Source organism: Leuciscus leuciscus (assembly GCF_965113295.1).
Source record: "Leuciscus leuciscus genome assembly, chromosome: 5".
Lineage (NCBI taxonomy): Eukaryota > Metazoa > Chordata > Actinopteri > Cypriniformes > Leuciscidae > Leuciscus > Leuciscus leuciscus.
The window spans coordinates 26,765,548-26,823,536 of record NC_138729.1 but is presented as its reverse complement, the minus strand read 5'-3'; the positions used below and the strand labels follow the sequence as shown (position 1 = coordinate 26,823,536).

General features: G+C 38.2%; 3 protein-coding genes across 4 annotated transcripts; 1 reads left to right on the top strand and 2 right to left on the bottom strand.

The window, feature by feature from the left end:
* Positions 1-487: 487 nt before the first annotated feature.
* On the top strand, positions 488-6,622 carry bmp3 (bone morphogenetic protein 3). Its single transcript, XM_082168773.1, has 3 exons — positions 488-1,167; positions 2,366-3,267; positions 4,750-6,622. Exons 1-3 carry the CDS (start codon positions 900-902, stop codon positions 4,939-4,941), a joined length of 1,362 nt encoding a protein of 453 aa, XP_082024899.1. The 5' UTR covers positions 488-899; the 3' UTR covers positions 4,942-6,622.
* A 131-nt stretch (positions 6,623-6,753) lies between these two features.
* Positions 6,754-29,036, bottom strand: prkg2 (protein kinase cGMP-dependent 2). 2 transcript variants are annotated; one of them, XM_082168753.1, is made up of 19 exons: positions 26,012-29,036; positions 23,693-25,390; positions 21,944-22,110; positions 21,498-21,611; positions 20,712-20,817; positions 19,898-19,961; positions 18,311-18,388; positions 17,278-17,372; positions 16,957-17,025; positions 16,776-16,874; positions 16,029-16,182; positions 15,773-15,909; positions 15,389-15,478; positions 12,832-12,973; positions 12,585-12,748; positions 12,369-12,491; positions 12,190-12,252; positions 11,451-11,517; positions 6,754-7,802 (listed from the first exon to the last, which is right to left on the bottom strand). In XM_082168753.1, the coding sequence occupies exons 2-19, from the start codon at positions 24,172-24,174 to the stop codon at positions 7,707-7,709; spliced, it is 2,310 nt and encodes a 769-aa protein (XP_082024879.1). In that variant the 5' UTR covers positions 24,175-25,390; positions 26,012-29,036; the 3' UTR covers positions 6,754-7,706. The 2 variants fall into 2 exon arrangements, with proteins under 2 accessions (XP_082024879.1, XP_082024878.1); XM_082168752.1 differs by having other exon boundaries at positions 23,693-24,189.
* A 126-nt stretch (positions 29,037-29,162) lies between these two features.
* rasgef1ba (RasGEF domain family, member 1Ba) lies at positions 29,163-49,799 on the bottom strand. Its single transcript, XM_082168771.1, has 14 exons — positions 49,524-49,799; positions 45,361-45,543; positions 44,467-44,589; positions 44,174-44,311; positions 40,554-40,766; positions 40,321-40,395; positions 38,962-39,057; positions 38,304-38,406; positions 36,572-36,651; positions 34,959-35,054; positions 33,253-33,348; positions 32,882-33,005; positions 32,365-32,437; positions 29,163-30,680 (listed from the first exon to the last, which is right to left on the bottom strand). Exons 1-14 carry the CDS (start codon positions 49,602-49,604, stop codon positions 30,656-30,658), a joined length of 1,506 nt encoding a protein of 501 aa, XP_082024897.1. The 5' UTR covers positions 49,605-49,799; the 3' UTR covers positions 29,163-30,655.
* Positions 49,800-57,989: the final 8,190 nt, after the last annotated feature.

The following is a 57,989-nucleotide window of genomic DNA, read 5'->3' as shown; positions in this document are numbered from 1 at the left end:
AACCTTGATTTGACCACTGGTGCAGAAAATAGTCTACTATTAGGCTACTTCATTAGCTGTAGGCTATGGCAAAAATGTAATTAAAGATTCTGGATACAATTACTAATAGCTTTGTAGCTTTAGATTTTTATTAATACGCATTTGAAATAGGAGTTGGTTTTAATAAATTAGCTTCTATTTAAAAATGCAAAAAGTGTTTCAACCAAGTGATGTGAATGAATTTTGGTTTCTATTGTTTAGTGTAAATGCAAATATATAGTTTCTAAAAAAAAATGTTTTTCTTAGCTGGATCAATGCTTCAACAAATGGAGCAGTGCTTACAATAAATTATCTTAAAATGTGTAGCCAACAATATAATGAATGCCTCGCCGAGATATTAGGGAACACGTGGTGACGTAAAGACCAGAAGAATCTGTTTATTGAATCGGTTCTTTTAAACGAACCGTTCAAAAGAACCGATTCTCTGAAATAATTTGGACTTCCCAACACTGTCCGACTGCTCTCATAAGCCCTATATATTACTAGCGCGACAAGCTTTACCTTCAATGAACGCAGGGAAGAGGCGCGATTGGCTGAGAACAGCATCGCTCAGACACAAAACTGAGAATCAAGCCTGACCATCAGGACAACAGCAGATCAAGCTCACACGGACATCCTCGTACATTTTGCACAAGGACTGTGATATCTCCTGCATCTTTGGAAACGTGCATTTGGACTATTCTTTTTGAGCACACCAAATTGACATCTTTTTTAAATTTCCACTTTATTTTTCTCGCTCTCTTTGCCTTATTTTTTGTGGTCCATGTGATGCTCTCCTTCTCAAGAGACAAGAGTTTGGAAACGCATTCAGCACTGATATACTACACCTAAATCAGCTTCAGCAGTCTCGTACATCCAGCATGGATCGCTGTCAGCGACTGTTTATCCTCCTGTTGGGATGGGGTTATCTGTGCTGTGGATACTGTGCTGTGCTTAAAACACCCTTTATGAGTTTCTCGAAAGACGTGCAGTTTGAACAAAAAGTGGAAGCGCAAGTTGAGCAACATGTGAAGAAAAGCGAGCAGGACACGCTGTCAGAACACATGCAGATGCTCTACGCCAAATACACCAGCGCGGGATTCCCTCTCAAAGATGGCAACACTGTCCGCGGCTTCAAAGGACATTTGGGTAGGTGATTTATGTATTTCGTTGTAGCTGACGAAATGTAGCAATGTACTCGTTAATATCGCCTCACTACTCTTAAGTGAGTTTAAGTGTTCATCAGTTTTGCGCTTCATATCCTAAAGGGATAGTTCACCCAAATATGAAGTATATGTGTGTGTGTGTGTGTGTGTGTGTGTGTGTGTGTGTGTGTGTGTGTGTGTGTGTGTGTGTGTGTGTGTGTGTGTGTGTAAACCTGCAGTCCTACCTGACTTTTTTCTTTCAAACACAAAAAAGATGTTTAATTAAATTAATTTTAAGTGGATCTTTTTCCATAGCCTATATGGTAACGGTGACTGAGGCTGTCAGTCCCCAACTTCTGTTAAGTTTTCATTTTAGAGTGAACTGTCTCTTTAAGACCGCTTGTTTTGCAGTTGGTTCTATTACACCTGTTGATTTAGATTTGAGAGACAGCAGATCGAGGTGAAGAAACACCTCGTCCTGTGGCGTTTCATAAATCATTTTAGATATTAGTGTTCAGACTTTTACGTGTTATTAAATTAGGAGCAACACGAGCGTTCGCCTCAGTAGGCTATTTGCAAGTGAATTAAACGATTTCGATACTGATGTATTTAACTGAATTAATTTTATGTCTGAAAAATTATCATTTAATACACTTTAATCGCTGGTATGACCATAACTCGCTGGTGTTGAGAAGTTGCGCTTCGCTCACGATGACGCTCGGATGATAGTCATATTGCGCCAGTGTTGCCAGAATTCTCATCAAAACAAGCTCAAATTAAGCGACTTGCCAGACCAAAATAGTAATGTCTTTTCAATTGTTATAACTTCGCAAAAATAAACTAGTTATCTAAATAACAGAATAAATCTCTTTTGTGCACATTTACGCATCACTAATGGTGAAGACGCTGAGAAACACGGAAAGAAAGGGAAACACTGCGGCGATTAATAATGACATTGTTTCGTGCAACTTGGCTTTTAGTGGTTGTTTGTACGCAGTTGGAACAAAATCCCCCTAAAAATGCAACCTACATTTATAAACGACTGAAGAAGAAAAAAAACAAGCCCACACCGAGTTACTTATAATGAGTGAACATACCGCCCTCTAGAGTCATTTGCTTGTCATTTGCCTTCTGATAAATGTTTTGGTTAAAGAGTGATGATAACACCATGCTTTTTTTGAATGTGTGTTTTTTCCTGTTAGGGACCATCAATGATAAGCAGTTACAAATCTTCAACCTCACTTCCCTCACCAAGTCTGAGGATGTTCTCTCAGCAACGCTGCACTACTACATTGGTGACCTTCAGAACATCAGCCACAGATGCCCAAGGCACAAGAGCTGTGCTCACCATAATAACCTCAGAAGACAAGGTCATATTCACCTTGATGTCTGGAGTTTCAGCTTTGTGGATAACACCACCAGAACAATCGGCCATTTTTCCACTAACATCTCCACAGTGTACCGGGACTTCATATCATGGCAGTGGAAAGACATTACTCGTGTAGTCAACCAAGCCAAGCATCACGACCAGCTTCTCATAGGCATTGACATTGACTCAAAAGGACGGCAACCTTGGAAGAAACTCTTGTCAGATAGGTCTCCTTACATTCTGGTCTACGCCAACGACTCGGCTATCTCCGAACCCGAGAGTGTCGTGTCCACCTTGCAGAGACACAGAAGCAGACTGGTGCCTAATCTTCATCTGCTCGAAATACATAATCGCAGTGCCTCCTCGCAACATCGGACCAGACGGTCCACCAACATCCTGCTGCCGCTACAAAACAATGAGCTTCCAGGCCCCGAGTACCCTTATGAGATACCTACATGGGATGAGACCAGCCCTTACGATCCAATGGAGGGCAAACCAGTCAAGCGCCCTCGCAAGAAGCCTCGCAAGAACCCACGGCACAAGAACCCTCTCCTGCAGTTTGATGAGCAGACCATTAAGAAAGCTCGTAAGAAGCAATGGAACGAGCCAAGGAACTGTGCTCGCAGATATTTAAAGGTTGATTTTGCAGATATCGGCTGGAGCGAGTGGATTATCTCCCCCAAGTCTTTTGATGCATACTACTGTTCGGGGTCATGTCAGTTCCCCATGCCAAAGGTATGTATGATTACAAAAATCTCAAATTTCACACTTTTTTGTTATTATTATTGAGCAAAAAGTCAAGATGAGTTTCGAAAGGTTGTGCACTCTGATCTGTTGTGATACAATCAACTCCAGGAGCAAATAACCAGAGCAGTGGGAAAAGGGACTGATACATGCATTTAGAGAAGTGAAATATAAGCACCACCTAGTGGAAGAAAAAGCTGTAAATCATCATAGTCAGCACAGCAGTATATTCATCTTCCATTATTATACCATTCATGTCATCCTTGATCATAAAACTTGCCTATTTCCATTTAGATATTGCCACCAATGGTTTTCCCTTTGTTTAAGAAACATAAGGTCTAATTTACTTCAGTTTTACTACAGTTTTATGTTTCCGTAGTAAAGTTGATCATAGAAAACCAAGACCCAATTGTTTCATATTCTAAAATGCATGTGGCTAAATTCCTTCTAGATTAAAAAATCTGTTATATCACATATCATTTATCTGTATATTTTTACATATAGATTACCAGTCATTTAAAGTTAATCTTTAAAAACATAAATCATTTAATAAGACTGTTAAATGTCATCTTTTGCAGATCTCAAAATTAATATCCATTTTCATACTAAATGTTATAGTGTTGTAATTCCTAAATTCACTTGTAGCACTTAAAATGATTACATTTTTACATAGTTTTTAGTGTTATTCAGATACTTTAGCATTTTTATATCTACAATTTATCAGTAATAGGCCAGAATTTTAATATTGGTACATCGCCAGTGTTTATATACTATTATAGTATTTATTAATATTTTTAATGAGTTTTTATTTATATTTGCAGTTTTCATTGTTTGGTTTTAGTTATTTTGTAATGTGCTTATGGCATTTTTATTAGTTTTTTTTTATTACAAAATTATTTAAGTTTTTCATCAAATATTCTATCTCAGCTTTATTTCCATTAGCGAATAGATTTTTAATAGTTCAGTTTTAGTTAACAACAGAAACACTGTGCATCACTACAGCAAATAGCCGTCCCATGTCAGGCTTTTCTTTGCTCTTCGAATGATTGTGAAAAGTGAGAACCTGAGTAATTTCCCTTTCACAGACGTTGGAATGCAGATGGATTAGCATGAAACCATCCATAATGGCCTGGTTTCACAGACAGGGCTTATATTAAGCCAGGATTAGGCCTTAGTTCAATTAGGACATTTAAGTAGCTTTTATAAACATACCTTAGAAAACAACATTACTTTGTGCATCTTGAGACAAAACAATGGCACTGACATATTTTAAGATACGTCAGTGCAAGTTGTTTTCAGTTAAAACAGCTCAAACATGCATTTTAGTCTGGGACTAGGCTTAAACCTTGTCTGTCAAACCTTTGACCTATTTGTACACCCTTTAGTGCTTTCACTGGTTTATCGCAAAACAAACTGTAGCTGTCCTAAACCCTGTAATAGGTTCTGACCTCTTGAGCTTTTTACCTCTTACAGTCTTTGAAACCTTCAAACCATGCGACCATCCAGAGCATCGTTCGGGCGGTCGGGGTGGTCCCTGGCATCCCAGAGCCCTGCTGTGTGCCGGAGAAGATGTCTTCCCTCAGCATCCTCTTCTTTGATGAAGACAAGAACGTGGTCCTTAAGGTCTACCCCAATATGACAGTGGACTCCTGTGCCTGTCGGTAAATGCCTTTGTCTTTTCCACCAGCCTCCCTCCCCTAAACTGATTCCCAATTTTTGCACTGGAAGAAAGACTGAAGATGTTCATTTCATAACCCTTGAATAACTATCTACAGCTTTAAGGATTGTGAAGAGCTAAGTGCTTTTCCAGAAGGAATTCCTTCCTGTTAGCAGGAGGCTTCATGCATCAGTTGAGATATGAACATATGAAGAGACTCTCTGTCTGTGTTTGACCAGGATGTTGTCATGTTTCTATAACCTCAGCAGTTAAGCTTACAGGGGACAAACATTTGCTGTCATTCATCATGTTTCTGTACAGTTTGTATAATCTGTCATTATTATAGCTATATTTTTGCTACAGAGGCATTGATTGACTCTCAATGTTCATATTCTATGGCTGCTATAAAGTGGACTTCTGGGGAAAAAAGAAAAGTAAAGATATCTTTTTTTGTTACATTTGTCAAATTTTTTTTATTATATTAAAATGATTACCTATATAAGTTACTTACAGTTCATATTCAGTTTTCCACATTAAGCTTAAAACAGTGTTTAATATCTGGGTGACTGTTTTGAATGTCTTCAATCTGCGTAAAATACATATATTTTTTTTCCCTTAATTGTTACAAACCTACATGTAATAGTGTTACATCGCATTTTGTAAACAATTTCTTTTATCTGTCTTTTTTTAGATACTTGCCTTTTGTAAATATGATGTTTCCGTCTGACCTACTAATACAAGGTTGCATCCTCACATTTAGCTGAATTCAATATGTATATGCACGCATTCTATTTTAGTGATGTTCATTTGGAAATTTTTCTGTCATTCCTCTGAAAACTGCTAGTGTCAAGAAACCAGATGTTATTTTATGAGCAATTTTTCAAACAATATATTCAGGAAGGTGATTATGAAAATTGTATGTAGATTATTTAGCCTTTGTCTCTTTAACACAACAATGCCTATATAAAGTGCCTTAACATTAAAAGGTTAATCAAACATTAAATAAAATTAATATTCTACTAGAATAATTATATTTCACAAAGATGAGTGTAACATGTAATGTCTTATTTTGGAAGAATATTTTAAGTCTATCAGTTTATTTGGATAAAATGTGATATTTTGTTCCAATAATGTTTTCTGTATACATCTTGTACTGTTTTTAGCATAGAACTAAAGCAAAGACATATCACAAGCTGCATGTTCATAAATGGGGTGTTTTTTTGACAACAGAGAAATGAACACATATATGTAAAAGTGGGCTATTATCTTAATATATAATACATACGTCAAAACACACTATGTAAAGCACTCCTTTAGCATTTTTGTAATATATTTTTTGGAAGGCTTCCGCCAAACTGTGTTTTGTAAATGTTATGCTGTAGGTGAATGGATGTGCTTTGTATGATAAGCTTCATAAGAAATTATATTTGTATATGGAAATGACCTTTAAAAGCATTTATTTATTGTCTGTATGATGCCTTCTGTATCTTAATTTTGTGAAGCACAGAGGGGTTCATTAAATATTCATTGAGCTTTGCTGCACAAAGGTTAGACGGGGTGCAAAAGGAAGCAATCACATGACTCATGCCAAATGAGCGAGAATGCTTATTTTTGTAACATCTCCCTAGTTGAAAGAATCCCTTTCGGGAGATTGTTCGAGGAAAACAATAAAGTTTTAAGAATTATGTAGCCATGTGTTTATTTATCATGTGTTAAAGGACTCAGCCCTCTGGCAACAAAGCAGAACTTTACTGAATATTGATTGCATTGTTATGCAATCAAAAATTATACTGAGATTGTTGCATCATGGAACATCCATGATGTAAATTGCTTAATGGGGTCAATAAGGTCTGGAAAGTTACCACACAAACATCAAAGTCCATTATTTAATAGATACTAGCAAATCGCTAATGTGCAATAAGCGCTGAACTTGAAATGTGCTGGGAACAAAAAATGAAGAAATGCTCATGTTTTACATTTTAGATAACATTTTAATATACAATTAATGTAAAATATCTTTGTATAATCTTTCAGGATGACAAAAAAAAAAAAATCTAAATTCTCACACAAAAAAGAAAGTGATTTTTCCTATTCACAAGGATAAAATAAGCAAGCGGCAAACATTACATCAGCACAAACCTATCTGGCTCAGATGCAGGGGTTCGAGTCACCTGAAGTATGCTAAAAATATTACTTTTCACATAACTCTGCTGGAGTTGCACAAACTGCAGTGCCAGTCACCCGCTGAGGTTAACCTTTGAAACCTCATCAGTGGCATTCACAGTCACAGGTGGTTATTACCTCCAGGAGCTCAAATACGTGACATCACCAACGCTTCTAAAACAGGGAACATCTCACCCTCCAGCCAAAACCACAAACCGTTCCGCATGTCTAAAGGTAAATATTACCAATGGTTTCACACCATCCTCCTATGATGCCCCAGCAACATCATTCTCACAGACTGATCCTGCTCTGACATCTCAGTGGTACAGTTTCAGTCAAATTCAACAATGTTTATAATCGCAATGAATGAGTACATCTGAACATCATGAAACAATTCCTTTCTTATGTCTCTCCTCCTCTGCTGTGCCTCCCACTGCACTAACAGCAGCCTGCGGTCAAGGAGTCCATTGTTGCAACACATACACGGGTTCTGTTGGCTTCATGGTCTAAGGTTCCTTGGGGTAAAGGCTGGCATGTTGGAGATGACAAATGGCAGAAGAGTTTTGTTTAACTCAAAATGTTTGAGCACATGGGTGCATCGAGGGGTCAGTTAGAAGTCGGTGTCCCAACCCGACATTTCATCTGGAGGGATTTCTTCTTCAGGAGGATAACTGTCAAAGTAACTGTGGTCAGTGGGTCCCTTCACCTGGAGAAAAATCAAAGAGAAATTAATAGTGAGAGAATCAGAAAGAAAAGGAAAAAACAAGATGATGTACTGATATAATACTGTGCAAAAGTTTGAGGTCAGTAAGATGTTTTCTACTTTTATTTAGCAGGGATGCATTCAATTGGTCAAAAGTGACAGTAAAAACCTTTATAATGTCACAAAAGATTTATATCTCAAATAACGTCTCGGTTACGTATGTAACCCTCATTCCCTGAGTAGGGAACGGAGACGTTACGTCATGACGACGAATGGGGTTTCACTTAGAAAGCTTCTCGTCTTCGAGAAATAAAACGAGCCAATGGCAAAGAAATGCCATGGGTCTGCGGAATTTGCATTGCGTAACTCCGCCTTACCTCGTGGGTATATAAGGAAGTACGCTGGCAACATGCAGATATGTTTCTTCGCTGAGGAGCCGAGATTGAACTCCGGCGTTCCAGCGGTACAGCGGAAGTGGCAGGGAGACGTAACGTTTCCGTTCCCTACTCAGGGAACGAGGGTTACATACGTAACCAAGATGTTCCCTTTCGTGGTCACTACTGGAGAATCACTGGGGTGTCCAGCCGCAGGTGGAATATTTCAACCCAGAGGTGGCAAGGTGGCTTGCCAAGGGAAAGACACATGCTCAGAGAGGCTTACAGTGGAAATACACATGTGGGGGTCGCCCAGAGGGGGAACCATGCACATGGCGGCACCTAGCCAATCGCGAAAGCTGCCGGTGGCATAACTCTGGCGTTGACGTCAACAGTGCTGGAGGAACTCAGGGCCTCTTGGGGAGGCTCACCTGAGGAGAATAATCGCACGTATCCAGTCCGTGGAGTGGAATGGCAAGCAAGCGAAGACACCTAAGCGGGTCCTAGTACCGGCTGGTTGAAGCAAGTGCGTGAGAGGACACTGGCTCCACTCGGAGGTTATAGAACCTGGTGAATGTGTTAGGTGTCGCCCAGCCTGCAGCTCTGTAGATGTCTGTTAGCGAGGCGCCCTGCGCTAGAGCCCAAGAGGAGGCCACACTCCGGGTGGAGTGGGCCTTCACCCCAAGGGGGCACGGTCGACCTTGCTGCTGGTATGCCAAAGCAATGGCGTCCACTATCCAGTGAGACAACCTTTGCTTGGAGAGAGCCTTTCCCCTCAGCTTCCCACCATAACAGACAAAAAGCTGGTCTGAGGTCCTGAAACACTGCATTCTGTCTACGTAAGCACGGAGGGCGCGTACTGGACAGAGCAGTGCCAAGGCTGAGTCTACCTCCGCCAAGGGCAGCGCTTGCAGGCCCGCCCCTCGAAAGCAAACCGTAGGAACGGTCTGTGTCAAGGAGAAAGGAGACATGAAAGTAGGCGTCCTTCAGGTCGATCGCTGCAAACCAATCCTGTGGCCGCACACATTCGAGAATGCATTTGGCCGTGAGCATCTTGAACGGAAGCTTGTGGAGGGATCGGTTCAAGACGCGCAGGTCCAGGATTGGCCGTAACCCACCGGATTTCTTCGGTACAATGAAGTAGGGGCTCTAGAACCCGGACTTCATTTTGGCTGGAGGGACAATCTCGACCGCACCTTTCGCCAGTAAGGTAGCGAGCCCCAGGGGGCCGGCCTCGGTGGGAAGCAGACTAAGGAGACCGCATGGACGGATGGCCGTCGGAGCAGAAGGGCCTCAGTCTACTTCTGGGCGGTTGAAAACTGTTGGGCGCCGTTCTCAACCACACCGCCGAAGAGCCCAGCCTGGGATATGGGGGAGCTGAGAAAACGAGTTCCCAGACACCCTCACATCAACCTGGCTGAAGCCCATTCCTGGACCACACTTGTTGGACATCACCTGGCCCAGAGGTCACGCAGGTACCGATGTCGCCTGTAGACCGAGGTCAGTAGTGTGCGTGGCGGATCGACCATCCCGGACATGGGAGGCATAGCGTCCCTGCGTGGGGGCGTGGTCGAGTTTCCGTGTTCTGTCAGTGTTGGCCAGGGAAGGACCAGCGTTCCACGGCGGCCAGGTTTGACAGTACTCCCGGATCAGCACTGCCTCAAAGGCGAAGACGACACACAGCACTGCATGCCTGTGCCACAATAGTGGTAGCGAACATACACACCATGATCGCCACGACAACGAGTGCAGTGAAGGTGGAGGACGCCCGCGGGCCCTTGATAAGTCACGGGAACTTTCACAACCCGGAGTCGCCCTTATGCACGTCCGGGAAGAAAGGCACTGTTTTTTCAAATGTGCTTTAATGTGCTTTGCTTCTGGGTCTTTTTTATTTTATTTTCACAGTACATTTCTATTGATACTTGTCTACTGAAAGTGTCGGTTGGAGTGGCGCCGCCCTCCCCTGAGCGCTGTAGGCTGGACGATTGGTTCCTGGGCACGGCATGTGCTGCACTACCAGCACCCGCCCCGAGTGCTGGTAGTGCAGCACGCGCCGTGCCCAGGAACCAATCGTCCAGCCTACAGCGCTCAGGGGAGGGCGGCGCCACTCCAACCGACACTTTCAGCTGCCCGGGAAAGCATGGCTGTCAGCTCTGGATCTAACTCGACTAACGCTGGCACTCCCGAGGGAGGCAACGCAGTCGAATCCTCATTTCCAAAGGAATCAAGCCCGCCTTGTGATGCTGTGAGTGACATGACATCATCTGCCAGAGTCCTGAATGAAAAACTGGGTCCCAGAGAGGAACCAGCCACGCACGGAAGCCCCACGGTTTGCGATGTGGAGGGGGGCGTGGCCCGAGGAATGACTCGTCGGTTATATGCCACACCATAACCCTCAGATCACCCTGGCCACCAACCAAAGTATCCCCTCTCGAGGAAGAGATAAATTGGGGTGTGGCAGAGTGGACTCTACCCACACGGAGATCATTGAGTCTCGATCTATAAACATCGCGATGGTCATGTTCCCGCAATGAAAACATGACTCATCCACGAGCGCTGCCAAGCGTGATTAAGCCCAACACGCGAAACAGCACACGTGACCATTAGGCAGATGGATCACGCACCCACATCCAGAAAATACAATGGCAAATGTGCTGAAGCGCCCAGGGAGAAACACACACACTGTCGGCAGATCACTGCACAGATCAGCAGCAGGCAATGTGATCTCGCTACATGCAAATTCCGCAGACCCATGGCATTTCTTTGCCATAGGCTCGTTTTATTTCTCGATGATGAGAGGCTTTCTAAGCGAAACCCCATTCGTCGTCACGACGTAACTCGTAGTGACCACGAAAGGGAAATGCTGTTCTTCTGAATGTTCGATTCATCAATCAATACTTGAAAAAAATCTCGTTTCCACAAAAATGTTAAGCAGCAAAATGTTTTCAACATTGATAATGAGAAGAATGTTTCTCGAGAATCAATTCTTCATATTAGACTGATTTCTGAAGGATCATGTGACACTGAAGACTGAATTAATTATGCTGAATATACAGCTTTGGCATCACAGGAATAAATTATGTTACAATATATTAACATAGAAAGAAGTTGTTTATAATTGTACATTTCACAATATTACTGTTTTTACTATATTTTTGTTCAAATAAATGCGACCTTGGTGAACATAAAAGACTGACCCCAAACTTTTGAATGGTAGTGTACGTGTAATTTTATGATACATGATCCCATAAAAATCTCTAGATGATATGTGTCTTACCTCTCTTTTAAGTGGTGATATCAGACTTCTGGATTTCATACCACTCCAGCTAAATCCTGTAAACCATCTAAACACCAACGAACAACATCATCAATTAAATAACTGTTGTAAAATGTTTGTAGGTGACAATTATACCAATTTCAAAGTTAGTGTTTATGGATGCCCACTGAATGCAAATGTAATGTTTGCTAACATGATAGAAACCTGTTTATGGGCAAAGGAAAAAGAGCAAAGCATCAATTTAGTCCAAAGGCTGTATAAGTTCAATCAAGAGGAGGCCCAGAAAAAGCCAGAAGATCCATAAAGGTCAAGATTAGAATCTCCTCAGATTTACTGATTGATTTGATTAAGAGAGACACGTGTTACTGATGGAACAGATTCCAGAGATCTTGGGTTATTTAGGGTGCCATCTAATTTAGTCAGCACCATTATGAAAAACCAAGCATAAGTGTTTTTTCAAACATGAGAAATCTGAAAATGAAAGAAAAAAGCAACCACACTATATCCGCAGTTCAGTATATTGTGGGGGTAACTAACTAAGCAACTACTTAATAGTGAATGTCTTTGAGTGTACGAAGTCCGAGGGTTCTGACCAATATTTTGTTAAAACATTTGAGACAATACAGTTAAATATTTTGTTAATTTTGTGTTAATAAATATGGCATAAGACAGTCAAATTTATGAAATTGGGGATATTTTTTTGTCAAACAGCACCAGATTTTGACTGTTGTACACTTACCTGTGTTTTTTAATATCAGTTATTCCATTCTTTAGATTGCCCAGTCGCTCTGAAGGGTTTTGTCTTTATAAAAAAGAGAACAGCAAAATCATTTTATGATATATTGCAGAGGGACCTGAATAGTTTCAGAAAACAGGTAAAAGACATAAGAATAATTTAAGAAGGATGCATGATCATACCTGCACAGCTTTCGGATAAGGTCACCTGGCCTCTTGGTGATCTTTTTAGGGAAGTCCATCTTCTCAATTCCTTTCAGAATGAATGTGTATATAATCATCTGATCTGAGCCAGTAAAGGGGGGGCTTAAGGAACAATCAGATAAAATACGTTAGAGTAGGTCTTTCATACATTTGTATTATTAAATGTTTTCCACTAAAATTTGAGCTGATGCAAACCTTCCAGTAAGAAGTTCAAAGATCAGGATTCCAAGAGACCAGAAGTCCACACTGAGACCGTGACCTTTATTGAGAATGATCTCAGGTGCAACATACTCTGGAGTCCCACAGAACGTCCAGGTCTTCTGGCCACACTTGAGCTTCTTAGCAAAGCCAAAATCCACCTGAGAAAACATGCTTGGAATCAGTATCGCTGCACTGAGTTTAATAAGTGAATTCTAAGTAAAGTTTAATGACTTTTGCTCACCAATTTGACGTATCCATCTGTATCCAGCATCAGGTTCTCAGGCTTCAGGTCTCTGTATATGATGCCATTGTTGTGTAGGTAGTCAAAGGCTTCTGTTACACAGCCCACACAGAACTTGGCAGTGTACTCATCAAAACTCCCCCTGGATCAAAATAGAAACTTTTAGCATATGCATCAAACCAGTAAAACTGTAGCTGTTCCGGTTGCATGAAATAGGTAGATGTGATTGTGCTGGACAATGCGGGACACGTGTGGGAGAGATAGATTTACTATACTATGTAAATATTGATTTACATTAGTTGGAAAGCCATCATATGTGCCATCACGTTGGATGATAATGTTAAATTGCCAATAAGCTTTGTTAAAGGGGTGGTTGAATATGATTTCACTTTTCTAACTTTAGTTAGTGTGTAATGTTGCTGTTTGAGCATAAACAACATCTGCAAAGTTACAATGCTCAAAGTTCAAAACAAAGGGAGATATTTGCTTTTAAAGAAATCGTTTTTTAAGGACTACAACAAACACCTGGTAGGGACTACACGACATTCCTCCAGGGTTAGTGACATCACCAACCCTAGAATTTACATAAACCCCGCCCCTGAACACGATTTATAGATTATCAAGACAGAATATGCTAATCAATGACTAGAAAATAACTACACATAAGCTACATAAGTTCACCAACTAACCATTCAGAAATGTTGTCTACATGTTGTCACTTCTTCTTGAGTCTCTCCAACTTTCTGACTTCGGTTTGAACATAAAAGGCTAAAAGTATTTGAAATTTCCAGTGCATGTCTGTGTGAGGTAAAAGGACACAAGATCTTGAAGCACCACCCTCTGTGCTGGGAGTAGCAGCTCATTTGCATTGAAAGGAACAGACACAAAAATTGTGTGTTTTTGCTCACTCTCAAAAAGTGACAACTTTAACATGCTATATAAAAATATCTGTGGGGTATTTTGAGCTAAAACTTCACATACACACTCTGGGGACATCAAAGACTTATTGTACATCTTGTGAAAAGGGCATTATACCACCCCTTTAATAAATTGTGACCGGGTCTGTGACTGGCACTCAATTTGCCCTGGTTCGAGTGATGCAAAGTAATTTACATTACAGAACTTATTCAGTCTGCTAAATATAATGAACTGATTAACAGGTTAACAGGTAAAAATCACATTTTATATAAAAATAAATTTCCTTAAGTAGTGCCTAGTTTATTTTCCTTTATTACTCACTACTAGCTGACAATTTTTGAGCAACGTTAAAATAACGTTAGGGAAACATTAGTATAGCGTTAAAGTAATGTTAGAACAACATTCTAACGTTATGTTACTTTAACGTCCCCTAAATATTCTACCATTACTTAAGCGTTAATCTAACGTTAGAGCAACGTTAAAATAACGATTTGGAAACATTAGTATAACGTTAAAGTAATGTTAGAATAACATTCCAACGTTACTTTAACGTTCACCTAACTTTATTCTAATGTTACTTTAACATTATTTTAACGTTGCTCCAACTTTTATTCTAACGTTATTGAAACGTTTCAAGAATACGTCCCCTAATAACCCTGCTGTACGTCAGTAAGCATGCAGCACAGATCAGATCAGATCAGAGATCAGAGGCGTGTAGTCAATGAAGATAGAAACAAACGTACTACTGTAATTTATGATTTCTGTGCTTTTCACACTATTCTTAACCCTGACTTAATATTTTAACTATAAAGTTGGATTTATCTGATCATTATAAACTGATCATTATAAACGTGTTTTGATTGATCTCATTTCAACATAAATGCTCTATTAAAATAATTTCAGAGCTCTGTATAGGTCATTATACAAAAACATCAGCCACATTTTAATTGGAAGGTTATTTTACATGGTTATTAAATAATAACCTAAAAATAACCATTAGGGAACACTTTGTGTAAGTTATTTTTAGGTTATTTAAAAATAACCTCACTGCAACGTTCTGAAAATGTTATTTTATGGTTGCAAAAAATAAAACCTAAAAAGAATGTTCCTAAAACATTGTTATTTGGTTCTCAAAAAAATAAACAAACAGGAACCAAATACTAAAGATGGGGGAACATTCTGTTTTCTGGGTAGACTATGCAAACATTAAATGCATTTTACCGGATTTAATGCATCCTGAACTTTGTTCAAACTAGGTTTGATCAGAATGTTCTTATCCAGTATGTGTCTAGAGGAAGTGCTGGCTGGTGTAGCTGTTTTTAACGAGTTTTGATGAGGTCCACACTGATTCCTTGGCTCCGTCCAGTTTCATCAGGAAAAATCCCACTTTACGAGTGCATTGGTTGGTAATTTTCCCGCTCAAGCTAGAACATGACGGTTGTGCAAATATATTTTTTTAAACGGCAATCGCATATTTAGTTTTATATTTCTATTTGTGGTATTGTAAATTTCAAGGAAGAAAAAAAAACGTTGAAATGCGGGACACAGCTCATGTCTTGCGGGACGCAGGAAGAGTAACAAAGCTACAAATTCCGGGACTGTCCAGCTTTTGGTCACCCTAGCATGAAATGGAGCTCACCTGTCTCTCAGAAGACTCCAGATTTCTCCACCCAGACATGCCTCCAACAGCATGTATACATACTTGTTGTCTTTGAAAGTGCAGTACATTCTAAGAGCAAAAATGTAAAGCTCAGATCAAAACATAAATAAGTTTTGAAATTCACAGCTTGCAGTAACATTCACTGCCACTGACTTTTGGTTAAATTAAGCATTTTAGGTACGGACCTTCTCTCTTAATTTAATCATTTGAACACTAAGGGGATTCATCATGAATATCTCTTCAAAAGCAATGAAGAGGGAAATTCAATGATCAGATTATCTTTAAGATCTTCCGATATTTCCTAAAACTCACAAGACTAAACAGGCTTTACTAAAACAGCCTGATCATACTAGATGAACATACTTTACAATAAAAGGAGAGTTTGTTTCAAGCAAGATCCTCCTCTCTGAGTAGATGTGCTCTTCCTGTCTGTTATCCACGATGTGCCGTTTCTTGATGCATTTCAGAGCAAATGTCACATTCTCATGCTTCACTTTCACCTAGAGCAAAACAGGCATCATTATTGCTCATCTCACTCCCTCACTTTGTGGGAATGATTTCTCTTTGAATGTTTTATATCATAAAGAAGAAGTGTGATTATTGTGAACAAGCTTCTAACCAATTCAACTCTGCCAAAGCCCCCAACTCCCAGCGTGGCAATAACCTCGAGGCAGCTGAAGGGTATAGTGGATGCAAAGCTGCTCTCTGTCTCTTTCAGCTCTATCATATCATGTGACACTGGTGTGGTTGGTGGGGTGCAGCTTCCTGACCTTCTAAAAGAAAAAGTAGGGATTGTCAGAGATAAGTGATTGTATTATTGTCTAAAACAGAATGACCAAAATAATGACAGAGTGGCAAATTTGTCTAATTGGGGGGGGATACAGTTGGTCTGAAAGTTTAAGAAATTATGGGGGTTTCGTTTCTATTTAAACTTTTTAAAACATCTGCATTATTTCTTGGCCACTAAACAAATTAGAAAATGTGACCATTGTTCTTCTAATAAAGTAACTTTAAGTAATACAATTACAAAAGAGAAGCATTTATATGAGTGCTCTCAGACTTTTGGACCCCACTGTATATATTGATAAATCGGTGGATTGGAGATTCAAATGCTTAAATCCAGAAAGTAAAATCTGGCATTTTCCAAATAGCTTCATGTGAACTTCATGTGAACATGTCACCTTTATGTGAAAACACTTTTTTTTGCTTTTGTTTTTGAAGAACGGTGCCTGTAGTACAAAATGAAGTGCTATTTTACAGCACAATGGAGTGGTAAGAAGTCAAGGAGTCATAAAGACTATCAATATTTTAATTATATATATATATATATATATATATATATATATATATATACATATAAACTTACTTAGCATGTCTTTTCTTATCGTCTCGTGCTAAATTCTCGACGTAGCTCTGGAGGTACTTCTTAAGCTCATCAAAAGTTCCAACAGTTTGACTGAAGGTTCTAAGAGAAAACCTTTGTTATTGTCACAGACAACAAGAAACATAATCAATTGAATGACGATGATCTTCAAGTGTGAACTCACTCTCGATCAATGACAAGGCATTCCACCCCATCCTCATCTGCTATTATATTTGCAGATCTGACATCATCACTGTAGTTTGATAAAGTAGGAACACATAAAGTGCATTAGACATAAACTGAGAATAAATGGCCCCTAAAATGACAGTTCAATGAATTTGTTTGTAATATTCTATTAACTAATATACATGTTGACGAGACAAAGATGATGCTCTCTGCTACTGCAGTGATGCTAAAAGTCCCCATACTGTATACCAAAAGGTTATTGAAATAGGATTAAAGTGGGGACATGAGAATTGAGCTGGGGATTGAAGAAAGACAGCACCTGATGAGGGCCTTCTCTCCGAAATAATCCCCTTTCCCCAAGGTGTTGATGATCTGTGGCTCTTCATGATCCTGTGTGCTCTGTGTGACTTTAATCTGAGCAACAGAGAAAGACAGAGGTTGCATTTCAAAATGAACCAACCATATTAGTTTTTGAGAGAACCACATTCACAGATTAAAATCCTTCAACTGTATGCAACAAGTATTCAATAATAATGATATTGAAGAAATGGAGTTAGTTTGTTCGTTCATTCCCAATTCTCTATAGAATGATCCACTAAAACACGATGACCCTCTTGACCTTTCTGATAGGCAGTTTTTGGTGGCCAGCACTAATGGTCTTATTCCCAACACACTCTCGGACATGGTGGCGACAGGCTGACGAGAACCATCATTTCCGGTAATTAAATTCTCTCCCCCTCAGTAAAACATCTTCCTTCCCCCCGTCTTGAGCGACAGTAGAGCAGAAATTAACAGGGGATCTGAGCCTGACTAGCTCATGCTAAACAGTTCCTGTTGCTTCCCAGTGGAGAGTCCTGTCTCTTAACCCCTTCGGTGTCGAATTACTGATTTATCTGAATGCGCTCAACCTCCCAAAAACCCAGATCGGTGTCTGCAGTGAAGTCCATGAGGATTAGTGGAGTGGAAAAATTGTGCCTCAAATGGGATAAATCACTTTTATTTTTTTGATGGTTTAGCTTTAGCATTGAATGGTGTGAGTACATAGCATAACCTGGGTAGTGTATGTTCCTAATGTACCTAAAATTATGTATACACTCTCGTCTTCAGTAGGCATGATGAAGGGCTATATATTATAATTAATAAAAGTTCCTGAAAAGATGTAAATCAATAATAATCATACAGCAAAAGCATATCAGTTTTTACATTTTAAATTATAGTAGCAATTAATTTTAAGTATATGTAACCTCGTGGAATGAGACATGATTGAATGTTAAGCATAGTACGCTAAATACAGTAAATACACAAAACCAAGCTTTGACAAAACAAATTGATGATAATAGATTGCAAATTACCTTTCCATTGGCGATTATGTAAAAAGTGTTTCCTTCTTCTCCCTCCCGGATGATGTAGTCTCCTTTATTATAATACTCCTGGTCAGCAAACGCAAGACAAAACTCATTTAGCTATTGATTTTACCATCAACCCACTGCTGTCATTTTCCCGGAGAGGTTCCCTGAGGGAGACAACAGGAAGGCCGCCATGTCTGCTTTCACAATGATATAAGAAGATATGTCTCCTACACTTATTGCTTATTTACATACTTGTCAAATTTCATAAAATGTGTTTCCTCAATAGAAGAAGTTAAAGGGCTAGATCACCCAAAAAATTTTATTCTGTCATTTACTCACTTTCAAGTAGTTTCAAACCAGTATGAATTTCTTTCTTCTGCTAAACACAAGATATTTTTGTTCAGCAGAAGAAAGAAATTCATACAGGTTTGGAACAACTTGAAGGTACATGATGACAGAATTTTCCTTTTAGGGTGAACTAGCCCTTTAAATTGTACAGTTGACCTTAAGGTAGCACTTCACTTACCATTAAAACAGTTCAGCTTTTTATAATAAATAACAACAACAAAACAGCATTTTGGGACAAAAATTTGTGGGGGGTTTTGTTACTTGCCTGGAGCTTGAGAACACTGTGCTTGAACTGATATCCCTCCAATTCAATGGAAGAACAAGAATATTTTTTTGCAACAGTGATTTGCTAAAATAACGTTCTATTTACAGTGGAATGGAATTATTCACCTGAAATTTAAGATTAAATCTTGTTTAGAATTTTTCAAATCTGAGTTTTGCCAAACTGAATCATTAAACCATTCTACATTGTAGCGGTCCATCAGAAGCATTCCAAGACATTCTTTGAGTTTTAATTTCTCTGGTGCATGAACTCCACTGATCTCCATCCCCAACTGTCTTTCTGACAGAGCTCTGATTTGTCATTAGAGAAGCTCTCTAGGTATGCCACACTCCTCTGAGGGTCTCAAAACATTTGTCTTCTTCTAGCATCCCATCTGCATTCCATTCCCCACTGTTTAATGATAGAGTTCCACATTATCTGCATGTTTCAGTCCAAAACATCTGGGCCCCTATTGGGTTACATTGCTTCTTTACCTCTAGAGAGGGGAATATAATCAACTCCATTGGAGTGATTGAATAACGACATTCTCCTATTCGACCCCAGGGGCCGACAATCGAGAAGAATGTCCTTGATGTTTTTTCAGCATGGAAGAACATGAGGATGCTTATTTGACGTTGAGTTGACAAAGCCCACACTCTTTTAGAAAAACTCACTTGGCCCCTCATGAAGAAATGGAATAAATCAGTCAGCAGCCTACACTGGCTGATACAAACATCTTTAACAAATCACTCGTCCCCTCGATTGGAGCGAACACTTCACGCAGCCTTAGTCAAATAACTATGGTAACAATATACAGGGCCAAGTGATGAAAGATGCAATATCAACACTGCTTGTCCAAAATTGTCGGTTTGGATTTAGACATCTGAAAACTTTACTACAGATAGATATTTTGGATCAGATGGGGCTGGTTAGCTTTTTTGAATCACCAAATTTTTATAATGTTAAAAGGTTTTACTTACCACCTCTAAGCAGTCCACAATCTTAGTTAGTTTGTCCCCAGGTAGACTAGCAAGAAGTGAAACACTAAAATAAAATAAAATAAAATAAAATAAAATAAAATAAAATAAAATAAAATAAAATAAAATAAAATAAAATAAAATAAAATAAAATAAAATAAAATAAAATAAAATAAAATAAAATAAAATAAAATAAAATAAAATAAAATAAAATAAAATAAAATAAAATAAAATAAAATAAAATAGGTTAGGACATTTGCAATCAAGCATCATTTTCTAAAATATATATTTTGGGCATTTTTGCCTTTTATGCATTTAATCAACATTCAATGTTTATTTGTCTTATTCAAAACATACTGGTTTAAATTTTGATCTTTGACTCTTATATGACTAAACTGATACAAACAATTTAAGATTGCCCCTTTGACTCGGATTGAACTGATGGTTATGGAGAACAGTTCTGTTTCAGTTCAGTTCTATTTCATCTAATATAAGATAATATCTCTCAATCCTTTCTTATTAGACTGTCTTTAAGAGCCCTCAAATTGAATTATAGCATTTTCCTCCTTTCATGTTTGCCATTTAAACTGATAGTTATATAAGCAAGGTCACAGAGGTCACTTCAACCAGACCGTGAACTGACATTAACATCATCAATAGCATGGCTAATGCCTAATTCCTAGCTATGCTTTATTTGTTTGTTTGATCTCTACAACGTTTCATGCAAAAGCCGCACTTTGATGTTTTCAGGTCCAGCTATCACCAGTATGACTACACAACACAGTAAACAGCGGGAGGGATGAACAGTTTGGATTACCTCCTCAGGAAGTGGCGGTATTGCTCGTGTCGAGCCTCGGCAGTCATCCGCATGATGTTGTGAAAGACTTCTCGATCGAGGGCCCATGTTTTCACATTGCTGGCCGCTGTGATCATAACAAAACTACAGGTAAGGGAAATACCTGGAGCTCCCTCATTCCTCCCTGAGTGGTGTCCATTTAAACTTCAGTGACTCAGTAACCAGGAAACAACAGCTGCTTCCAATAGGACCATTAGGAAGTGATTAAATTTTATCATGGTGACTCGGTAGAGAACATATTTAAGTATCCAACAGTGCACCAACAGAGCAAGTGTAAAGAAATAAAACATTTTTAATATTAAGACTCTTAGTGATCACATAAAAAATTAACCACTGAAAGAATGCACCACACTGATTTATAATTTAACATTATGGGTAACCATGTTTTACTGCACACCAGTTCTTTTTTAAGAGTGGGAATAAAAGATAATATGAGAGAAGGCATTTGAGACGGTATATCTGGCCACACAAACAAGCAAACAAAATTACTGACAAGCCAATGAGATTAACGCTACAAGACAAAACAATAGTGTTTTAGTTCTCACTGGTGTTTATTTGATAGCCTGTGGCTACATGAGGCCAATCCATGGTCACAGCATGAACTAAACACACAAAGTGCTGTCGTGCAGGGACAATTTGAATTCGGTGTAAATAAGTTACAGTATATAACATATTTGTCAGAAACAGAACTATACTACTCATACACATCTAAGTGAGATAGAATGAAGCACAAAGGAAATACTTCACCTTTGACCGATGCAGTCCTGGTGCAATTGTACAAGATGGCTAATTCACCAAATGTGGTCCAGACTGCTATTGATGTGAGCAGTTTGTTGTGCTGATAGACATCCAGCTTGCCATCTGTAAGAGTAAACGGTACTTAAACACAAATTGTTTCTTTTTTGCAACAAATTGTTGCATTTTGATCAAATTTGCATTTAATTCAAAAAGTGGGTTTATTATTATTTACAGTGTAGAGATAAACATTGATGAAAAACTGGCAAAAATGAGTAGCAGTAACTAGTGACATATGCATAGAATTCCTCATATTACAGTATCTTTATACTAATGTCTACACTCTCGGAAAAATTGTGGACAAAATTGTTGCCCCATAAAGGTAACAATTTTCACATGTTTTCTAACAGTATAACCAGTGTGATTATAATGGAATAGTTCAATTACTTCATTCATACCTGCAAGCACAAACAAGTGGTTTCCCGGCTCTCCTTGTTTTATGACGTATTCTCCTTGCTGGTACGTCCGCTCATACATGCATTCCACCATGTCTTTGACCTGTTGCACTTCCAGTCTCCTCAGATACTGGTTCTTATTCAAAGCATCGGTGAGGAGCTTCTTTACACTGTTAAAGATATTGGTAAAAAAAAAAACTGTGCTGAAGATGTCTAATTTTAGATCCAAAAAAAGATTATGAAAGATTTGGAATACTATTTTGCTTGTAACTGTGATAGCTGTGACATTGTTACTCATACCCCACAGACAAGGTTTAAGCTTAGTCCCAGACTAAAATGCATGTTTGAGCTGTTTTAACTGAAAACAACTTGCGATGACGTATCTTAAAATATGTCAGTGTCATTGTTTTGTCTCAAGATGCACACTAGTAATGTTTTTTTTTCTAAGGCACATTTATGAAAGCTATTTAAATGTCCTAATTGAACTACCGTAAGGCCTAATCCTGGCTTAATCTAAACTCTGTCTGTGAAACCGGGCCTTGGACTAATTATGGGTTGACTGAGAACAAATTATTCAAGATGGACTAATTGGACAGTTCTCGCTATTGAAAGGCACCAGTTGTTTAATTTTCAGTGTTAGAATAGAGACAGGATAATGAATATCAGCATTGTATTTTGCAGGCAGATGAGACCAATTTAAGCCTCCCAACATAATGAGCTTAGCATATGAAAAACACAGACTAATTACCAACATGAACAAATGGCACATCTATTTTAGCTCTTTGAGGATGCTTGATACAATAATGAATATTCTTGTTCAAACCCACACACATATGCACACAAAAAAAACATAACATGACCTACTAAGGTAACCTTACGTTCACAAACATACAGCTTTAAAGGTGCTCTAAGCGATGTCACACGTTTTTTAGGCTGAACTTTTTTTTGTCACATAGGCCTACAGCAAACATCTCCTCACTATCCGCTAGCTGTCCCTGAACACACTGTAAAAAAACACGGTGTCTGTAGACAGGCCAGGCTCCACAAACGCCAACAAAAACATACTGGGCCAACCTGGACCAAGAAACATAACAAACAGTGTTCCAGCCAATAACCGACAAGAATGATTGGGGGTGGGGGTCGGGGGGTTAGTGCGTGTGCACATGAAGGGGGGTATGGGGAGTGGAGGAGAGAGAAGCATGAAGAGGGAAGTTAGCTAGAGGAGAGATGTCCTAGACAACGACTAACATTAGAATTATATTCTCTTGAATTTTTATATGGCCAACACACGACCAAAGAGACGACGTTCCGATGAACAAATAGCAAAGAATAGGGAAAAGGAGAAGCAACGTGCAAAGTCCCGAATTTACATCGGAAAAGCCTGTTTCAGGAAGCACAGAAGGGAGGGGGAGTTCAACAGGTAATAGTTCATCAAACTGTCCGTGTTGGTGCATCATCATGACACCAGTGGGTGGCGACAAGGGACATATTTATGAGTGAATCATGAGATTACTGTTGCTACTGTTGCTCAGACATGCAACAAATTCCTCTTTGACTTCGCTTGGAACTATTTTCGTTGGAGGAGCAAAAATATTAAGTAACGGCAATATTTTGTCTAAAAAGTTTACTGTATTAATTTATAAGCATATTTCTTAAATATACCTAGTCCCAAATACTAACATTACCACTAATGACAATCAAATTCTGGAAGGAAATTGAACCCAAAAGCAAAAAATTAATTACATCTCTCACCTTTGCTCTTTCCAGACTCGTGCACTCTCAAAGTAGAACTTTGGTATACCGCTGGCATCATACGTTCTGGATGAAGGCTCTGCAGAAACTCCAGCTTTTGCTCCTTTCCTCCTGTTGAGGGTATCTCTGAGCAGGCCTGTGAGACACTGACTGACCTTTTCCTTGATAGGTGATGGCAGGAGACCCAACTCCCCTTGATTCTTCAGTGCATCCTGGAGCTTGTTGAGTTGGAGACACTTGTTCCTCAAAGCATCAGATATCTCTGAAATGGCCTGTCTCTGCTGAGCCAACTGGTCCTCTAGATGTCTGATCTGAAGCTCCTTGGCATTCAAGTCTTCATCCTTCTTCTTCAGTTGACTCTCTAACTCTTCCACTCTAACTCTGAGGACTTGAGGAACTGAGCTTGTTTCCCCATTGTTTTTGGATTTGGCCGAGCCACTGACCTGCTTGAGAGGATTCAGCTTCATAGAACCATTTCCCATTTTGGCACTTTTATTCTACAATAAAAGATGATAAAGTTCAATTTCAGTTTGCTGTGGGATGACATCAAACAACATTATTAAAATAATTAAAGGATAATATTATAAAAAAATTATCAAATATAATATTTTAGTCTTAACCCTTTTCTGTCAGTCAATTTAATGGTTTGAAAAAACTTATTTAACATTTAGGTGATTATAAACAAAATTTCAAATTGAAAACTTTTTTTTTTTTACTTTAATTGTGCATGGCATCTCAGATGCCGCATACAGTATCTATAAAACAATGCAATAATTTCTGAAAAGTGGAGTTCTACTTTGTGATAAAACATATGAATATAAAAGTGTTATTTTAATATCACTGAGATACTATTATAGTTTTTGATAATATTTTGAATTTAAAAAAAAAATTTGATTTTAATTTTAAGTTTAAGTTTTAGAAATATGTCTATAGTTTTAAATTTGTTTATATAGATTTTATTAAGTTTAATTTTAGTTTAAATTTAAGTTTGTTTTTTTGTTTTAGTTTGTTAATTTTAGTACTTCAACTTAAACCAATGAGAAATGCTGCTTGGCAGCAAGCTGAAATAAATAATAATAAATAATCTTTATAAGTAATAAATGTTTTATGGTTTTGGTGTTAATTTTAGATAACTATACAGATCTAATAATATTTGCACAGTAGGTCAATTGAATTTAGTAAAGTAACTTTTTAATTAAATTTTTTATGTGTACATCAGGAAGGTCTCAGGGACAACCAGAGCTTGAGGATTAAATATGTGTGATTGCGCATGGCGTATTCATTTTAATAATGAATCTGAAATTGCCATTTAGTCCCTGTCCCAGCACAGATTTGTTGATAAATAATATAAATAATGCTGCTGGTCCTTCTGGGTGTGTGCTGATCTTTTGTTGTCAGATTTAACGCTGGCATTTGTGCCCTACAGAACACAACTTTGATGGTAAAGGTTAGGGGATCCTCCCATGCCTTTCATCTACCTGTCATGTATATCTCATTATGAGGGGCACAGACAGAATGATCATCCACATTTTCATATCTCAGATGAAGAGTGAGAGAGAGCATTTTACCAGAGATCTGTTGGCCCCAGTGATTTAGACCTAATCAATAATTTAGAGGCACAGTAATACCGGATGGCACCAGCACCCCGTGAGTGTGCAGTATGCTCTTTCCTGGACTATCTGGTGATGTCATTCTTTGCTGACTTTCATTGATGGAAAAAAAATGAAGGAGGATGTTTTGTAATTCACTTTGGGTTACAAACATACAATGGACACTGGACACTCCCACCACAAAGAAGAATGTCTGAGCACAATCACAGTATTTACAGCACAAGACCTCATACAGATGCCTACATCTCCATACATAAACTTAAAATACAAAGTAGGCTACACAACACAAAGTAACCTATATGCAACTTAATAAGAGTTATTTTCTTTGCATCCAATCTGTTGTTGAATTCACAGGATATTTGATTAGCTTTATTTCCTTACATCCATGAAAGGAGTATGTTATTTATTAAGACAGGATGTTTTACAGTAGAAAAATACATACGATATTCAACGTAACCCTCATGCTAAGCTAAACAAAAATACAATAAAATAAATTGGAGCTAAGATTAAAATAAAGAAACGTGTTTTTTTTTCTAACGATACATAAATTACTAAATTACTAATTTTAAAATGATATAGGCTACTTGTATGTAACTTCGCGCTTTTGCATAAGCCATGCATACGTTACACCTGTTCTTCCATTTTACCATCTAACTAAACGCTTCTGAGAGGCTTGAAGTTTAGTTTTAAATGACAAGGAAACCCCTACCGTTTTCGTGTACAGGAACTCTTGTACTCTTAAAAGAAGACGGTTGATAGAGAGTGTTGTGTGTTTGAGGCAGCAGCACCGGTCAGCAGCTCCGTTCTGTTCACGCGCACACACTGGGCAGCATGTGTCATTTCTCCACGATAACTACACTAGCGTGATGATGGCTTCATGACAGCAGGATATTTAATTTCTCTCTCTCTCTCTCTCTCTCTCTCTCTCTCTCTCTCTCTCTCTCTCATGGCATTACTCAATTATTCATTTATTTTTTTGGTTTGTTTACCGAAGCGTCTGCTGAAGTGTTAATGGATTAAAGAAATGCTGTTGTATTAAATATCAAGTTTTAAACGTGTTTATTACTGACAAGATATATTGGGCAAAACAATAGTTTAATATTTTTGTCAATTTTTGCTGTTTCATCTATTGTTTTTTGTTTGATAATTGTTTCATTATGTAGGCTACTACTGCTGAAAAGCATGTGACGTTTAACAGCAGTTTCTATTGTGACAACTTACCCCGTTTAGAGGGACAACATCAATTAAATGCATATGCTCAGATAATGCATGCACAAATGCATATGAATAAGAAAATTAAATATACAAAATTTAAAACATAAACAATTTCAATAAATAATTACTGGAGGGAAAAAAGGTGTGAAACCTGGCCCTGATCTTCCCTAAACTGTTTAGAACTAGACTGTATTGGTCTCAAAATCCTCTCGACTTTACAGAGCCTGAGCTATATGCCTATAACGTTTCTATTTACAATAATGTATCCAGATTTACACTGAGAGAGATTTTGCCCATATAGGCTAGTGCTATTACAGCAATCCCAGAGGCAGTTGAATTGATTTAATCGCATCAGAACCAGACTTGCATCAGAGTGGCTGAAGCCTCTGGCAATGGAAATGACCAATATATCATTCAAAGCTGTGATTCATATGAACTGTGCATCACATACTTTCAGCAAATATTACATAATACATTTAATAAAATAGAATATACAAAATTCTATTGTTTTTCCAACCTATCATATCTGCACTTGGCCATAACTATACCAACTCTAATGAAATAAATATTGAGTCGTCTTAGAAATCTGACGGTGTGATAATTGACCAGTAGATGGAGACAGAGGCCCATTATTCTCCTATATTAACGTTTGAATTTGGACCATCCTCAAAACAATATAATACATCATGGCTTTTTACACATTTAAAAAAAATTGTCAGAACATTAATTAGAAGTTCTATGAATATATTGAATATATTTTTTTGCAGTGCACCACTGCACCCTCCTCTCATCAATATAGTTAATTTATTTCAGTAATTCAACTTAAAAGGTGAAACTAATATATTATGAGAATGTATGGGGCATTGCCAAGAGAAAGATGAGAGACATGAGACAGAACATTGCGGAAGAGCTGAAGCTGAATGCAGACAAGCATCCTGGTCTTCCATAACACCTCAGTAGTGCCACAGGCTGATAGCATCCATGCCACTCCGCATTGAGGCAGTAATTCATGCAAAAGGGCCCCAAACCAAGTACTGAGAACTTATGCATAATTATACTTTTCAGAGAGCCGACATTTCTGTATTTAAAATCCTTTTTTTATTTTTTATTTTTTTATTTTTTTATTTTATTTCATGTAATATTCTAATTTGGGGTTTTCATAAGCTGTAAACCATAATCATCAAAATTATAACAAATAAAGGCTTGAAATATCTCACTTTGCATGAAAATGTAATGAGTCTATTAGTTTCACCTTTTAAGTTGAATTAGCCTACTGAAATAAATGAACTTTTGCAAGATATTCTAATTTTTCGAGTTTCACCTGTACATTACTTGGAGTAGGGTGACCAGACGTCCCGAAATCTAAGCTGTTGTCCCGAATCCCGAATCCGGCCCTAATTATCCCGAAAATTACACTAAAGCAAAATCTTGAGTAGCCTAGTTATATGTCTGACAAACATTAAAAACTGTCCGTCGAGGTTGAGTCGTCCTGCAGCCAGCCCCCACCGGCTGCTCATTGGCTGCAGCATCCTTTTTTTTGTTTTTTTTTTGTTCTACAATGATACCGTAGGCGCGATTTTATGCATTGATAAACCAGCGCAAGTTGCAGGAGCCGCGAGGACAGGGAATGTGCGGGCAGCCAGTCGTAAAGGAGTGATTGATTAGTCGCGGCACTGTGTGCAAAAAATAGGCTATACTTCGGCCTAATGTCGGGTTACACAAAGCAAATCATCTACACAATTATTTAGTTTTCTTATTTAATGACCGACAATTTAGTCGTAATATTAATTTTTGGCAAAAGGCTTATTAGCGTTAGGCTATAGCCTGAAAGGTCTGATTTAGACTACAACAGTCACTGTTTTTTGTTTTTTTCACAATGACATTTGAGTTCATGATTTTAATGTTTTTTTGTGTGTGGCAGACTAAAGACAGACTGTTGATCTTTGAATAAAAATATGTTTGGTTCAGGTTTGAAAATCATTATTTTTATAGGCTATGTAGTCTAATATCATAGTAGGCCTAAAGCAACCCAGATGCAGATTACGCTCTACAACATCAGGAAGTTCGAGCCTTCACACACTGATATTTTACATGTATTCATTGCAAACTACATTTGCTTGCACAATACAGAAATTACTGGATCTGGACGCTCCCAGTCCCAACTCAATATTGCAGAGGATTCTGATCAATTAAAAAAAATTAATAAAAAAATTAGTCAAATTGATCAAGGGTGACAGTAAAGACTTTTACATTGTTAGTTTTAAAAGTTTTCGATTTCAAATACTTTCTATTCATCAAAGAATCTTGAAAAAAGTATTAAGCAGCACAACGGCTTTCAACTTATAGGTTACAAAAGGTTTCTTGAGCACCACATCATGCATCATATTGCAATGATTTCTGAAGGATCATGTGACAAGACTAAAGTAATGATGCTGAAAATGTTGGTAAAAATCACAGGAGTAAATAACATTTACAGCCCCGAAAATTATTGAACCGTTTCATAAAGAGACTCATTTTAATAAACGAACATTCATCCCCTCATAATCTTGTTCACTTAGCAAATCTTTTTTTATGACAATATTCCTGTTATTATTCCCAAATACCATTTCCAAACAAAATCATGAGACACACATAAAAGACTCAAATAGCTTTATAGGCATTCTTTAATTCCTCTTTTTTTCTTGTTCAGTCCATACCAATACTCATGAGGTTCTATAATCTGCCCAAACAATCAAAATACATACCAATATACAGAGTGGAGAAAAAGACATGATATTTACATAGAAAAAAAGATGTATTTGTGGAAAGTTTCCAATAAGGGAAAAAAAGGGTAGAATTGACATCATCCGACATACAGTAATATTCATAGTGTGCTAGTACCGTCAAATATTAGTTTTTCCATACAAACTTTTATAAACATTATAAAATATTAGATAGGGCAATATCTGATTACTAAAAAACATGTACCTAGTACAAAATAACAAAGAATATAATAAAGTCTGTAAAAATCTTTAAAATATTTGAAAACAGTGAAGCAGGCAAAAACAGGACAACTACAGATATTTTTGAGGCCAATAAATAAAACCAAAGGAAAATAGAAAATATTAATATAATAACAGTAATGAAAACTAATACATCCTACAAATGGACTCAAATCCCAACTACCACAGGTATGATAAACCTTCATGAATTTAACTCCTCCCTGATAAGAACAACACTGTCCCCTAGCCAAGTCTGTATGAAGTAGTTTTCCACTTCACCAGCAGAGGACGACATAACACCATTCACCACTGACTATGGTCAACAGCACTTGGGAGAATTCTCTTACACACAGTGAGCTGTCAATAAATATCTTCATTGTGTAAGAAACAGCATTACACCTGTAACACTGACAAAAACACTGCTTTTCCTTCAACAGTCAACATGTGGCAACAGTAAACCATGACGACAATAAAAAGGGCTGGGGAGCATTATGCTGCGGAATCATCACAAAAGAGTTTACACAAGAAAGGAATTGACATCTTTATTCACAGAAACATCCAGTGCATTTGGCAACCCTCAGCGGGTTTGTCACGCACATATCAATGGTCACTCACAGAGGTTAAAGCAATGCATTACTCTCATCTCATGTGCATTAAAAAAAACCTGACAAACACAATATCAAAAAATAGTGACAACATAAATCTATACTTAAATTAATGCTTCAGGTACAATAAAAATATACAGTACTGGAACCCAGTACACATAATGCTGGTTTATATCATCATCTTTTTTTTTCTTTTCCCCAACCTGTTCCAATTGAGTTTGCCAACCAGCAGCATACTCAGAGTCAACAAGAACGACAGCATAGATCGGAATTGGTTTGTAGTCATGGGACATACCAAACACATTTCTCCTTCAGCTCAAACCACGTTTTAAAGAGGGGGAGTACAAAAGTCTGCACAAAGACATGAAAAAGCCTGAAATATCCAGTATGAAAGACAGAAAGAGAAGGGCCTTGTAAAAAGCTCCTCTTTCCAACATAAAAATGCACCGTTCAGCAAAATATGGATTGTCATCTCCCTTGAAAAACAGGGATACATCTCACTTTTGGAAGGGGCAAAAGGGGGGCACAGCTTGCTTGTTCAGAGGGTTCACTTTACGTCCTGTTCAACAAAGATGACCTGCAAGAAATTAAACAAAAGATTCATTTAACGAGTCAAATAAAATGATTCAAAATGATCCATCTCCAAAATGAAAAAGCAAAAATACATAACATTCAATGTATTTTACTTAAAGTCACAACTAACAGAAGTATGACAGATCTTTTCTTCTGTATTGTATGTATATCCCATAAAAAAAAAAAATTAAAAAAAAAATGTAGGCCGGAATTTAAGCAGACTAAAGGACTGAAAAAGTCCTTGTAATTATTAGAAGGTAAAAAAGGAAATGTATGCTTATTCACAATAAGATTAAGAACATGCATTTCGAAAACCGATTTTAGATTTCATGCCGACTTTAATTCCTATGACACGTTGTATAAAACCTTGAGTTTATATTACGAGCCCCTCATATCCGTTTTAGTATAAGCAGACGACTGAATGGACACGCTGTACAATATCTGCCCTGTGTTCTTATCCAAGTCCAGCACCCTACACTTGATAAATCAAGTATAAACTGGTTTCAGACTAGCAATAAAAGGCAACTTTGCCCTATGGACATTATTCTTCTGTCTACACATCAGCTGGATTGTCTTTTCTCTCTGCTCTGCCCTGTTTCCTGTTGGGCTACTATCCTCACTCCGAGACATTGAGTGTGGTGAAGCACGAACTGCTGATACAGACAGAATCTGGTGCTGTGACAGATCCTGTCGCAGTGAAAAAAAAAGAAAAGAAAAGAAAAAAACAGCCCACCGTTAGCCTCTGCAATCACTTTCTTCCTCCCCCTCTCTCTCCATCCCTCTTGAGCAGTAAAGCTATCAGGAAACGTGACTAAGCAAGAGCCAAGAGGTCTCACCCTTTCCAAGCACATATGTGTGTGTATCTATCACTGCGAGATCTTTGGCAAGTGTTAATGGAACATGTTTTTGTCAGTTGATTGTTTATATATTGAAAATAATTGATTGAAATGAACGTGGGATCAAAAACAGATAATAAGCTTCTTTATAAAAGATATATATTAAAATATTCTTGAATACTTTAAGATTAAGGCTACACAATGTAATTCCCAAAACACCATTTAGTTTGAGTGTAATGTTCCAGTAAGGCAAACTATGCCCTAAAAAAAATCATATAAAAGTAAATGCAAAATGAGCTTAATTGAAGGTTTATACATTTTTTCCACTAATTAATTTCCATGACCATTTGTTATTATTGGATGAGATTTTTGTTTTTAAATCCTTAATTCTGACCGAATTTGCCAATGAATCATTCAGATTAATTTGTGACCGTTTTGACTGATTCGCTGAAAAGAACAGACTCAAAAGAACAATCCGCTTATAAATCAGATATTACTTGGATTGCAAGCACATTGCACACAAACTACCAATATTTAACCGACTAGATGAATGGCATAGCTAGATTAAATTATATTTATTACAGAAATTTCCATGACTTTTAGGATTTTATTCATATTTAATTGTATTCTTTTTCAAGACATGGACAACACAATTTCAATTCCCTGATATTTCTCTGACAGTGGGAAGCCTGTTAATTAAATTTTTTGATTAGCAACTCAATTACTAATAGACAATGTCTATCAGCAAAAGTCACTGCTCTTCAGACAGGTCAAGAATAATCTCGACATCTGACATTCACACTTGCCATGGGAGTGTCAATCAACAGCCCTGATGAATCATATCATACACACCTGAGAGATTTCCATCTGTCTTTCTCCATGTTGTTCTCCGGTCCTTCACTTTCATATGATGCCAGATACAAAGCTGTTGATAGATCATTGAGATGAGACGAGTGTGTCAGCAACAGAAAACAAAGCCACCTGTTTTCATTCATGAGGAATGTTCTGAACTCATGTTACTGGGTTATTTAGCATGACGGCATTTTACACCTGAGGTAAATTATGACAAGCGCAGTTGTCTTTGTGTCTGGTATCTTGTGTGCTTATTTCGCAACTGTCATTAGAACAGGTTTATGACGTGAGTGGCAGAAAATGAATGAGCAGAAGAGCTCTAGTTCAGACAGGAAGTCCAAGTTCACAGTGAACAAGGCAGAATGTAGAAATAATGTAAAATCAGCAGTGTCTTCCCTCAATATTATTAAGTGTCTAGGATTTCAGTAGATAATCGCCACTGAAACTATAGAACACCACAAAAACATGCAAAAAAAGAATCAAACTAGCATTGAAAAACATCACATGAAATAAGTACCATCTTCACTGAAGACTGGTGCGGTCAGGAGATACTGCAGAATCTTGCGGTCTCTGTCAAAAGGACACTCCACCTTCTTCCAAGTCATGAACTCCATCACTTGTTTGGCCAGCTCCCAGAATTTCTGCAGCACAGTCAAGATTGATTCTGTTAGAGATCATCGCCTACGTTTCGTGTGTAGCTACTGTCACACTGAATCGATGCCCTTGAAACTTCATTTCAACAGATGCAAACGTCAAAGAACTACTGCTTCTGTTGCTACGTGACAGTGTTTTCTCAACCATCCATTGTTATGCAGTAGATGTGACGCCAGTTGTTTCCATGCATCATGTTAGCTTGCATGTGTCGCCAAGCCAAACAGAAAGAATTACCTCAAAATTGACATGTCCGTTGGGGAGCCTGTTGGTACATCCTTCATTGAGGAAGTAAATGTCTTTGATCAAGAGGCTGAAGAAAGGAATAACAATCTGGAAGGCAAAAAAGGAACATACGATTACACAACAGCTACAACGGACCAAAAACGTAAAACAAAATGCAACCAAATCGAGCTGCCTCATTGGAGGCCATCTGAGAGTTATCGTCACAGTAAGACTGCATTAGGCAACAGTGTTTTACAACAGCCTTTAAAAGCCTACAAGGCAGAGCACAACTGGATCTACAGCTTTAGAGAGCAATAACAATGTTTCACGACGCAAGGAAGCAGTGGCGTGTATGCAAGGCCGAAATCTCTATAGTAGCAGACTCAGCTACAACATGATAAACAAAGCTCTCTCTCTCTTCAAAACACAATAAAATAATCCGCAATTCAAGCGTTGATGCAGAAATATGCATCAGATGTGGAAAGATATGAAGAAAAATAAATGCCATGTTTAAAAAAAAAAAAATTGTACACCTGAAAATTACCAGCCTGAAGACTAGAAAATTTAAGTAAATACTTATTTAATAATATTAATACAGTAAATTATTCCATGACATCATCATCCTCAAATTCTTTTAAATGTTTCTTTTATTTTTTTGCTTTTTTTTATGTCTTAAACCTAAACATCACACTAAAACTGAGAAATGAATAAACTAATAATGTCACTTACTCATTTTGTTATTTAGCTTTTTCTGTTTGTTTATTTGAGTCTAGTCCCATGTGACTAATTAACCTCAAGTTCAAATTGAGCTTAAAATAAGTGTAATAACACTAGTGAACAAAACAATGGGTCAAAAATACAAGCAGTCAAACAAGTTGATGAGTTAAAGACATTAATAGAACAGTAATGCATTCCTGATTTAATTTGTTTACAGTGGAAATTCCTGCCCTGGAACATGCACATATTTTGTCCCTGGTATCAACACTAGCCAAAGTCTAAACACATCTGATTTTAAGGAAAAACAAGTGACATGGGCCACTGTGATGCAAAGACGCTGAGCATTCCAGAGTTGCTCGGGAACATTCTGTCTCCCCACCTAAACCCACACAGCAAACATCTCCTCCCTAACCAGTCGAAGAAGCAAAACAAGCCTTTACAAAGCTTAACAAAAACAAACAACAAACAAGTCCCCAAAAAATGTAAAAGAACACACAAAAAAGTTGTGCAATTTGACAAAGACATTAACAATGCGCACATCCTTTTGGCAGACTCATGCCGGATGGGTTTTATTGCGTGAGTTTGCTCACAAAAAACACTGAAGAGCATCAGAACATTTTGTTAACTGGCCGACTGCCATGTTTTTAGAACAAAAAATGGAGCATATTTTGCAGAGGAAACAGAATGTCCCATTTGACGCCTTGCCCTCAACAAATCATCCACAAACAGTCCAACCATTATTACATAACTCTCGGGCAAAGAGGCCAAACTCAATTTACTGTAAACAATGGGGTCTGCATTTTCAAGCGACTTTTTTTTACTTGCATCTTTTACGTAATGAATCAGATTTGATCATTATCCTCATTACGTTTGTTGTTATTATCAATACAACATATCACACACTTCAAACCCTGTTTGAAAACACTCAAACAGGGTTATGAAATCAATGTTTCTGCGACTTCTGTAAGAATATGTCTGGAGGGAGAAATGAAGCGCATTACCTTCTCTCTGCTACTGTGAGCAGTGATGGATCTCTGAGTGGCTCCACGCAGAGCTGTTCTGTAGTTGTAGAAATTGCTAGAGGGATCCATCTGGTGCTGAGAATAGAGGGGGAAAAAACTGGTTTATGCACCAACCTCAGGACTTGGCCTGAAAAATGTAGATGTGGTATCTACAAACTAAAGTTTCTAATGAGCCCTAAATCCATTTGGCATGGTTATGTCTTAGTTAGAACTACTGATTTAGGCAACATGAGTCACTCTAGTTACTATTCAGCATGGGACATTCTTTCATGGGAACCAAGTAAGATGATACATTTCATGTGCTTTCAAACGTCATTAAACTTTTTGCCTGAAGGTGAGACGTTCACAAAGGTTCAGTCATCTTAAACCAGCAGTTTTAGTAGGTCCACTATGGTTCAAAAGAGTGGAGTCAGAAAGCTTTTTTTTTATGTTTTTGAAAGAAATCTCTTACTCTCACCAAGGCTTCATTTAGTTGATCAAAAATACAGTAAAAACAGTAAAATTGTTAAATAATATTAAGTAATATTAAGTTATACAAGTTTAAATATAACTTTCAATATATTTGACAATGTTATTTATTCCTGTGGTGGCAATCATTTCTCCAGTATTCAGGGTCAGGAGATCCCTCAGAAATAATAATAATAATAATAATAATATGCTGATTTGCTGCTCAAGAAACATTTATTATTATGATCAATGTGGTGTTGTTGTTTTTTTTGTTTTTTTTGTGGAAACTGATACTTTAAAAAAAAAGGGAAAAAAAGAACAGCATTTATTCTAAATATATTTTTTTTTAGCATTTTAAATGTATTTACTGTTACTTTTGACAAATGTAATTCGTCCTTGCAGAATAATAGTATTATTCTCAATGGTAAGCAAACTTTTATTAGGGACTAGAGGTGAATATCTGCAGCTTTAACATTCAAAATTTTTATTCTACAGGGAAGGCAAGAGAGGCCATCTAAGCCTTTTATCCTACAATCCTCCATTGTCAGAGTAAAACAAAAGGAAAGGTGTTGTGATACAGAGGCTGAACCTCCCTGAAGACTACACATACAGTCCCTATTTACACATCAAAATGCTGCACCCCACAAGGCGAGACTGAACCATGAGTAGGTGCGCGTGTTGCGTACATAAGTCATATATCAAGTTCAAAGCCTCTATAAAGATAAAGCAAGAGCTAAACAAACCCTCTTTAGACAGTAAACACAGTGTGCAGATTCAAAATTAAAGCCTTAAAGGTCTCAACCCCTAAAATGTGGCCTAAAAAGCTTTGTAAACATTTGCACACCCACTCAAAGGGAGAATTGCCGTGCTTCAGAAAAATGATGATACAAAAGCAGCAATTCTCGCCCACTGGAGACTAAAATTGGCAAGAGGTGGCGTCCATATTGTCATGGGTTTGAGCATCATGCATGCATGAGTCAAGGGGACAAGAGCCAGGGTTGAACACTTAATGTGCTTAGTGCCATGTCAGCACTGCGTTCAATCCCAACTCGATTCAATCCCACTCATGTTGTCCGCTACATATTCCCTCACTCCAGTGAGTCACACCCACCCACTACTGTAAACAGAAAAGATGAAAAACCTACCTCTAGTATATCAAATTTGGCGGTTTTGACTTTGCCCCAGGTCTTCTTGAGCCGTGACACGGGGCTCATGTTCATCCCGGCTGAAAGACACACAGAAACAGACACAGGTCAGCACACTGCAACACCTCGTTTCCTGTCAGAGGTGCAGTTTCTCTGTAGCAAATAGAGCATTTAGGCCCATGAGCCCACATGAACAATGGCATTAGCAGAGCATCATTTCCCTCCGACAATAAGTTCAGCTTATAGTGCTGAGGGTCACGGTGGGCTTGTGCAGTCAGCACTAATGACCAGATGAGGTCAGAGTGTTGACTGGAAATCACTAGGAGTGGGTCAACCAATCAGATTCGCCTGTACTGACGACAGAATCATTTCTTACTAAGCCTTCCTTAAATGTTGATCTACTCGTTTTTGATGCTTTAAAATCAATGTGAAATCAAAATTCAACTTTACTTTCCTAATGCACATTCTTTAGCCATTGTTTTAGCATTCAGTCCATTTTGGTATATGTAATGTTCATATAAACAATTCCTGTTGCACTCTGAAATAAGTTTTGGGTCAGTAAGACTTTTTTCAAAAAGTCTCCTTTGCTCACCAAGGCTGTATTTATTTGATAATTACAGTAAAAAAAAAAAAAGTGATAGATAAATATTAGATATTTGTAGATCATACATTCACATTTTGCTGAATATTTTGTGATCTACATGTGAAAATCCATTTGTTTCAGTTATTTTCTTCTCCAAATACAACAGCCTGAACAATGTCAGCACTATCTATCCATCAGCAGAAGAGCCATGCGAGACCTTAGTACCATTAACAATCTGTCTGTACTAACAGGTGTCAGACCCAGAGCTGCTCCGTCACACTAACACGATACTAGTGCGAATGATCTTTCCGTCCTAGCCACGCGCTGACACTCCAGTCACATCACACAATGTACGTTGCCTCCAAAAAACCCTAGCAGGAGCGATCAAACTTTCCCATGACTTGTTTGTTCTCTTCCAGTGACTTTAATATCGGCCCTCCATCTCTAGGGAGAGAGGCTTGTGTAAGAGCCCCAGCCCACAGGCTCGTCTCCAGGGAATGACCAGGGAAAGGACAGCTGGTTCCACTCCCTCCCTCCCACAATCCCCTCCTCAATGAGTCCGTCCCTCTCTCAGTCTATTGGATTGGTCAGCACTGACCATCTGCCTGAAGGATGCCGCTCCCTCGTTCCAGCTCTCACTCACACAAGCTGAACAGCTGCCTCCTCTCATGGCCCTCTCCACTCCTGCTCCCCTACCCATAATGCCTCAGGCACATGCAGCTAATCATTATTTTGATATAATTATTATTGATAATAAAAGCATGCATCATATTTTATTAGAAATCGAACAAATATACAAATGTTTGGAATATATTTTATATAGCTATATTATAGTGCAGCTAAAGATTATCTGAAGATTTTCCAAACAATGAACAGATAAGAGATACAGTAAAGATTGAAATGTATTATCTAAACCTTGACGCACAGCTAGACACTACAGCACTCCACAAACACAAATAAACTGGTCTCTTATAGACTCTACAAACAATTTATCAGTGACTTTGTCGTGTGTGTTAAGCGTACAAGAGCAAGGATTAGAAAAGCAAACCAAATCCTGCCAAAAGAGCAAACTGTATTATCCAAAAAGATTTGTGGGGAACAAGAGAGCTTTCTGTAGCAAAGTGTTGCAAGGGACATCAAAATACTCACTAATGATGGCCATGAGCGAGTTGAAGTTGCCAATGTTGAAGCATTCTCGTGCCACGTCGATGAAGAACTCAATGACTCGAGCCCGATGTTTCTTCTTTACAGGCTGCATAAGAAAAACGAGCAAATTATGAACATCAAAAAGGGATATTTATAACTTCTGATTTCAAAGATCACTAAATACTTCAGAGCGTTTCATGATATATTTTAAAGTTTGGGGTGGTTAAGATTTTTTTATGTTTTTGAAAGCCTCTTATGCTAACCAAGGCTGCATTTATTTGATCAAAAAATACTACTACAATTTGAAATAACTGTTCTCTATTGTAATATACTTTAAATGTAATTTATTCCACTGATGTCTTCAGTTTAACATGATCCTTCAGAAATGATTCAAACATGCTGATTTGCTGCTCATTTATTAATTTTAAAAACAGTTGTGCAGCTTAACATTTTTGTGGAAACTGATAGTTTTACAGGTTTTTTTATTTATGAATAGAAAGAACATGAATTTTCTGCCCCCAAACTTTTGAAATATAGTGTATGTTTTCTATAAAGCCTATATTTAAAAATCACATTAGAATCACTAATTGTGCAACACAACTAACTACTGTACAGGAATTTAAGTTGCTAGGTGAGTCATAGCATAAGATCAGATAATTACCATGCAGATCTCCGTCGCCACCAGGTAGCTGAGCCTGTTGAACCACTCCACATAAGCCTCCAGGTTACTTGCTTTTTTGTGATCACTAAAGCATCTCTGCAAGAATCAAAATTTCAAAGATCAGTATCACTATTATAATTAAACTGAGGCTTGAGCTTAGTCAAGTGCTTCATTTAGAACATCGCGCCACAATGTTTTCTAGTGTTTTTTTTGTTTTGTTTTTTAAGACACCATTTGGGTTATCTGCCATTATCTGTGTTTTTAATTGATCGGTATCAGCCAATTTCATGTTTTGTTTTTTAACCAAGTAGTTAAATATCTAAAATATCTATGATGGAGAGACCTTGAAGTTGTCTTCCATCACTGTTTTAACTGTGTTCTTACTATTCCTATGCATTTTATAACATTTACGTGGGGTTTGCTGTTTTACATTTCCTGTTTTAGCTAAGGGGGCGCTCATTTTAGCTATCAATGGAAATATTTGTCAAAATGTATGTGTTGATTTTGTGTCATATTTATTGTATTTATTGACTTGTTTTATTTACTGACTTAATAATCTTGTGTATTTATTTATTTCAATATCAATGCATACAGTTTTTATCCTAAATTCTGAACTGCAGGAATTTTGACAGGCATTTAAAGAGTTCATCATTTGTGAAATATCGCTCTTGAAGTGATCTCACAGAACTCTGAATGCTGGGATATGCGAATCCTACATTCCCAACCCAAGAAACAAAGGCCTCTGAGATGACTGATGATCTCCAACAATGCATTCAATCAGAGAGTTCGAGCTATTGTCTGTTTAAGGGAATGTATGAAGACGCTCTGTCTGAAAGCTCGGGTCACTCTAACCCTTCATTCCTCACATTCCTACAGTCTGACTGTGCCGTCCGTCACACAATGCACAATCTACCCTACTCTACCTTTGATGGATAACATCAGAGAGCCATGACAGTGCACAAGGACCCTCTGGAGAGACGGCGACCAAAACAAAAGAGAAAATCGCACCAGTAACGCCTTGACACGAGCTGTTGCCCAGCAGCCAGGCAGCAATGGGCATTACGAGGCAGGGCTAAGCAAACTTTTGGCGGGTTATTGTGAGAAACCAGTTGCTAGGCCACAAAAGGACACTGTGAGGAACGTGATGAGGGAAACTTGGACAATGACAGATTAGACAAGGAATGTGCTGTGAACGCTGTGTGAAAAAGGTGGCACAGCGTTGAACCCGAGAGTTAACGTAAACATTGTACGTATTGATTTGTCCAAGTTGGATATTTCCTGTAGTGAGCGAAAGACATAACATGTGTTGAATGCATTATTAGTTAACCTTGCTGACCATAAACAGGATGGGACTGTTACCTTGTCGTTATCAAGAGGGTCTTTCTGAACAAATGCCTGAACAAACTCCTCTGGTCCGATGTAGCTCAGTCTTTCCTGAAAAATAAAGATAATGTCAATGTAACATTTGCAGTAAGTCCAAATGGTCGCCTTGAAAATAACTACACGGATTATTGATTTTGTAAATTAATCCATCCAAACCCACAGTAAGGTGAGGAATGTAAGGTCATGTAAACAGAGGAAGTTCCTCTCACCAGTTCAATGTGTGTGAGCTGTTGTGCCAGGGTAAAGGGGTCATTGCAGATGGTCAGAATGTCTCTCTGGATAGACTGAGGTTTGGTCTTCAGCACAGTTAGTCTGTCGGTCACAGACGAGTTGATCTTGGCCAGGGCCTCCTCATACTGACTCAGTGTGGTGAGCTTACGGATCAGCGTTTGTGTCATCTGTTGCACCGCCTTACGATAGAGCTGAAGAGAGACAGGAGACAGAAGTCGTGGATTTCATTACAACCATGCTTTTATAGACCAGAATTACCACCTAATCATTCATTTGAAAGGATTGACAGCTAAATGTGTCCTGCACTGATAAGAAAGCTGAGGGAATACACAGAGTATTTACCCTGCAAACATCTAATGGATTTTCAAGCGTATAATGGTGAAAAAAAGCCTTTCCGCTTGATTGGTCAGCAATGACGGTGGTTCGGCTTATATGGTCTATCATTCCAAGATAGGGTCTTGAGTGTGTTTCATAAACAGTTAATGGAAGATTACGAAACAGCAGCACTTCATTCATGTCCTTCAAAGGTTCACAAGAGCCCTGCATGCCTCCCATTTCCCTTCGTAACAAGATGAGGTTGAGTTATCTAATAACAAGAGCCTGACACAGTTCTGGACTTCTGTTGAATAAGAAGAGGACAGCAGCGGTCATGCCCTGTTGCTCAACATCAGTCAGGCTGTCCATCAGTCAGTCATCACCAGTGGGCTTTAAGAAGCAGGTGTCAAAAACACACCGTTTTCTTACAATAATTTAAGATTTTTTTCCAGCTAATGAACGATAAAATACTTTGACAGTCAATTAGAATCCAGCACTTGAGCATTTAAAAAGGCAGAAAACATAACTGAAGTGTGTGCTTATAATAAACAGAACGATATTGTCCGTTGGTGTGGGCGCTAATGTAGTTATCGTTATAATGATCATTCTTGGTGTGAACGGTCCTTAAAGGTTTTCCTGATTGAGTGCAGGATGTACAAAACATCTTTTGTTTCTGTCAGGCTTCTGTACTCCTTTCTGACGCATAGAAAATAAAAAGTGGCCGATTAATCTGCTGTGCAGGAGGTCAGTGGCACATAAATCCATCTGACTCAGAACAACCAGCGTTCTTGTGCACTCCAGCACATTGTGTAGATGCAAGAATATTGATGATCTGAGAGAGAGTGAGAGAGAGGACAGGAGACGAGACCTTGCAGCACTTTAAAGAATCACAGAGAGTCTTTAATAATTCCCTCTCCAAGGTCCACCATGTTGACACAAACAGATTATTTTTAGCAGGAGTTCTTGGCAATAACATTTGAATGCAGCAAATCAGACAACTTACTTGTTGTGAAAAAAATTAGAAAGCTGCTTGTGTGCTGCCTCCACATTTTTAACCTTGGCACGAGTGTGCGACAGCCGTACAGATCACTCTGGCATGGACACACCACACCCAGGTCAAAGGGAAAAGCTCTCCATTACTTTCCCAATAAACAGAATGAGCGCAAAAGGTGTCCAAATGTGCACCAAACGCTTGGATCTGCAAATGTGCAACTGCGCCCTGCCTTCCCTATACAGAAGAGCACATGCATAATGACGATCTAAGCAGACCAGAAGCCTGAAGACCAAACTGCGGTCTGGACACAGATGTTACAACATCTATTCTCAGCTCCCGCACCGAAAGCAAGAGATCTGCGATGCAATTGCCAGTAAAAAGACGGAAAACAGCAGGTCAACAAACTGCTGGCAAACTCATCAGGACCGATGAGGTCCAGAAGAGGTCAAAACATAAAAAGCCTAACTGGAAAGCACTACATAGTGATCCTGTTATGATGGGCTGGGAGCACTGGAGAGTACATTTGAAAATACACCACATTTTGTCTCACGGGCTCATATATTATTATAAATACACCTATTTTCTATTGTGTGGCTCTGACTGCTGTGAATCCCCCAATGTAGAGTCAGTGCTCTACTGTAACACACTCATTACCCCACGATTCACATTCGAGTAAATGCCGTACACATGAAGGGGAAAAACACAGGGACTGAATTACATAATACAGACAGCATATTGATGGTCTGAACAAATGCATTCTTCAAGCTTTGAGATGCTCTTTTCATGCAGATACATATCTACACAGATTAAATTTGTCTCGCCTACATAGTAGATATAAAGATCAAAGAGACTTTGATGAGTTTTGAAACAAAATAGTGTGACCATTTCATTTCCTCATTATGGGTGACATGTAAAACAAAGTTTTAAATTTAAATTATGTTGTGTAAAGGTTCTTTCATCCTTTAATGAGGCTGTTTTACTTATTATATTAAGACCATTGTCTCATTTCAACATTTTTGATAGAAAAATAAACTTAATTCATCATATAAGAGGTGTGTTCCAGGTTATGGTATGTATGAATTGGGTTTTAATGAATTTTTAAATAAATAAATGGGTACCACATCATTGACCCTTACACAGTTACAGCTTTCCATGTTATCTTTTGACTGTACATGCAGTCTTATTAGTTTATCACCCTTTCACTAGATTGAAGAGGCGGTACAACACGAACACATTTCCTCCATGAGCGTAGTGGGGCCGCAGAAGGTCATCGATCTCCAGGGTCAGGATGAAGCAGATCAATAGCCACACATGGGTTTACTACACAAGTCACCGGAGGATGAGTCCTGCTTGTCTTTTCGGGTTAGAGAAACATCATTCGCTTGGATCTGTTGGGTCAGCGTCCTCCATCTTAAACTGTCTATTCTAACTAGCTCCCTGCTGTTAGTCATTACACTAATGCTCACAACCATGTGAGATGACCAGAGCTTGCTCGGGCAAATCTTTTTCTTTTACTGTACATTAACAAAATAAAGATTTGCAGACAGAGGAGGACTGTTCAACTGCGGACTATGGAGACAAACGGACATTCGAGGACAAAGCTTAATGAGAGCTGCCAACTTTATTCAAATTTAAAGGGAAGTGACAGGCTCAGCTCCGACCGATAAACAGCAAAAGTACGTGAGCACAACAGAAGGACGATAACCTGATGTAAAAAAATTAAATCTAATCATGTAACAACCAAAGAGTGGTTTTTTTTGTGTGTGTGTCCTGGAAGTTTAAAAAGTATTTAGCATAAATGGTTCCAAATGTGGTGAAAAAGTCCCTTTGAGGAAAAAAATGCTAAGCCAGAACATGGTAACATACGAGTCAGCGCTAATGGAACAATTTAAAAGCAGCCTGTGGAAAAGCACAAGTGAAGACAAAAGCAGCAGAACAAAAGAGCTTTATTCTCGCTTCTGTCAGAGCACTTTAGGTCTAAAGAAATCTCACTCCCCAGTGCCCAGGTGTTGACACCTTCTCACCCAGCGTGTTACATCTTATGTCTTAAGCAGCCAAATGTTAAAGAAGCCATGCTAAGACTTATGCAAAGATGTTTTATTCTGTCTATGCTAATAGTGGTACTAAAGGTATAAAAGAAACGCTAATGTCTTTGACGCAAGTATTCTCACCTTTCAGGTGACTATTATTTTAAAATGGCGTTGCCCTTTAGCTGACATTTCCTTAAGAATAAAAAGCTCATTGTTTCTGCTGAAATGATCACCTAACACCTGGAAGCGGCAGACTTACTTCATCTCCAGTACTCAGACGATGGGTTAGTTCCTTCAGACTCTTCATCATCCTTTCATCCCTGAAGTCATAGGGAAACGTCTCCGTCCACTCAGTCAGCAACTGCAGGACCTTAGGAGCAATTTTCCTGACTCTTGCCTATAGATAAAGTAAAAATAAACAATGTAATTGCAATTGCAAATGCAAATTATTGTCCCTAGATTCTTAAAGTTCCTTGCTAATGCTAGAGCAACCATGACCACTGAAGACATCTTCAATCAGTGTAATGATACATGATGTCTTTGCCAGTTTACCTTGTCTGCCTGGGGATCACTGAGCCTCTGCTGGTCCACACACAAATGGCACACTTTGGACATCAGCTCATATGGATGAGTAAAGAGACGGGAACTGAGCAGGAACGTGAAGATGTATGTCCTCTGCAAGTCAATAAAAATTTGATCAAAGTTGGTGCAATAATACGTTTTTCATTACTCTAAACAAAACCAGTATCGGACTAAAATAAATCTAAGTGTTAACTACATACATTTATATTTCTGGAGAATATAACTAGTTAGCTACATTACCGTAACAAAGTTTGGGGTTGTTGCTGTTTTTTCAAAAGAAGTTTTGCCGAGCAAGGCTGCATTTATTTGATCATAAATACAGTAATATTAGTTTAAAATAACTGTTTTCTATTTTAATATACATTTAAAATGTAATTTATTCCTGTGATGGCAATCACTGAATTAAGCTGAAATTTCAGCATCATTACTCCAGTCCTCCATGTCAGATGATCCTTAAAAAAGAATTGATTTGGTGCTCAAGAAACATTTCTTATTATCATCAATGTTGAAAACAGTTGTGCAGCTTAAGTTTTTTTTTTTAAACAGTGATCCATTTAAAAAAACATTTTTTTGGGATTCTTTGATGAATGGAACGTTCAAAATAGCAACAGATTAAGTAGAAATCTTACTTTTGATCAATGGGTGCTTGCTGAATAAAAGTATTAATTTCTTTATTTAAAAAATCGTACTGAACCCAACCTTTTGAACGGCAGTGTATGTTGGTGATTGTTAGACAGTTAAGATAGTTTTTTTGACATTTACAATTTTTTATTTGAGACATAAAAATGAGCGTCCATGTGTTTTCAATACTCAAAATCCAACATCAGAATAAAGCTGAATACTTTTGATACTCTATATACTCACATCAGGATAGTACGCCACTGTAGGGACCAAGTGCTCAATAAGTGCCTCCAAGGACCCTGACACCAGGTTGTTGTCATGGTAATACAGGCCTTCGTAGTCCTCTTCCTTGGCCTTATAAATATTCTTGTTGTATCCATTGGGCCCATACATCACTGGAAAGGGTGGCGTTTGAGGCATTTTGTCCTGTTGAAGGACATGAAACATAGTCTGATGAGCCTCAGATAAATGCAAACACACTCAAAAACAGACATTAACGTATGAACCAATTTGTTAATGCTGAGCCTTCATCCTCCTCTGAAAAGTTTGTTTTCCTTTGTGTAAAACACAAAGTCCCCAGAATCATTATAGGAAGCTGAGTGGAAAATTACTTTTCCTCGGATGGACGACTCATGGGGATGAATATGTCACGATTAATCTCAATGTGCAAACACCTTCCCTGATTGAGCCTAAGAGAACTTGAATTTAATCTCCATTCAGTGCGCATTTCAGACTCACACTCGCTAGCTCTAATCCACCATAAAGCAGTTGAACGAACAGCCACTCACAAACACCAACAAATGAATCTTCATGCTGCTTTTACCTCACGTGGATGTACAAAACAGAGGCTCTTTTAACTATGTTTTGATACGAAAAAAACACGATGACCTATGAGATCTAGCGCTTCTGAAAAGAAGGATTCTCTTTTTCCCCCCTCAAAACCAAAACGTGGCCCTTTACAGATGAGAGTCCTGTGAGTCGGTCAGCATTAGCTAGAGGTGATAAGCAGACAAATGCAGTTCTTTACCCACACACAGAGCTCTGACTCACACTGCCTCCCTCCTACTTCTGTATCTTCCAGGCTCTTGTGGAACGGCAGAAAGTGAGTTTTGCACATGTCAATGCATCACCTAATCACGCGGGCGGCTCCAGCATGCCAGCACGAGCTTCTGTGCCATTGCAGAGCTCAGCACGTGACTTTATGTGAGATTCCTGGACACTGCGCATATGGGCCCCTCAATGGAGGCATTCACAGCTAAGGCACGGGGCGTCAAGGGACACCCCAAACAATGTGCGGCCCCAATGGCCGCCTGCCTATTCAGGCTCACAGGCGTTTGGGTGCCAGAGTCGGACGGGAGTGCACAGAAGGGAGGGGGTGTCGTATGATGAGGTATATGGCCCCCCACAGAGACCTCCTTCATAAAACCATAGACATTAGCATCAAAATGGAGGCCCAATAGGTCAAAGCAGCAAACGCCCCCCGCGCATCTGCTTTACCATGTGTTATACCATCTGAGCAAGTCAATGAGTTGAAAAGCGAGGAAGGCCAACTGATGTCATGAGTGACTTTGCTCTCATCACCAGAAATTGACAATTTGTCAAGTCCTGTATGAATGATGCCTCTGGGAACCACATACAGTTTTACTCTCTTTCTCACATTCTGTGACAGCATTTGCCATATTATGCAAAGAAATAAACCACCTTGTTGGTTTTGACCAACCAGTGTTGACTTAAGTCCACTCAACTCATTATATGGCCAAAAAGCAGGATCCTCCTGCGCATCTGCCGATGGAAACCTATTAGCGAAGCCCCCAGGCCACAATGCAAATCTGCTAAAAACTGCAACTGAAAAAGCCAAAGCCCTTTTAAATTCACTAGGCACACCAGCTGCAGCCCAATTTAATTCTGCGAGTGAATAAAACAAAGCCGAAGCTGATTAGTAGCAGGGAATCTGGATGTGTTTACTTTTTGGTTGCAGGTGTCAAGTATGACCAGCCACATGTCCTCTCCCCTCTCCTGTTTAAACAAACACTGAGCACAGCCTTCACAACAGGGACCGTATAGCGTATAAGCAAACAAAAAGGTCCTTTCTTTCACACAATCACTGCACTGTATTTGTCAGAGCTTTTATTTTGACTATGTAAAATATTTGGCATCCATGCACGGCTGCATTTCAAATAGTTATGACTATCAGAAAGCTGAAAACATTCAGTCCCACCCACATGTTGACTGTAGTGTTGATTACTGCATCTCTAGATCACAACGGACTTCCTCAAGCATAAAGCAACATTAAGCAAGATAAATAAACTGTCTGATCTTCAGGGTCCCCACACCTTTTGACCAATGAATTTCCATGATTTTTCCACTCATTTGGATTTTAAAGATTATTTTTATATTAAGATTACGCTCACAAAGTTGATCAAATAGAAAATGTAATAAATAAAATAACATTCTTATTTACAATAATTAAATTTCCAAGACATTTCCACGAGTTATTAAGATACATTTCCATGGAAATCATGAATTTTACAATTCCTTGATAAATTTACAGGTTTTCCATGGCCGTGGGAATCCTATCTAATGCAAATGTAGAGGTTAAAACAACAAAACCCAAACATTCTGGGCTGTTTTGAAACTGCATCCTCAACAACAGGGTTTGTTGTGCTCATTGGCATGATTTTAGAAGCTGTAAAGTTGTTGTGGCAAGTCTTATCTTTAAAGGTTGCTTCATGCTTAATATAAAAACAACCAAGGATTAAGCTCTAACAAATAGGAAGGACTGTTCACCGCTGTGCTGACAGGAATAGCCTACATGATTCCCACTCACATTCCTCTAAAAGATCCAAACAAACAAATGCCTGCCGTATTCAAATTACTTTGTTTGTTATGGTCCATGCATACAACTCTCAGAGTTCGATGTAATATAAAATGACGTTACGAATATTGTGAAATGAGGAAATAAACGTCTGCTCAAGACACTGTCATAGACGCTGGCATGACGAAACATTGCCAGTTTACAAATTGAGTCTTAAATTTTGGTTTCTGTCAAAGTGGGTTACATGTTAGCCTTGGGAAATGAGCAGGTGTGTGTCTGTGTGTGTTTGTGTGTAAGACAGTGGGGGAAGGGAGCTATAGCTTCATTGAAACTACTCAAGTGTGTTTAAGTAAATAAAGTGCTTGTCTGGCAGGGCATACTGTCCTTCCACTGTAAAAGCACTTTGAGCTATACCTGCATGACTTGTATCACAGGGGCAAAGTCCAGCCAAATCACAGCGACCTGATGCAGATCAGCATTTCTAAACAAAATCAAGTGTCTCGGACACACTTCTTACCACAATTTTTGACCTGACAAGAATTCCTTATTTCAATAAAATTCAGTGAAAAAAGTACAATAAACAACACAGATTTATCAAGTACTGTAGATATGACAATCTGCTTAATTCCCAAAATAGCTAACTTATTTGATAGTGGAGAGGAACACATGGCTAATGATCATCTGAAATCAACAGGGGAATATTCAGCAAAAACCCTCCAGTTCCCAAAACCACCCACCACAAGACCACTACTGCTCTAACATAGGATAGATGAAAATGATTTCCCCACTGAACACACAAAACTCCATAAAGCTGCCATCTTCATTCTGCAGTGCACACCATCTGTTTAGTACAAATTATGTACACTATATTCCTATGCCAATTTACTGTCCTTTTATAACATATCATATACACAAACACAATTATAATGGCCTTTCATGATACTTTAAGATTTCACTAAGCCCCATGGGTTTTCCAGACTTGGAATCACAATTATTAAATTCCCTGAGATATCCTTATCTCTTTAACTATATAACTAGTGAGGTATATAAACATTATAGCTAATCACTGTATAATAGTATACATCAAAGCATCATGGTAATACCATGAAACATACATTAAACAAAATGATCAATTAAATAAATAAAACCATCAAACTTATCAGACCAGTCAAAAAGGCAAGACAACAATTTGAATTACACTAACAATACCATAAATAACCAATAATACATTGTAATCATCCATTATGGTACATCATGGCACTGGATTTGTTCAGCATAGGATATCAGCTGTGAGAGATCACATTCAGGATCGCCAACAACCACAGGCTAGATTATTTATTAATATAATTATGTCAATAAGACAGCAATGAATATTATCATCACCAAATATGTGTTGGGTATGTTTAAATATAAGAAACTGGATTCTGCCTTGTTTGCATGAGATTTATTGACTGACGGATATAGAAAAGGTTGTAGGCTACTGTGAAATAATATCGAAATAATATCAACATGCATGCAAAACGGCGTCTTAAAGGCATAATTTGAGCGCTTTTGTTATTAAAGCGCATTAAACATCGCTTGCGTTTCTCACCTCGAAAGGGACAGAGACTCCACCGCAGATCAGCTCTGCAGAAGTTTGGCGTTGAATGGCTGAGCAAGAACCTCCGAACATATAATCACACACTTCAAAGAAAAAGATTCTTAAAACATACGAAACTAAAAAGTCTTAAACCACGCTGCGTACTCCCAGGTCATACGGATACCGACTCTGACATTCAAGAGTATGATCCTTATAAATATCTCCAGGAGGCAGTATATGCGACGCGCTAGGCACTCACGATCTCAAGCAAGTGTGTGCGGATCCACTGAGCGCGCGAATAGTAAATGATAGTAGGCTGAGCTGTGGGATGCGAGGTGACCAATCAGCGGACAGCACCAGAGACCGCGTGCATGTCAGCGCGCGCCCATTAGATTACGAAAACATACCGATTTCACGAAAACGACAACTGAAAGAACTAAATGACTGTCTCAGCGAAAATCCCCTGAAAATAACTAGTGGCATGAACTAATTTGAATTGATCTTTTCTCATAATATAGGCCTATTTATTTACCATGTTTTTGTATCTGTTTACCTGCATTATCTTTAGTTTAGCTTAATTTTAACTAAATCTGTAAAACCCAATACATTAATTATTTTCCATAGCCACCTTATCTCATCTTAGAATTGTTCTTGTGTTTTGCTAATGTGCTATTTACACATGCATGTTTCTTAGACATGTATCAGGATGCCTGGACTTAGATTTTCACTGAAACTAGGCATGACCCCCACATCAGATACTACAGTGATTACCTCAAACAGTTCACAGAGAGGGTTTCCTTCTCTCATTGCAGGTCAGGGACCGAGAGGTCATCACCTCTCACCTTCATGAGGTGTGCTAACTGAGCGCCAATAGCATGTTTTAACAACACACATATCAGTTTGTCTTTAAAATTGACAGAACAAATTGATTCATCTGCTAAACGTTTCACTCACCTAAACGGTTAAACTAAAAAATGAGGAATATGCTACATAACATATATATTTTCAATAAGTGTTTAAAGTATTATACACATTAAGAAGACATTAGCTGATATCAAACCAGCACCTTAATTGAGGGAGCCTATGAATAAACATACAGTGAAAACATTTGTTAAAAAAGCAGAATAGAACAAATTTCTAAAGCTTTAATGTGAAAGATGTGTATGAATCATCTCTAAAATCTGCATCACAAAAGACTCTTCAAATGTGGTGTGAAAATTAAGATGTTTCTTCATGCCTTTGACAACCAGCCTGAATAAAATCGGAATATGAGGAGCATTATGCTTGAAAATAACCATTCAGAGATTTCACATCTTGGCTAACACCTCCACAATGGGCCCACAGTTATATAACCTCTGTGTATTGAAAGTCATTGTTCATTGTGAAGTGCTGAATTGTGGAGGTGTTCGTAAAGATATGAAGAGCTAACAGTTGAGTTATCTGCAAAAGTTAATACTGATGACAAGAACCAAACATAACAAAATGTTGAAGAGAAACAGCTACAAGTCCATTCAAATACAGTCGTTCGTCCCGTTAAATACACATTTAAGTTTAGTCAGCACAGACGGTCTGACTTGGCTCCCCTTCTGCTCCAGAGGTATTCACACCCCTGTTTTGTAGTCCTAGATGGGGCATTATGAATGTGAAAAGTGAGACATGAATTATTTAGATGTTTGAAATGCTTAAAAAGAATGCCTGATGAATACTGTGGCTGTTGGCTGGTAGGATTTTTTAAGTCAAACATGTAAATGTTTGACTTAAAAAATCCTTAAAACAGAACAAGGTTAAAAAATGTAAATGCTTAAAAGCTAAATGTGTTGATTATCCCAATAAAGCATTTTAATATTCCAAATCTTTACTAATCAATTTGATCACTTGATTAAACAAAGAGAGTCTCGCAAAACACAAAAGTCTATGTAGAGTGTGTCAATTTTTTTACACATAATAATGCTAAACATGGAAATTGTCATCAGGGTACTCATTCAAACATTTCTGGCACATCCATTCTGTGGAAACAAATGCACTAGCAGTTGACAGAGATGATCAGGCACGGTGTTAAAAACCACAGTAGGGTTAGCTGTAGTTAACCAAAGTGCTAATGTACTGCAGAAACTTTAGTATACCATATGGTTACATCATGTGTGTGTTGAATCTCCATTACTGGAAGGCAAGGAGGTCACAATCGGCTTTGTCTTTTGATCTTTGGTGTCACTCTGTTATCATGTTGTTTAATAGCTAGGCTACTTCATTTCACAAGCCCATTCATTAAAATAATTTATAATGCTCCTTTTTCACCAATTATAAGAAATAATATTATGCCACGTTGGGTGTAATTTTTGACTCTTAATAACAAGTCAAATGGAGACATTCAGTACCCCAGCAAACCAACAGGACATTTTCCAGACATACCAATTTCTAACTCGAGATTGACTTGCATCATGAATTCTGACTCAAATACTAAATGTAAGCCAGCTAAAGAAAAGCATCAGTCCAACAAATCAAGTGCCAGATCATGTACTGACTATAGACCAGCCTTCCCCATCCCAATTTTTAACTTCACAATCATTGAGGAAAAAATAAATAAAATAAAACTGGCCTCCAATCAGGGACAATGGGTGGCAACCAATTCCAGACAAAGGGCAAAAGTAGGTCAGTACAGTCTGCTGCTTCTTTACTCAGTCATCATTCATAGAGCCTCATTAGCATCTCGTTATGTCACAAGATCATCACATGTATGGAAAAGTCAAAGCATGGAAACCAATGTGACCCAGTGATCAGAATTAGCTTCCAAATGAGGAACAAGATATGTGTGTGTTGCTTCCTGACATTTAATGTGTTAAAAAAAACTTTTTGTGAAATATGTGACTCTGTATAGTTCTCATAAATTTAACACTGTAAAAAAAAATTTGGGGGTAAATTTGTTCACTTACAGTATTTATTCATCATTCTGTTTTGATTTTTAACTTCTTGATTAAAAAAACAACAATTCTGCCATCTTAATTTGCTTAATTCATAATTAATATAGTATCCCAGTCCGAACTTTTTTGTGAACATTTCTCTCTATGAAAGATTAATCCATAAACATCTAGGTTTTACCTTTTCCTTTAAGTTGCACTTAAATCCAGCACTTTTCTAAACATTTACAAAACATGCTGGGATAGACACAATCAATTGTACTCATGTATAGACTTGGTCACAAACATACCAGGGAAACCCCAACTGACAAGTAAAGAATGAGTGAGGCACTTTCCCAGTCGATTTCTCTTGATGGATTCAAGAGAAACATTACACTCTGCAATCTGATACAGACCACACAAGTGGACTCTCAACTACACAAGCCAGTTATAGTCAAATGCAACTTGACGATCAAAACCTTAGGAAATATGACTGGATTTAATTTGTAAGGAATGTGGACCATATATACGTTTCCAGAGGAATGTCTGCAGCACAATTCTTTTTCACAGTTGGCCTAGTTCAATGTTGGCGTGAGCCTGAGGAGAACGCCTTTATGTCTCTGTCTGACAAAACCACTCACATCCCAGAAACCAAAAAATAGGGCATCTCTAACTGCGGGAAGTGACTTTTGAGAAACCTTGATGTGAAGTTCAGTAAACCCCCCCTTCCCTAAAAAAGCTCAACAACAACAGTAAAAAACTTCTGTCACAAAGACGTGCGCTTCTTCTGAGGTGACCTCCGCACTGAAAACGTATCATTAGGATACCGCGGCAGATAATAACCCACTGAACTCAGCCCTTAAGGTCACAAAGATATCGCCTAGATATCGCCTCTCCCGTCCCATTCTACAACAACAGATGCCACATGATACAACATGTCACAGATGGACTGGATAAGATCAAAGGACAGGTGTAACAGCCAATGGAGACTTGGCTCGTATTCTGAGAGAATTAACACCAAATTACTGAAGGCCAAACAATTTTATTACTGATGTTGAAACTGTCATAAAATGAATTGATAGTTCTAAAAATAATATATAGTAATAATATTAGACATTATTAAGAAAATATAATATAATATTAATGCCTTCAGTTCATAACATATATTTGAATGCTTAAATATGCATACACAAGCATAAACACAACACTCTCCGCCCAGCAGGTGTGTGGGAGACTGGCTGCCAGCGAAATGAACAGGAAACCTGAAAATACTCCATGTTCTCCCGGCTCTCACACACTGAAGGCCAAAGTACATGATCTCCCACCCATGTATCATGGGGGTAAACAGAATCACATGATGTAGGGGCAGAATTTACTGTAAGTTGCATATAAATAATGCAAACACGTCCGGATTACAATGTACAGCACACATTATATTGTTTATGCAGGATGAATGTTCACACGACTACTGGGATGCATGCCATGAATTATGCAACATTTTCCTGTCAGTTCCGACACATATCATTAGCTCTCAGCCATCACCACACTGACCACCTTTAGACATGTAAGCCCTGAACTACATATAAAGACACATATATATCTCCTGTTACCATCTGGATGCTACGGTGAGTAGGATGGGCTGCTGGTTTGTTAAGTCAGTCAGGGGGCAAAGGACTGTCTTGTGTCCATCTGTGTCTGAAGGAGCGCTGACATTTGAATTATCTTTGACTGAGGCAAGAGACGGAAGGCCTCAGTCTGGGAAAAAACTGCCTACAAAAGAGAATGGGTTATAAAACTGTCTAAATGAGAGGCGTATGAAATGACATATGTAGGTTTAAGCATGATGTCCAATAAAAAGTTTGACCAAAAAAAAGAAAAGAAAAGCTTTTGACAGGGAGGAAAATGGACACTGACAAAACAAAAAACCAAACTAAAATAAAAAAAATTGATTACTTAGAAAAAATAGAAAAAGTGATAACTTATGGAATATTTAACTCTGAAAATGTAAAAATCTAATTATATATAAAATACATAATTGAAATGATATAATTATATATAATTAAATACTTTGTTATCTCAAATATAATTCAACAAATTACTCAATAGACTCAAATCAAGTCAACAAAAAGTCACATAATTATCCTGGAAAAGAGCTCTGAGAAAAGAGTTATGTGCTTTGGGAGGGGTCCTAAAGCATATGAGACAGAGCAGCTGGAAGACATTGCATGTGTGCATGTGGAGTGGCATTAATGTATGGGGGGAAGGCTAGGAAATGGAGGAAACTAGAAGACAACACCCAGACAACCTCCCTGTGACCCACATACCCTCCCTTTTCCTCCCCCATCTTCCCATACCTTCTGAGTAGAGAAGGCTTGAAAGCTGACATTCCATCCCCACCCCCCCTCTGTCAAAACAAACAAGAAGACCACCTGAGGAAAAGGAATTGTTTTGTCACATTTTCAAGGGTCTAATCTTAACTAGTCAGAGGCCCACTTTGTTTACATGCCTTCATATTAACACGTCAGACCTTTGGGTACACAATACATGTTTGAGAAATCAATGCTTGATATTCTATTAATAGCTATGTATGACGACACATTGCACTGAACGGAGGCATACGCATAGTTGTTTTGTTCTGCTTTTGTCTTATGGGTGTTGTCTTTCATCAACAAGGGTTACGAAGACTGCACTTCAGAAAAGGATTCCTCAGTGTCACGTAACGCATGGAACAAATGGCACAAACATTGTAGGAAGTTGAATTACGTCAATCACCACATTTATATGAACAACAACGTTCAGAATTTGGTAAGTGTCATGCAAACACATCAACCAATACGAACAATAACATAAAAAAAGATTGGCTTAATAAAGATTAAGCCAATATTCTGGTTTCTAAAAATATGAATAAGACAGCTGGCACACAATAATATACCAGTATTTATCAGAATATTGGGTCATGTAATGACCTTAATTAGAATATTGACCATTACAAAACATTCATTATATCAGCATGTCTAAATAAAGGTGAAAGGTGGGTTATACACAATCATTCAAAAGTTTGGGGTCAGTAAGATTTTTTTTAAATAAATGAATAATTGTATTAATCTAGAATGCATTGAATCGATCAAAAGTGACAGTTAAAACATTATAATGATACAAACATTTTCAATCAAGGTTTCCACAAAACCACACTAAGAAAACTCTTACAACTTACAACTCTTTTCAACATTGATTATAATAATAAATGTTTCTTGAGCAGCAAATCAATATTTTAGAATGATTTCTGAAGGATCATGTGACACTGAAGACTGCCCGGAGTAATGATAGCTTTGTCATCAAAGGAATAAATTACATTATTTTACAATATTACTGTTTTTACTGTATTTTTGATCAAATAAATGCAGCCTTGGTGCGGATAAGAGACTTTTTCTTTTTCTTTCTTACTGACCCAAAACTTTTGAATGGCATTAGATACACACAAAAAAAATAATAATAATAATAACATTTCAACAACATTAAAAGAAACATCATAATTTACTTTTGTAACATTGTAATTCATGCTTGTGTGTGCTGCTCTTGCATATAAACTTTTAAACCAGAATATGGACCATAAAAGAATAGAATTTTCTTTTTCTGGGGAACTATTCCTTTAATCAGAAAATGTGCATGTAAACATGGTCACATTATAATGAGGCAACACTTATCAGCACGCAGATTCCACAGAACTTCACCATGAGATTCCAGCCACAGGTTTCAGAGAATGCGAGGTGGCTAGATGATGTTGCCAGCAGACGGTCATAATGGATGTTCCCAGTAAAGGCTGGGGGTGGCCCGCCTCTTTCCACCATCCCTGCTGAACAGCTGAACAGGCCCACTTGTGTGTTTGTACTCTTTCATTAATTCCACCAGTGCAGAGGACACTTGCTCAGTCAACTGGCTGCATAGCTGCCTTTTCTGTTTTTCAAAGCTGCCCACTGAATAATCTCACATTATAGATATGATGTCACTGGCACAGAATGAGATAAAACAAAATAGTCCACCACATAAAAGCTAATCTGTTCAGATTGCATAAGATATGTCCCTTTTCATGGCCGTCCAAGTCAACAGATGAGCCCCACTGCCCCTTCTCTCAGCCTGGGGCTCAACTGGCCGATCTGAGGCAGCTGAAAAGTGAAGATGGCGTAATTCTGACCATTTATGTAACAGCATGTAGTCATTCATTAGAACCAGTCTCCACAAAAGTTTCTCTAGGTTGTGTTTGCCTATTCAAACGGGCCGCTAGACTGTCTGCTCTGACCCTGCTCACAGCCTTTTCCATCATGCCACCAGTGCCTGAAACAATGCAAGCGCAGATGGCAGGCATGCCACGCCAAATGCCACACAAAGCAGTCCCAGATGGAGCCGGCCTAGGATTTATCCGCCTGATAAAAGAGTATGGAGAGATTGCACATTTTGGGGATTCAAAAAATAGCCAAATATCTGTGTAAGAACATATGACCTTCCGATCGCGTCTCACTTCTTTCGTCCAGACAAATTGTCTTTTGATCTGCTAATGTTCAAATCTCCTGAAAAGGATGGGAAGTTAGACTGGATGGACAATGCCACTATTATGCACTTTGGTACTGTTTTGGGTTCTCAGATAGGAGTATGAGCCAATTTTCTCCTTCCTATTTAGCTTTCACAGCCACTGTAAACATATGTTTTGAATATACAGTAGCTTTCTTAAAATAGACATTGAGACAAAGTGATCAGTAAACACAGCTGGTTGGCATCCCACATTCGGAATGACATTTAAGTAATCATAAGGTCTTTATACACAATATGAAATAAGTTTTCCTAACAAAGATGGGGGTAACAGAAAAACAAAAGATTACTGTTCCTCATACAAATCTTGGGAAAGACTTCTCTGACATCTGTAAATGATTATAATTACAAAACATAACACTGTGAAATCACAAATTAAACAAAAAAATGCTACAGTTAAAATACAAAGTATATTCAAGAGAGGTAAAGTGATGAAAATTCTTCCTGAAATCCAATTCTTAAGAAAATATTGAGCACGGTTCAGCTGTATCTTGACCGTATGACCTAAACATTGCTATAAATCAAACACTTCTTAGTTTGAATTGATGTGGATGTTGCGGTTTAAAATTGATTGTTACAGTATGATAAAAAAAAAACGTATGAATATAATGAATCCTTTCAGAACAGAAATGCCCTGATTATTCCCCTGTGGTTTTTGTGTGGGAAAAGTGATGATTTGGTGATTCCAGTCACGTTCAAATGCCTGTGTGAGCTCATGCCGTCTTCCTGGTGAGGTGACGAGTGAAACGGAAGCTCCACAGCCCATCCCAACCACAGAGAGCTATCAACACACACACACACACACACACACCCTCCTATCATAATCCCTCTGCTTTGTGAAACAGTTTAGATTTATCTAGTGTACTGTATGGTTGATAGACTTGAACACATGTTGTTAAAGGAATATATATATATATTCCTCTCTCTCTCTCTTTATATATATATATATATATATATATATAAAAGAGAGAGAGAGAGAGAGCATTTCTTTTAACAACAC

Coding starts and splice junctions, on each gene's coding strand:
- bmp3 (XM_082168773.1), top strand. CDS start 900: ATGGATCGCTGTCAGCGACTGTTTATCCTCCTGTTGGGATGGGGTTAT. Junction 1,168..2,365: donor CGGCTTCAAAGGACATTTGG/GTAGGTGATTTA, acceptor TTTTCCTGTTAG/GGACCATCAATGATAAGCAG. Junction 3,268..4,749: donor GTCAGTTCCCCATGCCAAAG/GTATGTATGATT, acceptor TACCTCTTACAG/TCTTTGAAACCTTCAAACCA.
- prkg2 (XM_082168753.1), bottom strand. CDS start 24,174: ATGGGAAATGGTTCTATGAAGCTGAATCCTCTCAAGCAGGTCAGTGGC. Junction 18,389..19,897: donor TTGTGGACTGCTTAGAGGTG/GTAAGTAAAACC, acceptor TTTGCTGACCAG/GAGTATTATAATAAAGGAGA. Junction 12,749..12,831: donor CAGATGGATACGTCAAATTG/GTGAGCAAAAGT, acceptor ATGTTTTCTCAG/GTGGATTTTGGCTTTGCTAA.
- rasgef1ba (XM_082168771.1), bottom strand. CDS start 49,604: ATGTTCGGAGGTTCTTGCTCAGCCATTCAACGCCAAACTTCTGCAGAG. Junction 36,652..38,303: donor CTCGCTCATGGCCATCATTA/GTGAGTATTTTG, acceptor TGTGTCTTTCAG/CCGGGATGAACATGAGCCCC. Junction 33,349..34,958: donor CTCACAGTAGCAGAGAGAAG/GTAATGCGCTTC, acceptor TTTGCCTTCCAG/ATTGTTATTCCTTTCTTCAG.